The sequence below is a fragment of the Gavia stellata genome, chromosome 27 (genome assembly GCF_030936135.1).
Source record: "Gavia stellata isolate bGavSte3 chromosome 27, bGavSte3.hap2, whole genome shotgun sequence".
NCBI lineage: Eukaryota > Metazoa > Chordata > Aves > Gaviiformes > Gaviidae > Gavia > Gavia stellata.
This window is the reverse complement of record NC_082620.1, coordinates 7,107,199-7,175,190: the sequence shown is the minus strand read 5'-3', so window position 1 is coordinate 7,175,190 and position 67,992 is coordinate 7,107,199. Positions and strand designations below refer to the sequence as shown.

The window sequence follows — 67,992 nt, the reverse complement described above, 5'->3', positions numbered from 1 at the left end:
TTTTCTTGGTATTGTTTGAGAGGCTTTAATGCTTTGCAGTATGGAAATTCAGCTCTGTAGAGGAAGACCAGAACATAAAAGAATTGTCTGGGCTCTTTGAAAAGTTATATAACTGGGCAGCTGCATCACATCTGAAAGTTACTTGGATCTTTCCTTCCCCCCTCCCCCCCCTTTTCCATGTCACAAAGCCAGCAGCTTTCATTATTAGTCCACTGCTATTTAGAATCCATTCGTGAAACAGTCTGCAAGCAATTCTAATTTGTATCCTACCCTTTTCAGAATAGCTACCTCCACTATTGCTGACTGAAATCAAAAGATGTGGTACTGACAGAAAGCATGTGCATTAAGAACTAATTCCTAGTAGTGCCATGCATTATTTAGGAGCTTTGCTTGCATGAGTGGTCAGGTACAGACTCCTCAGCTGCTGGGAATTTAAAATTAAGCCATATGTGAACATCAAATACTGCTTTTCTAGGCTTGTATGACATTTGGTGTCTGACTTCTGACCTTGTAGTCATAACTGTATAATTAAATATCATGTTAATTATATCTAAGTATGATTTCTGGTCACTTACGCTGAAATTTGAAATTCTGGTTTCAATGTGATGTTTGACAGAATGTGTATGAATTTCCTGATGTATTTTATGAAAGGAAACAAATGTAAGAGATGTAAGGCCACAAGACCCTAAAGTTCATCAGAAGCTTTTTAGCTATGAATTTTGATCCCTATTACTTTGTAGGCAGAACCCGCTACAATTAAATCTTGATCCCACTGCACCTTCACACTGCTAATGTAATTGCCAAAGTAGGGAGCATTTATGCATGCTGTCTTGCCATAGGTGAAGGTTAGTGGAGGGTATTTTTTAATTTTATGGACATGTATTAAAATAGTGCTAAAACTTAAATTAACCACGTTAGGAGACTGCATTTAAAATGTAGAGAAAATAGAAGTTTGGATATGATTAACATGAGGCTCTCAATTTTGCAAGTCACTTTGTGAGGTAAGGTATTCCTATAGACACCCATGTACTGGCACACTTCTACGCACACACAGAACATAGTGGGGCGTGATCTTGCAAATTGATATAACTGATGTGTTTGCCTCCGTATGATCTTTTGCAAAATATCTTCCCATGATGAGCATGAAAACTACACTAAGCCCCCTCTATCTGGAACAAATGGAACAAAATTTGACTTTGCTTTGAGTCTAATGTGTCTGCTGGCTTGGAAGTACCAGGCTGCAGCTTCTGCTGCCACCTGGTGTTGATGCCCAGAGTGATCCATAACGCCTTGCAAGAGTAAGGGTCTTTCTCAATGTCAAGGTGTGGCCCAAGGGCAAATGAGGTACCAAAAGATAGGAATGGCAACTGCCATTCCCTTGTTACGCAGCCGTAGTTGGGGCATACCAGCTCTGGATGATTCTAAATACCACAACGTTGCGGTCTTTGTTGCATTAACCCTGTGAGAACATTCGTCGTATCTTTTAATGATATGTGAAGATAAATTGTCATGTGAAGATAAGTCTTTATCTTTTATGAAGATACATCATCTTTATGTGAAGACAAATCTTCACAATGAAGAGTGAGAAATTTTTTATATGCCCTAGTCCTCTTGTGATGAACACCTTGGAAATGCATCTAATACAGCACTAAAGAGCATGCAGCGTAAGGTATCTGGGATTTTTTTTGTACCTGTTGCTGTGGTCCATCCCTGCAGAAAGCCTAACTTTTTTTCTCCTGCTCCACTTTACAGATTATAAGAATGTTGTTGCAAAGGGGGTATGATGTATCTCCTCAAACCTATCCCTCGGACCTGTCAATCTGAGAGAAGAAAGCTCAACAGGGTGAAGTTCTCTGAAACTTGGGGCTTCTTCCATTCTCTGGTCTACTCATCCAGTAGGGCAAAGCTGCTCTAGAGAACAGCTGTTAATTTCATAAGCCTTTCATGGACTCATTACTATTGTCTGAACCTCCTGCATTGCTCTTTCTTATCGTTCTAACCACGATCCCCTGCCCCTGTCAGCTTTTTTCCTCCTATTTTTCCTGCTAGGGTCTGATTTACATAGACCCATACCTCCCTGGAATGAGGTGGACCCTCTTTTTCCACAACAGGCTCTTCCCACCAATTCTAAGGATCAGAGGGGCTGACAGCTTCCAAGAGGATCCCACAAAAACATTGCAAACATGACAAACTACTAATGCGCTAAAAGGTAAACAGACTTACATTTAAATTTGGTATGCTGTTAAGGGTCTTCATGTTGTCAAACATCATCTGTATTTTTTATTACTTTACTTCAGTGGGTCACATGGTTATATTCTGAGTAGATAAATAAAATGCATAACAAAACCCTATGAACAAAGTCTTAAATTGTGGGACAGATTTTTACTCCGAAATAGGAGTGCCAGCAATTACACAAAACCTACTACCAATTTACTGGTTGCTAGTGACTTTATGGTGTGTGTAGTAGGTTAAAGTGCATGGTAAGATGCCACTTTGATGAAAGATGGTAAGCAAACTTTCAGGCCAGCATAATTTTTCCAATACATGATTTATACCAGCAAATATGCCCTGCTGCATGTTTCCAGAGACTCTTGTATTTCATAGTGGCTTGGGGATATACAACTGCTATTGTTAGGGAATGCTGTTACAGACAATACTCTTTTGTAAAACCTACAATACAAACTCTTACTGCATCCTTCTGTCTCTCTTAAATGCCATGGCAAAATATGCTGTTTTCCTGAATCTTCTAGGTTCATTTATAGACATGAAGTGTGATGAGGAGATACTATTTCTTCTGTACTCTCAATCTTTACAGCCAATGTGTAAAGGAATAGTGAAGCCAAGCTTTTGTGTGTTCTAAACTGGGCTGACCTAAAAATCACTTGCGGGGAACTGACTGGGAAAGACACAAAAATGAGTGGCATCTGGCTGATGGCCAGTCTGGTGTCACAGCGGTTGTGTAAGCAGTGTTACTGAGCTTAGTCAAAAAGTTCACCTTTTGTGCTTGAACCTGTGAACCTTTTGAGTGTGATTAAAAAGTTCAGTTAAGAATTTTGCATCATCTCATAAACGCTAGAGGGCATTGCTGCCATTCTTACAGCAGTTATTTCCTCCTGTCTAGGATTTAGTGCTCCCTGCCCACCTCTGTGCAGGTTTTGGAGCAGGGTGCCGTGGTGCGATAGAAGCAGCAGCAGTTGCACCTTCTGCCACTACCTGTGTCACAGGCTTGTTTGGGTACCCCTGCCTTGGGGGCAGAGAGACACCTGCTGCTTCTGTCCTGAAGTGACAGAGTCCCAGGTCACAAAGAACAGTGTATACCATTGCTTGAGCCTGTGAAATACCTGACGAGCCCTGAGAGGTGGTTGCAGACTGTAGGAATTCCAATACTAGAAGCCACAGGGAAACTCCACAACAAGTAAAGAATGAGAATTGGTACCAAGCAAATGTGTGCAAGGTTACATATGTGATCATACTGTTCTGCATTCGTTCACACGCAGAAGCTCAGTGTAAGGGGAAGCAATTACAGCCATATTCATAGGCTGATAGCACTGCATTTACTCTGCCAACGCGTACACAGTCTGCTGTGGTCACTGTGACTGACACAATTTTTGTACCCAAGAAAGTTCTATGTGACAAGTCAAATTGGCTAAAAACTGTTGCTTCAAGTGTTTGAAAAGGGAACTATTGACTTCAGAATTTTTCATGTATTTCAAATACTTTCACATTTTAAGTTTTTTAGCAAATAAATGTTTTAAAAAAAATCAATTGCTTTAAAACTAAACTTGCAAAAGATGTGAGGAAAACCTTTGTCATTGACTCTGCTTTGAGTAGATGATGTGAGATTGAATGGGACTATAAATATGTTGGAGAACACTGAAATCTGTAGTGATTAGGTCAATGAGAGAAATAGTCCATAAAAAAACAGATTACAATTGGTAGGAAAAAGTACTGCCTCACTTAGGAGAAATAATAAAATGCAAAAATACAAACAGGAAAACAAAGATAAGCAGCAGTGCTTCAGATAAGGATCACAGAATTAAAACAGATCCCCAGCTAAATATGAGTCAACTATGTCATGCTACTGCAGTAAAGGCTAACATCACACCAGGTTGTACAAATGGAATTATTCCTGCAAGCCTTGTAAAGTAACTTCCTTTTCTGATGCAGTGGTAGTTCCCCAGACAGTTTAATGGTTGGAATTTCAGGTGCTGTTCTGCAAGAAAACAGGGATAAACTGGAAAATGTCCAGAAGACAGCAATGAAAATATCACAATGTAGATACCATGCTCTGTAAGGACTGTTTAAATAATAGAGGCATTTTAATACAAAGAAAAGACGACTGAGAAGAAACATAAGTTTCTGTGTAAAAGGCTGCTGGAATTAACAATGTATTTTTTTTCATGTCCCCGATGAATAGAGAAAAAGTAATGGGAGTTCAGAATGTATCAAGGAAGTTTTTTACTAGAAAAAGCTTATTAATCTAATAGTTATGAGTAACACTGAAATATATAGCCTTAGGTTGCTGTAGTGTTTCTACCATTAGCAAACCTTAAGAACAGTTTTGGTAGATGTCTGCTAGACATGGCTTGGGTAAAATTGATCCCGCCTTGGGGCAGAGGAATGTATGACCTCTTGAGGTATCACCAAGTCCTATTCTCCTATGAGTTGTCCAGTAATAGACTTATAAACAGTACGTTGCTGACCTGCTTACTGAAATGTTTTCTGAATAACTAACTGCTGTCTCATAACAGGTGAATACTTAGAGACAAAACAGGAAGTGAAAGCATGACTCAGGATCAGCCATGCTTACTGGAAATCTTCGAAGGTTAGTGGGGAACGCTGCCAGAACTGGAAATGCTGGAAAGTTTGTTCTCCAGCAGTAGAGGAAGAAATCGGCAAACACAGGAAACTAAAATGGATCTGTTAGGTTTAAAAAGAAACAGAGTCTTTAAGGAGGAGATAGTTACCTGGGGGAATGAGGTGGAGACATAGGCCTGCTGGGAGACGGCAATATGCATGGATGTTATTTTGGATGATATTTTGATTTTTTTGTTTGTTTGTTTTGTCTAAATAGCTGTCTGACCACTGAATTAGGAAAATCATCTGTGAATGAAGAGGGAAGGTAAATTGGTGCCTAAGAGTGGCTAGTTAGTAATCATGAGAATAAGTCAGTCCTACAAGAACAGATCAGTGCTTTTTTCTGGTACTTTTTCTAGTGCAGATGTCTTAAGGAAAGGATAGGTTTCACTGGGGTCCACAGTCACTCTAAGCCTTCTGTCTGAGGTAGTAGGACCAGTAATTTTACCCAGCCTATTGTAAATTCAGGTGCAGATCTCTTGTCATTCTTTTATCCGAAAAATTACCTTGCTCTTTTCTGTGAAGAAAAGGATCATTTAACTATAGAGCAGGCTGTTCTTTTAATATGAAGTATTTGGGAGGTATATTTCCTTTTGTGCAAAGGAAAAGGATATCTTTATCACCTTTCTGTGGCTTTCTCAGAACTAGAACAAAGGTTTTGAATGGGAAGGTTTTCAAATGCATCTGTGATCTGAACATCTGCAAAATACAAGGGCGTTGAATACACGAAAAGAAGAATGTTAATAGTGCTGGGGTATAGAGAATGCTGATGCAAATGAACCAGTAGTTGGCAGAGCCTAGTCTCTTTTTATTTCTGTTTTTGACAGTTAGAAGGGTGTGATGTAAGGCTTATATTCAGAATTAATCCTATCTTACATTGAAGCTTTAGGATTCCAGGCTGGTTTCCTCTGCATTTGTATTGTACGGATTGCATCAACTCTTCTTATATGTGTCTGTTTTCAGAATTATATTTAAGTTTTCCCTTTGCATGGATTTTTCCAAGCATTAATTCTGCCTCTTCAAGCCCATGCTGTTTTGGCACTGGACTTAGTTTGGCTCACCTCTTGGTGAAAAGTAAGCTGGCTCAATATGACCCTCATCAGCAAATCAGGATCCAGACACTTAGTTTTGAAGTTCTTCCACCGAGATTTTAGGTTTATTAAACAAACAAACAAAAAAAGAGTGTTATGGTAATACTAAGTCACTGGTTAGAATTCTTTCCTGTGTTATTAGATAATGCATAGGACAGCACAAACCTAAAGGTCAAAGGAACAAAGAACCTCAATTACAAGAAAAAATAACAGAAGAGTAACTTTCTCAATCCAGGGACTGTTTGTTTTTAACAGTGTTTAATGTAAGAGTACACTCTGTAACTGTCTGATAAGCCAACCACTGCAAAAAAGCGCTTACTTCCAAGGATTTTAGAGCCATATAGTAAGAAGATATGAATAATTTTGCTGATTGTGGACAAAAAAGTTCTTGGACTTAGAACTGTAGTGTCTTAGGGCTGCAAGGAAATTTGTGTTAATGACCAAGCTGCAAATTGGGTCCCTACTGACTTTTAGAGCAGAAATTTAAGTGTTAACTCATAATGAGTTAACAAGCACCAGCTGCGTTATGGTAACGAATGTGTGTGTTTGCAGTGTATTGTATGACTACTTGGTACTTACTGTAGCTAGCTAGTACGTGATAAGATTTTGTTGTGGTAACCTAGACATAACAATGAGTCTTCCATCTACATGGTCTTTGGAACAAGAACATAGTATTTCATACCTGTCCAGTACTTAAGCAAGAAAAGCCTGCAGTGATAATTCTTTCACTTGCTAACCCTTGCTAGTGACAAGAACAGGGTTTGGCCATTTTACTTTTCATGTCACAAGTTGAACTTGTGCCTCTTGCTATTTAAAATCATTCCGCAGCTGCATAATGGTCTCCAGATGTCAATGTGACTGATAACACATGATAACAATGAGGAATTGAATTTAAAGGAACCATCTTGCTCTGTTTCTTTGCTGCTGCTCATCAGGCTGTTTTCAAAGTCTGGGCAGTTATGAAAGCTTGTGACCCAACTTCCTCCATTATTACAATAAGATGTTTATCTTGTTTGACTTGGGTGGCTTCTGGCAAGTAAAGGACCCAGAACAACCAGCTCCCCTTGCTATCAAGAGCCAACTAGTAGCTGAAGTTACAATTTCAGTGTCTTTTGGCTGTTTGTTTTGGTGATGGGGTGTGTTCCAATGATAGCCTAGGTGATACAAATAAGCCAGTTTCCTTGAAATACTGAGAGAGCTAGAATTCCGTACGGCTGGATTCTGACATCTCTCCTGTATTCCCATCATAAATATTGGAAGCACTGGTGGCTTGGGGGCAGGTAGCAGACCTCCCCAAACAGTCAGAGCGAAGACATTTAATAGAAAACCAAGAGAAGTTTGTCCCTAGAGTTCCCTTAGTCTCTCCACTTGGAATTGCAGACAACGTTGGCTTTGTCAATGTGAAAGTTTTGCCTAGTAAAGCTTTAAAGGGTGTTTGACTTTAGAAGTATCCTACATCCTGAATTAATTCCTCTGGACTGCACATCTGGCTAATAACTTGGCTTGAAATTCAGTGCTGCAGCAGTGTGCTTGCCTATCAAACACCTTATTCTGTCTTCTCTAGGGAAACTGAAGCACCTAGAAGCTTTTGAATTTTCCAATTAATCAAGCTGCTTTCCTAAAAAGAATCAAGGTCTCCTGTGAATCAAGGTCTTTCCTAAAAAGCATCACCAGGTTTCCTGTGAACAGTAAAATGGTGTAATACGTAGACCTGTTTTTTAATTCTTATTTGTATTAGGGTAGCAACTGGGAAGCCATAAAGTATGGACTACATGCTTCTCAGGTGCACACAAAAAGGCATTTCCTGTACCAGTGAGATTACAGTCTTGGCAAGATTGATAGAGAGGGAAGTAATTGTTTTTATCTGTTTTGAAAGCAGAAAAACAGACTCCATTAATCACACAGGGAGAGACAGGAACACCTCCCAAAACACCCCAAGCTGTATCCCAAGCCATTCTCCATAGGTCTGTCTCTTCTCTATATCCTGCTGCGAGATAGGAAGTAAGTCCTGGGTGCCTATTTTGATACTCTAGTCACACGTCAGATTTCTCCAAAACCTCTCCACTCCCTATTACCTAAGTTTTCTTTACTGGCTGCCAACAGCTCTCAATCCTATCCTGACATTATCAAAGATGATCTGTATTATCAAGTGGATTGAGTGTGGGGCTACATGCCAACATTCCTGATTGCTTATCTCAGCTGTGCCACAGATTTGTTAACCCTTGTGCCAGTCAATTAATCTAGTTCAGTCTTTAAAATTGGGATAATGACATTTACGTAACAATTGGAGGTGTTTGTAATCAGCCTGAATAATGAACACAATGCTGTGGCATACATTTCTCTGTCTTTGTCAGTGGCTTTGTAGTTTGTGACCATTGATAAATAGCTTATTTGTCACGCTCATGTGCCACCATTTTCATCAAAATTTAAACTTTGGTATGTTTTTATTTCTCATGATTCCTCAGGAATTCTGAGTCATCAGAGACTGTTTGAAATTAAGTATTTGTTAATTGTTTCCTGTTCAGTGGAAATACCTTCTGCTGAAGGTAGGTTTGGGTTGTAGATGGAGACTGAACAGGAACTCTCCGTATCAGGCACCAGTCTTCTGTGCAATTAGTCAAACAAGCAATAGCATTTTTGTTAACTTATGTTTTTTGTTAATCTAGAGCCAGTCACATTATATTTCACAGAACTGAGAGCCTTAGTAGAAAAAAGCAGTATATTTCTATGCTTGTGCCTCAATGTCACTGCCAACGTTTCTCTTTATTTTTCCCCAGTGTCTTCCCTGGGAGAAAGGAAGCACAACCTGGGTTAGAGTGCTAAAGTACATGGTTCTGATCATGGTGTCAGGGAGGACATGCTCAAAAGTGACATAAGACTCTTCTAGTTTTCATGGCACTTCAGTCTGCAGAGGAGGGATGAGGTGTTACCAGTCTGTCTGTTACATCCATCCAGACCAGCAAGCAGAGCTTCCAAGGTCGCTGCTGAACCTGGGCAGCTCAGAGCTGCTGTTGTAACTGTAGCTCTTTTTATAAATAGGATAGGCTCAGCTGATTAGCAGTCTTACCTCCACCAGTTAATAAGGATAAGTGTTGACCATGTCACAGAGTTCAGGCCTCTTGCAAAATGTTGAGCAACTGCATGAAGTTACTGTGGGTTGGGAAAAAAACCTGCCACTTTGAAAGGTTTATTTTTTAACAGCCAATACATATATTCTTGTGGAAAATGGTTCTAGTGGTAATTTCTCTCTTTCACCTTAATGAATTTGGAAAAATCCATCCTAAGAGCCAACTCAAATGAAAATTAACTCCTTGGTTAGCTTTTGTAGTCAGTAATTGGGTATGGACAGGCATGGTTGACAAAGGCACTGTGTCTGAGCATGCTTCCTCTCTGCTGAAATGTGTTGTTTTACTGCAGCTTTTAAGATGAATGCTTTGTCTCTGTAAAACTTAGTGCTATGTTCCTTCCTAGTGTCATGTTGTGTCGTCCCAGTTTGAATATCTCTTTCAGCACCTGAAAGATATTTGAGTCTCCAAGATATTACTAACTTCATAGAACTGCGTATTGTTTCCTTAATTCCTTGCAGACTGGGCTCTTAACATTGTCTGGAAGGAGGATTAAAGAGAAATTGTGACTCAAAATACTACACTTTTTAGAAAGTGGTGTAACATTGCCTATGGTATTTCCCCATATGTAGCAACTGCTTCCTCTTTTTCAAGTTTGTCTCATCATTTATTGACTGCCACTTCTCTGCAGCTCCCCAGTTTCCTGAAGACATAAATTTCTGCGCAAAGGGAGAAGGAAAAATAAACTCCCAAATTGCCACATTCTCAAATGCTGTAACTTGTTCTCACTTTGTGGATTTATCCTGATGTACAATCCAGTGAGCTACAACTATGAGTCTATCATCTCTTTAAAGCAGTATTGCTTGAAAATGCAATTTAGAAATTAGAAAACCTGATCGGTTTTGGTAACTGTGAAGGATTGTTTTCTTGTTGGCATCTATATAGGGGCCTGATCCTACTTCTGTTGAAGTTTGTGGCAAAGTTCCTGATGATTTCAAGATAGCATGCACACTGAAACCAAATGCCTTTTCGTTTTGTTTCACCCTTGCTCAGCACTTGGTTTCAGACCAAGGAGAGACTGGAAAATTGTTTCCTGCATTGCAGGAGCTTCTGTTTGTAGTTCAGGTAAGAGCGATTCCAATACAGTGAGGTGGCACGCATTCTCAAACAGGGATTTTGTATCAGAAGAAGTATTTAACCGATGAGCTAAGGAAGGATGGAGGTAAAAGTTCGTGACAGTTATTGCAGGGTAGATGGGTGTGAGCAAAGTGTGTGCAGCCATAGCAAAGGAATTAGGTGTGGCATGAACTAAAGGGCGCAAAGCGGATGAACCCACTTGAATGCGCCTATCCGTAGATGACACGTTCCAGGTGCGATTACGTACGTTACACCCCGGGCACCTTCTAAAATCCGCTGTAATTTCAGTGTCTACTCCTGTACTGGCCACTGGCCACCCGCGAGATGACAGCTGAAGGGAGTAGTAGTATTACAAACAGACCACAGCCACCGCAGGGTAACGCTCGCCCTCGAGAAGTCCGCGGTTCGTTTAGTTTGAGGAGGATGTAATTGCTTCTCCTCAGCCGGACCGTCGGTCCACGCTGTTACGACGGACCTTGTGGGGATGTTGGAGGGTAGTGCCCCTTTCTCAGCGTTCGCTCCACGCTCCTTTTTTTTATTTTTTTCCCGCCCCCTTCTGCTGGACTCTACTTCTAGCTCCAGGTAATTTCTAATTAAAAGTAACAAGCGAGTGGAAAAGGGGAAAAAACAAAAAGCACCCACCGCCACGGGCCCCCGCAGCCCCAACAACGCCCGCGGGCCCCGCCGCGCATGCGCAGCGATGCGCCCGCTGCCCGGCGGCCTCCGCGCAGGCGTGCGGCCCCGCCCTCGCGGCAGCGCAGGGGCGGGGCGCCGAGCCCCAGGGCGGTGTGGTCGCGCATGCGCGCTGTCCCCCCTGCGGCGCCGACGCTCCTGAGGAGGCGGGGAGAGGACGATGGAGGCGCGCAGGGTCCGCCGGCCCCGCTCACTGCCCGGGAGCAGCCGCCGCCGCCGCTACCAGCACCGCCGGGGTCGACGTGCCGGCCTCTGAGGGGGCAGGGGGCGGGTCGCTCCGCCGGGCCGGGGGAGCAGCCGGGGGCGCGGTGAGTCGGGGGCGCCGGGGGCTTGCGGAGGGCGGTTGCGCTGAGGGGGCAGCCCCCGGAGAAGCTCGGCTGGGCCGGGCGGCCTCCCGCGGGGGAGCCGGAGCGTGTCCCGGCGGGGCTGGGCCCGGGTGCGGGGCGGCCCTGCCGAGGCCGCTCGGGCTGCCGTGCCCTGGCGCCGGCGCGGGGCGGGCGGCAGCCGCGGCGCCCGCATCCCCTGCGGCTGGTCCCGCGGCCCGGCCCGGCCCGGCCCGGCGGCGCTCGCTCCCCGCGGCGGCGGCGGCGGCGGCCGCGTCGGGCGGCGCTCGGGTGAGTGCGGGCTGTCGGTGCCTCCGCGGGCTTCCAGGGAACGCCTGCGAACGCGGGAGCGCCGTTAGCGGGAACGCACCCTCGGCGCGCCCCGGTAACGCGAGCGGTAAGGAGCCCTGAGGGAGGAGGGTTTCCCCAAAGGATAATAGGTAAAACCACTTAATCTGGCCCGCGATCTCCTGGTCACGCGTCAGGTGCGTGCGGTCCACCTCCTCGTTTGTTCGTTTGAACACCCACCCTTCTGACGAAAGGGATAGCAATGGGGTTTGGGTTATTAGTGGTTATTGGGTTCCTTGGTGCGGCAGGTGAGTGTGTCGGTGTTTCCAAAGCGGGAGGGTTAGCAGATGGACTTGTTTTCCCCGGGTGTTTAGCACGTGGTAGTCATGCTGTCTGGTTTTTAGTAGAAATACCACTTAAGTATGTAATCAAAAACCACGCTACTAAATTTCAGCTGCTGTCAGACCGCTAGCTTTCAATATAGAATATTATTTTGTTGTTCTTTTTTTTTTCTTCAGGCACACTAGAATATGAAGTTCTAAACTAAACCAAAAAGGAAGTTTTGTCTTCCCAATACAGTTCCTTCTTTTTTGGCTGAGAGGAGGTTTAGTGCCTTGGGCATGGAGTCATATGCATGTAACCTTTGTTGGAGTGCTTTCTTCAGCAAAATATAACAATAAAAACACTTCTCCACAGAATTAAGTGATTAAGCAAACAGGGGTCTGTAGCAATGGGGAAAGTGGTACTGTATTTGGGTATAACATTGCCTTCTTATGCCCTAATACAAGGATGATAATAAGGTACAAAATGAGGAGTTTTAAATGGCTGATGCAATTTCTAAGAAATTAGTAGAACTGCTGCAGTCTTGAAGGCACGTTAAAAGTAGTGTGAGTATTTGCTCAGGATGGACCCTGCAGTAACCCTCTCATCCTGATGATTCAGGGCAATGCATTTGACCGGAAAAGTTTTGTTACAAAATAACAGCTTACAAGCATGCTCACTAAAAACACCCCCTAAATTGCTTGATGATTTGCAGCCTTAAGCCCTTTACGCAGCTGCTTGCATCGAAAGTTCATGTTTCTTTGTACGCTCTTCAGTGCGATCAAACAGTGGAGAAGATGATTTTTTAAGATGTGAGCGCACATAACCCTTACCTAGCCACCTGGATGTGGATTACGTATATACGAAAGCTTAGTAGAATTGTTTCAGACTTCTTTTGTGTTGTATCCTTCTATATAAAGATGGTTTGATGAAACATCTGTGAAGTTCTGGTTCATGGGAGGGTTCATTTACAGTGACAGAGAAGTTGAAGATGGGAAATTACAGTAAAAGGTTGGATGCATATGAGAGGTGGCTCAACTGGCTATTTTGTGTCACCGTCACAGAAATTTAATACTAAATGTTAATGCTTTCTCAGTTGTCCTTCATTCTGTAATGCTGAACGTTAAATACTTTTTTTTTTTTTTAATTGTAAATTTTGGACGTGACTTAGACCAGAGCAGCCTTTTCACTAGTTTGTTGACATGTGCCTGAAGTTTTTGAATCCCATCCTGGAAGCTGTTCAGTGATAGTTTTGTCCTTATGTCAGGTCTGCTTATTTAATAAAGGTCTTGTGAGGGAATGTTAATTAAACAGTACATGGTACAAACTGTAGTTAAAACATCCTGAATTGGAAAGTATAACATGCAAGGAATATCAAGTTCTTAGGCTGTATTTAGTAGGTCTGTACACTGTCTTGCTTCCAGTTTTATGCTAATCTGATTTTCTTTACTGGCAGCGTCTGTCAGATGAACATACTTAAGAGTCACTTGGAAACACACCTTGTTTATTGCTTGCTATAAAAATTATTGTTTTCTGCACCTCATAGTGAAGGGTGATGTTGTGGAATGGAATGCATATGTGTCAACTGTTAAGTTACTGAGAAAACTAATTGTCCATAAACTACTTTCACAGATGTTGCATTTCCATACATTTTATTAACTGTTATTGTAATTTTTATTTTCCTAGGCCGAGATCAAGCTCTCAGTGTTTGGATAAAAAGGAATAACCTATGCAATGGGAAGGCAAAGGAAAATGATACACTGTTAACTACCTAGGCTTGTAAAATTTTTGTGTGTGCCCATTTTGCAGTGCAAATTTTTAAGAAATAATTACTTATAATCCTGATTTTTGAGAGTGGATGCATAGTGCAGATATGTGTATGTGGATATATTAATATCTTTGAGAAATATGCTGTTGGAGATAGGTAAGAGGAGACGAGGGACTGCTCACTGCTGATTTCCACTCTCAATACTTCTGAAATAGTTTAGCAGCAGTCCGTATTGAGAGCTAACTAATAATATAGGTAAGATCAACTGCTTTATATCATTTTCTAGAGCAATTCTGTGAGGACAGGGTTTGTTTTGGAAATACCTAGTTTCCAAATTTGATAATAAAACACAGTTGCAGTGGTTGTTGGTATCTGCTTTTTCTCCTCCACCAGGTCCTGTGTATTTTTTTCCTGTCTGGATTATTTCTGAGGAGCTGATCTCCTCCATTGATGAATATTTATCTCCAGCATTTTTATTGGCCAATTCTACAAAATGGAATTTATTAGTGTATACTAAGCATTAACTTTGACTCTCTGTAATAGTTTTGCTTAATATTAGCTAAGAGCATGGTACTGGAGTAAAGATATAGTCAGATCTATAATTGCTTAAAAATCAGAAAGATAGTAAAGTATGTGGAAGTCTGGGTTTGTAAACATGCCAGAGAAGCCTGTTTGGACCCTGTGAAATAGATATATCAAACACAAAAATTATTTCAGGTTATAAAGAATAATCCATAGATTTAAGAGTAAACATTAAAGTATTAGATTTTTTTTGAAGATATGTTGATTGATAAGCCTTTGAGAGCATTGCAAGTGTGAGTAGCTACAAACAAGATGGTAAATGAGTGTCTACTTTACTAACTTCCTTTATGGCTTTTTGTAAAATTATTTTTAAATCTGTTGGATAAAGCCCTCTGTTAAAATTCAGGACTTAACATTTTGAGTTTTTTCTGTGTTTGAGGAAGACTGTTAATGCAGAATACAGTTTGCGGGGGGGAGTCCATCGGAGGTGCTTGTTCAAGTCTGTCTGGAATCTCTGAAGTAAAAAGGGTAGGCTAGTTTAGATTACGATTTAAAGAACAAACAGTGTAAGAACTTTCCTCATGCACACACAGGTGCTGAAGGACCCCTTCCAGTCAGAGATGCTGAAAGTCTCATTTTAAAGTCACTTCTTTTCTGAAACTCGGATATCTAAATGACTTGTTTTCTGTAGCTGGTTCAGAAACAACCAGCCAGAGATGTATTCCTGAAGCTTGATGAGGTTGTGATAAAAAGTAATACAAATTAAAATCTATTAAAAATAATTCATGTTGTTTGAGTCAGATTTTAGTCTGACATATGTACTTGCACAATCAGAGTAATTATGTACATAAATCAACTAACTGGCATAACATTTATATTGAGCTTAAAGTTGTCTAAAAATGGAGTTACATTTTTCTAATCTTAGCTGTAAAAAATTATAAATGTGTTGAAATTACTATTTCCCAAGTCATGGTCACAGGTGATACTAAGCAATGAGTAACCAACAACTAAACATTGGTATCTTTACAAGTGCAGGATCTTATAAATTATTAATGGATGACAGTAATTGTACATCTTTGTAGTGGTGTTCTCTTAGGGTAAGCCTAATCTACAGTAGGAGCAAAACTGTTTTCTAATTTGATTCGGTGGTGTTTCTGTCTAATGTAGTAATGAGCTAGTGCTTATTCGAAAATTACAACTTCATTTTATTGATGCTTTTGTTATCTAAAAGTGGGGATGCTGTGAAACATAGTACTTGTAAAATTGAGAGATTGTCATCTCTGGCAACTTTACAGCCAAATACCATTATTCTGCGAGTATTTTCCAGAGCCGTAGTCCATTTTAATGGTTACAGTAATGTTAAGGTCCGTTCTCTACAGGATACAGTGGGAAGCGCATCTGAAATGATAAAACTGTTTTAAAAACATCTGCAAATTTTTAATGAACCATTTTTTTCCCCTGTTGAAATCAACCGACTTGAGGAATGTACTGTTCCTTCAGACTGCATTATCTTAGATACTGTTTGTTTATAGTTTAGAGTTTATTCATACACTGAAAGTTGCTTTCTATTTATATTCTGATAAGTCGTCTTCCACTTGGTTCAAATAGTGATGAGAACTTATACATGGGATTTCTAGTACTTTTGGGGAAGGATGGGTATTTAAAGTTTGGGGTTTGGTTTGTTGGTGTTTTGTTTTGTTTTTTACTTCTGCAAAATTGTTGTCTAGCCAGCTGTTTATCTTTTACTTGTGCTCATTATTTGTGGAAGTGAAATACTTCACATTTGTCCTTATTTCATCTTGTTTGTTTTGGACCATCTCCCCAGTTTGTCACAAATGATTTAAGAACTTCGGTATCGTCCTCCAACTTGTTTTTGTCTCTTCTCAGCTTGGTATTAATCTCTTTTTTGTGAAGAACTGAAGTTTATTAAGGTTATCTCTATTGCATTATTTTTTTGCTTGCTTTGACAGGTTTTTTTTATAGCTTAGAATATTCTAGTTTTATGTGTTCATTATATCTATCACTTAATAGCAGATTTTATAGTTTTTCCTGAGCCTTGATTCCTTGGCAAATATTTAAAGCTTTTCTTCCTCTTCAGTATCTAAAATAAATTTATTTTATCCTATATATAACTGGAGGCATGAATCTGTGCTGGTCTTGAAACAACTTTGTATTGAGCCTCTTCTAAATCTGGGAACATACATGTTTTGATTCTGGTCGTTTCTGCTTTCAGTGTCTTCTGATTACCTTGAAGAGCTTCGCAGTTGCCCAGATCCTTTCAAGAAGTGTTTATCAAAGTGTATAAACTCAGTGTTTAATACTTGCTCTATTAGCTTTGCTCATACTGAGATATCTCTTCTCTCTCCTCCCTATCTCCTTTCTCCTGGTGTTTTTCCACAGGAATTGAATTTCTCTCTCACTGAGGTTCCTTCACTTCCAGTATGGAGGTGAATCGAGAAAAACTGTGTACCAGTAAGGCTGATGTGAGCTCAGGTTCTGCTTATCATTGCTCAACGTGTCATGATGATGAGGAGTGGAGCAATACTAGCCGGGGACGAGCTAAGTCACGAAGTTTGTCTGCTTCACCAGCCCTAGGAAGCACCAAAGAATTCCGGTATGGCTCTTGGTTCTTTCTATTGTTGCTACCTTTAAGAAAAATGAAAAAAACATTTTAAAAAAAAAAAAGTGATATTATCTAGATTTTAATTTTTGCTCCTCTTTTTATATAGCCATAGTCTTGCAGCTGTGACAAGTGATAATGAACAGAAATAAAAATAGTGTTTTGTGGTAATAAATAGAGAGGGAGATGATTAGTGAACCATCCTGTTGTGGTCCATGCTGTGAAAAGAACTTTGTTTTCTGAGGTAGCTGTGTAGGTGGTCATCTCTAAACTGGCATTCATGTTCTGGCTGGTTGAGAGGCCTGCCTTCTGTTTTGGTGTTTCCTGGGAGATTTTAAACTGCTTTTAGTAGATATTTCACCAACATTCTATATGTGCATATACAGCTTCAGCAAGGCAACACATCACTCGTTTGCTTTGTATATGCTATTTATATGCTGTCTGAAGTGAGTATGTCAGAGTCTGGATTCAAGAAAGTGTTTACATTTAGAAATGGCTATGTGAAATGTAACAGATCCTTTTTTTGAAGACAAACTGCACATAAAACTCCTATCTGTAGTGTCCTGTATTGAAATTATTTGTTAGTTAAGAAAGTTAGTTAAGAAAGTTAGTTAAGAAAGTTAGTTAAGAAAGTTAGTTAAGAAAGTTAGTTAAGAAAGTTAGTTAAGAAAGTTAGTTAAGAAAGTTAGTTAAGAAAGTTAGTTAAGAAAGTTAGTGTGTATTTCCAGCTAGGAGAAGTTCTTACAGTGTAAAAGCTTAGAAGGTTATTGTTTATAAGCAGATAAACACAAAATACTAATTTTCAAATTTGAGGGGCCCATTGTGCCCAAGTACTTGACTTCCAGGGTTTTGGGGTAGATTTGAACTTGGAATACTATGATATTTATCGTATTTCAACCTAGCTTGAGAGGTTTTAAGTACCTTCCAGAAATAAAATACAAATGCGTCTGTACTGAGCTATGTTAATTCATAGCTTGATAGTAGCTCAGGTCACAAGAAAGAAACCGTTTTGTGTTTGGTTCCAGATCTTTAATTAGTAGGCAGAACTTTACCTCTTGCTCAAGACGTTGCTTTTAAGGCATTCTTAAAATGCACTTCAGAAGGTTGTTAGTCCAAAATGAAGGCAGGAAGTTAAAGGTGGGGGCTAGAATAAGAGCAGACCTGTAATCAAAATGGCATGGCTGTCAAACCAGGTATCTGCAGAGTTCGTGGTCTCAAAAAAGAATCAATCAACAGTAGAGGCACTTCTGCAAATTTTTACAAATGCTCTTGCGCTGTGTATTAAAAACCTGTGTGAGTATTTAGGTTATATGGTAATGAGAGGCAGCACGAATTAAGTTTGTGCTTGCAGATTGTTTCACAGCAGTGAGAAACTCCCATTTTTTCTTTTGAGCCAAATTTCTAATCTAATTGCTGCAAGGCTCTTGTCATGTGGACAGCCTGGATAGAACTTTTGATTTTGTGATCTTTGGACCCATTGTAAATATTGAATGCCATGCTGCAGTAGCAGTGTGTCTTGAACTTGTGGGAGGCATAGCAGGAGTTTACCTTACTTACATTGTGACCCTCTATAAAAGCACGGACAGAATCATGGAGGCGTTTCTCAACAGCTGAAATTCTCGTCCAGAGTTACTGCTTTGCTGGTAGGAATGCTCTTGCAAGGCAGAGCAGGTATGGGTGAGGCTGAAGATCACAGGGGGAAGCTTTATGGTGAAGGGAGGCATAATAAAAGCCTTTATCTGAAGAGGCTAAAAGGTTAGGAAAATAGTTGATTTGCATATGTAGTTCGGAAAGTCAGTGTACTTTAATGCTTTTCGAAAATGTTCACAAAGGACTGTTATCCGGCTGTACTGTCGTAGCTACTAGGTTGCGTGTCATAGTCAATACTATGTCAAGGTAAGACTTTGTTAAAAGCGTGCTGTAAAACTGGTGGTTTTTCCCTTCTCCACTTAGTCCTTTAAGAATGTAGACTTCAGTCAACCTGTGTAAAAGACAATGTGGTTTAAATTTTTGTTTATTATTATTTTCTAGCTAAATAACTACTTTTTCTTTTTTAAACTAGAAGTGATCTTTGTAGACCTTACACATTGTGGGTTTGAATTAGGGTTATTTACGAGATTTTTTTTCATTAAGGTTCTCTGCATTCATTCACTGGCTGTCTTCAATTTAGTGCAAAATTGTCACAGAGCATTTTGCAGAATGTCAGAAAGTTATCTCAGGTTTGCTATGTAGTATTCAGATTGAAGTAGTTGCCTATCTGCTTTGAATTGGCAAGTATATTTTCCTAAAAGATGCATAATTTCCAGTACATTGCTGCTCATTCTTAGCAAAGACAGCGTGACTACAAACAACTTCAGATTTTGTTCACTCAAACGTTTTACCTTCTGTTGATTGAGTAGTGTATAGATTTGAGTACTAATAAAACCGGGTAAAATCTCAACCAAAATGTATACTGATTGTTAATTAGACCTTGCAGAGAAGACTCTGTTTGAATGTCATGAAGGTCAGATGTGGATATTTAATGCCTCTTGTAGGAACAGAGTTTAGCCAATTATTGGGAATGGCATGAAATAGCGACCTGCGTTGAAAGAAGGCAACAAAGACAGTTATTTGGGAGAGGCTTGAGTGGAGCAAGAAGTGGGAGGTGGTGTTGCCAGGGTGTTATTTAACTATCCCAATTTCAAGCGTAATTGTTCACAAGTAGGTAGAGACTTAGCATTGCTTTACACATGTTGGTACACACATTAATCTCTAATTATGTCAGTCCTTGCTCATTTTTCTGTTTTAATATAGATAAGGTAAACTTTATAAAACATTTAATAATAATCTTTTCTGACTGGATTAGTCATGCCTGGACTTACAAATGGAAAAAATTATTTGAAAAACAAATATTACTTCTGTGTGTTCAATGTAGGAAATTACTCATTTTCGTTATTGGGATTCAAATCTTACACACGCGTATTTTCTTAGACATGGAACAAATAACATGTTGCTGTTATTCCTTAATGATATCTTTTTACCCCATCATCTGGTTTTGATTTTTATTAGATTTCTGAGGTTTTTTTTAGTATTAAGAGTGAATCATCAGGCTGGTCTGAGGTACTTTATAATATACACAATAGAAGGCAGTGCATTAATGATTTGTTACTGTCGAGCAATAGATTAGTTACCAGTTCCTGTGTGCATTGAATTAAGCACAGGAAAGGCATATTTCCCGTTCTTTTTAATGGAATAATTCTAATAGCATTTACTTAATGTTTCAACAGTTACGTGACTTGAGTAAGTTTTACTCCTGTTTACAGATTAGCTGAAGGAGGTGGGAGGGAAGTAAGGCAGAACTGTTCTGACTTGCTCCAAATAATCTCGTCCTAGAGCTAGGAGTAATCCTGTGTTCTGGGTGGGATTTAAGTTTGAGGAAAAAATGACATTGCAGAGCTCCTGTTTATTTGAAGACAAAGATTTCTAATAAGATTAGCTCTTATTAGATAAATAAATGGAAAAAAAAATAGGATTTTTTTCCTACCTATTCAAATAGCATTCTTTCTAACTCTTGGTTGTCTCTACCTGCCTTAATCTCAGCCTGGGATGTCTTCTATGCATCTTCCAAGAGATTAAATTAACTGAATAGGTACTCCTCAGCCTAAATGACTGAATTATCACCCCAGTCTTTCTCAGCAGTAAAAACACAGGAGTTTTTCAGTCTTCGGTAATTTCGGTCAATAGTGATTAATTTCTTGTTTGTAAATTTCTGTATTACCTAGGTATTATACCTAGAAAAAATGGTTTTGGTTAATAAAAGCTCTGCTTAAATAGCCTATTTTAGCAAAGTCAAAATCCTGGATTCTATTTGTTTGTGGGTGATAGAAAGAAAAGGGAACTGTTTTGAATGTAATCTGTTAAAAGGCAAATGTGGGTAATGGGGGGGCAGGAAACCAAACTAAAAAAATAATGAGTACGTAGTATGTAATAAAATTAACTAAGGCCTGGTACTGCAGATATATATCTCCATATACCTTAGAATTGAAGGATTTGTGTCTTATTAATTTATTAAATGCAAAGATTTAAACACTGAAAAAAGTGTTTAAATGACCGGGACACCATTACTGTGACTTGACCATGGCAAAAAATTCTGAAGGTATTGCCTTGGTGTTGGAGATTTCACTGTAAATGTTTGTCAAGACTCACACTGGGAAACCTAATTTATATATGTTACTGTACCTCACTGAGATGAAGAGCACTCATTAAGCTATTTTATGTGTATTTATACCGGATTTAATAATTTTGAATGTCCTGTTCTAAAATTGTATGCTCTTAGATAAGATGTAGTGCTTCAGGAAATACAGAGAAGAAAGTATTGTGGTTATTGTGTCTGCAGCAGTGAAGCTGATGTCACTTAGGAATTGACACAGACTAATCCTTTACACTAATGACACACAACTAACAGTCATTGTAGGTGTTTTTGCTGAGAACATGGTCTGAAAACAAGTCTTGGGCTTACATTTATTAATGCATGCCAAAATATTACGGAAGTGGTTATACTATATAAACAAAATGCCTGGCTTATGGTTTGTATTTTGATTAATTGATTAGGCACACTTCTTAAGTGAAGGTTGTGCAACTACTGAATTACATAACAAAAACTGAACGCTGCTGCTCTTTCGCTCAGCTAGTGTTACTACAGAGATATTTTGAGTTTCTTTTGAATGTTGCCACAAGTCTCTCATTTGATAATTTCTCGGTGTTATTAAATAACTTCCTACAAAATCTGAAATGTTGAGTCAACTGCTACTCAGGAACCTGGTTGAGTACTCAAAGTGTTAATACTTGTTGAAGCTATCATGTTGGCTATTATTTAGGATTATAACAAATGTGTCCTTTAGTTATTTAAATTCCTTGTCACTGTAGCTTAAAAAAAAAATATTTTTTTTAACATGTAAGAATTACATAGCTAATTCTGAAACAGGAATTGTGTGTGCTTTGTTTCTTAAACATAGGATTTTTCCTTTTCACAGTAGTGAGACCTTGAAAATGGAATATGTTTTTATAATTTGGGATTTATCTACACAATTTTTGGTCTCTCTGAGACACACATGTACTGTTCTGTATTGTAGTGTCCAGAAGAGGTGAGACTAAAGTATCTTTGTAAGCTTAACATGAATTCACAGAACCAACTTGAGAAAACTTGACCATATTTTCTTTGAGGCTGTGATGCTTTCTTTGTGCAAAGTGAAGATGAAACAAATACAAGAAGAATATGTGCCTGGTACTAATACTTAGGAAGTGATTACTCAGTATGTGGAGGGGATAAACTGTGAGTGAGGCTTCGATTAAAATTACTTTCAAGGAGTAGGTACAGGAGTTAAATTTTAGATTGGAAATGTGAGAGCTAATACATGTAAAATTACATTGGCTGGTCAAGCACAAGTGTAGGTTTAAGAAATGTACTTTGCCCTGTATTGCCTAACTTTTTCAAAGAAGTGGCTTTGGTGGTTGGGAGCTGATTATACCCAGTTAGTCATCGCTTTTCTTTTACTTACTGGTCATTTTTATATCTATATATTTAGGAGAACACGCTCCTTGCATGGACCATGCCCAGTGACCACATTTGGACCAAAGGCCTGTATGCTGCAAAATCCTAAAACGATTATGTAAGTACTCGTCAAATAAATGGTATTATGCTTATTCTATGTGAAAAAAGATAAGTTTGCTTTTTCACTATTTACCCCCTAATCAGCATTGTTTGTATTTTACCTGATATTTAGAGATTTTCGTGTTTGGGGTCTGCGTTGCCAAAATTGCCCTGCTGTTTTTATCACACATTGACCATTTAAAGTCAGTCTGAGAGGAGAACGGGTAGCACTGCTGAATTGTATTCTGAAGTAAAACCCCATTACATGTGCATTAGCTTGATCTGCATGTTGAAAAGTATAATAAAGGTTGGAATGTCATTGTTTTTTTCCTCTCAAGGGATGATAGGACATAATGGGTATTTCTCGGTATGGATTTGTAGTGGTTTTGCTGGTTGGAATACTTCCTGCAGTGTGACAGACAAAAAAGGAAATTAATTTTTACTGGTATTACATTAGTAAATTCATGTGGTGTTCTTAGGCCCACTATCTACTACCTAAACTAATGGGAGTTTATTCACAGCTCAGTATATCTATTTTGGAAAAAAAAAATTAACCATTTCACATTAAAATGTGGCAGGGCATGTGAATAGTATTAAGTACTGAAATTTTGTTTAGACATGTTCTGAATAATCTGCAATCCATAGTTTGATGTAACAATGGCAACTATAATAAACACATTCCAACATAATTGACAGTAAACTCGCCATATGTATTAAACAACCTTATAGCAATCTAGTTATGATACGGAGAAGCTATTGGTAGCATTTTGGTTTTTTCCATCAGCTTGAAAGAGCAGTGTTTTTGAATGGTAGAGGAACAAAAATTTTTATGGACAACACAAGGAAAGGAGAAATTGTTCTGTGTACTGTGAAATCTGAGGAAAGCCCCTCTCTTGGTATTGCATGTTTGAGCTAGTAGTTTGAATTTTTGTATTTGATATATAGCACTTTCAGTGTATGAATATCATTAAGACATGTTTGTTTTTCGACTCTGCTGATAAATTTAATGTGCAAATAAGGGTTGGTTTCTGCTTAGCAGGCATATAAACATTTTAATTTTGTAGGCTGGGTGGTATAAAAGTGTTGCTTTTTACACCATGTATTATATACTTAATAAATGGTGTCTTGACTTGGTCAAATGAATGCCAGGGTTCTACAGATAAACCGAGTTAGTGGTCCCTATTTCTGTCCCTTTAAAAAGTTTTATTTCACTGCTCTTTCAGTTAAACGTAAGGTATTTGAGTGAAGTATTTATTTGCTTAGATCTTCACCTAAACAGTAGTGGTCTTCCTCCAAACAGGTTGGTGGTACCCTAACTTTTCCTGCAAAGGTGTGGCGGAAATCTTGCAGTGTACAGTAACTCTTAGCTTCCTCATTCTTTCTGTCTGTTCTAAAGTTGGTGGTTTGGAGTGCTGCAGTTCATCTGAAAACCCAGCTTGCGTTGTATGTTTCCCACCTGACTGTGGTGAACGTGCTCCTCCCCATGGGCTGGGCCAGCGTGGTACAATATAATGATAGTGTCAAGATCAGTTGAGTACAGAGGCTGCCGGCAATACTAACGCACACTACTTGCCAGGGATAAGATTGCTTGTGCAGTGTTTAGAATAGCTGGGGAGAAAAGCGTGCTCTCAGGTGACTGAAGGAAAGGACTATTTGAAGACCAAACTGTAAATTACTATTCTTACTATACGTAAGGTTTTTGTTGTGGCTTCTGAAAACCAGCAAAGCCTTTTTGTTTGGGTTTTTCTTCTCTACAGACAGTAACATTGTTAAACTCTCTTCACTGAAGAAAATTTTTTAACAGAAAACTTTAGTTTTTATGTACTGGCATAAGTTAGTGAAGGTCTTGGTGTCTCTTTAAGTGCTGGTGTTGATGATTGTATTGAAAAACCTGCTTTCTGAAGACTGTTATGGGAGATGACCAGATGAATTGAATGACTAGTCAGTGAAAAAAGAATCAGGTGGGATTTTGCTTATGAAATCTTGCCTCTGATAAAAGTTTTAGACAGGATTTTTCTGTAAAGCCTCACAACTCTTTATTGGGACTGATTGAAATACTTAACTGGGAGGGGAAAAAAAAATCCTGAGAGAAATGTTTTCTTTTGAGGTAGCAATTTATTAATAAGTGATAAAAGCCTCAGCCTTTTTTTTGGAGCTGTAGCATTTGCCTGACTTCTGGAAAGAAACATGAAGATCTTAAAGCATGTTATGAATAATCTTACGTTTAGTAGAACTACGTGGAATTGGTGAGTACAGCTGAAATAAGCAGACTGTCTTTTGTTTGAATGAAGTCTGTGTTAGTTCTAGGTTTATTAAGTAAAAAGCAGTCCTGCAATCTTTAGTTCTCTGCCAGCTTTAGAATATAGCCTAATCATCTTGAAATGGTTTTGGGGGTGGTTTCTCTATGTGCATTTTTTACCTTTTAACAGTACTGAGATTTGAGGAATTTAATTTTATGAAATGAACCTTAGTATAGAAAATGCTTCCTTAGCACCGTTTGTATTGGAAGTAGCATATAAAACTTCAGTGTCGATTCCTTTGCTACTGTTTGGCAGCAATAAACACGTTAATGCAACTCTTCCTACTTTATTTTTAGTTTATGTTTCGTTTAGTTTAGCTATTGGTTGGTTAGTCAAGTCAGAGGAGATCTTCCAAATTCATAGTCATCTCAGATTCATGGCAATATTTGAGACCGAGTATGGTATCTTCCAAGCGCCCTTATGCTGAGCCAGGGGACTGGACTAGACTATCTCCAGATGTGCCTTCCAACCTCCACTATTCTATGATTCCTTGACTGTAAAATACAGTGGGATGAAACATAACAATGTTGAAAGCCTGTGTGTGATACTGAGTATAACTGCGTATTTGTATTTTTTGTTACGTAGTAATATGTGAAGAGAGATGGCACTGTTTGTTAGTAAAGGTTATTGGTGTTAGACTACTGCATTAATCTATAGTTTCTGCTGTACTTATATGTAGGATATAGGCATTTTGAAAAGTAAAATGAACAGGTTATTCCACCTCCAGCATAATAATCTGTTTTATTTTAACCCTTGAAGTGCTAAATCCAAATCTCTTTGTAAATTTGGCTTGTTCAGCATTTATACTAATCTGCTTTGCTTTATGGATTATATCTGCACCATATGGATAAGGATGGGATGCTTGTAATATGCGAAATGCAACTGTGAAATTATGTAGCTCAGAAGTAGATATAAAAGAAGGAAAATACAACTGGGTATTCCTAAATAATTTAAATGTATTATAGAGCAACATGAGGGTTCCGTTACTGCACCCTCTTGAAAGCTGCAAAATTATTTGTGTACATATACTCAGTTCTTGAGGTTCTCAAGTCTTAGGATGCTGTCCTGATAATAGGCAGACAGTAGTTTTAAAATAGTTTTTTAAGTTGTTTGGGTTTTTTTTCTACTTTAAAGTAGTGGTTGTGCTACTTTAAGCAGATAAACTTGTTTTGGGATTAATACTAAAATAAAATTAATATATAGATTAGAGTTTTAAAGAAGTTTTGCACAGAAGTTACGTATGCTTACATATCTGTAATGTTTGCCTGGAATAGAAGTATACAGGCATCTGTTCCTGTTTAAGCCCTTTATTTATGAGGCTTTATGATAGAAGTGTGAGAGTTGAAAGTGCAGACTTCCCAGAATAGAGTTTATGTACTATAGTTTTGTCATAGTTGTTAAAGCTTATCTTGAAGATTTAGTACAGATGACCATGTGAATCTTAATTATTTGCCCTTCTCTTGTGATAGTGTTGTTTAGTATCAGTAGAAAAACTGTAGAATTTGTGTCTGCATCTACAGGCTTCAAACTGTATACTGGTACCAGTGAAAAAAATGCTGAAGGAAACATTGCTAAGAAGAGAAAAGAATATTTGTGTTAGAACTATTGCACTATTTTTTAAATTTACATTGACTTAAGCTGTTTGACTGACAGTATCGGATGGGAAAAAAGTTTATGCTGTAGCTTTTTCTGATTCTCTAATAGGATGTTTCACCTTATTTTGAGTCAGCTTAAGAGGAGAGAGCACTAAGACAAGATAGAGGAAAGCTTTAAGGCTGGAAGCATCAGGGAAAATGTCAGTTAGTTCACGAACTTGATCCAATAGCTTTTGTAGCGCTTCTGTTGAAGTCTGTTTGCACGTGTCATTAGCATGGTAGCAGTTACAAGAATGGACACCTTAATACTGTGTTACCATCTTAATATAGTAAAGCGTTGATTGGTTTCATGGGCGAAAAAGCATCGTTACAATGTGAACTTTTGTATCCTTCTTTCTGTTGTTCTAGGACCATGTGCAATTATAATTAAGGATATATTCTTAACTGACCAGAATGTTGTAAAAGCAAAATGTAGTAACATTGTCTTTTTTTCTGTTCTCTAGGCACATTCAGGATCCAGCAAGCCAGCGGTTGACATGGAACAAACCTCCCAAGAGCGTCCTTGTTATTAAAAAGATACGCGATGCCAGTTTGCTGCAGCCTTTTAAAGAGCTCTGTGTGTATCTTACTGAGGTAATGAAAAGTAAATTCCTTTTTTTTACCATAGTTAAAAATTTTACATCTAAACTGTTTTCAATTACTGATTCTGTTGAATGGTGAATGTGCAGAATTGTATAGTGCAAACAAATCATTATACCCATTGCCACTGGAAGTAGTAAAACTTGTTTCAGAGCTTAAGATCAGTACTTAAGTACTTTAAGTACAGAGCTTAAAAAAAGCGAAACCAACAAGCAAAGGCAAAACTTTCCTTCATTCTGTTTGCAGTTCTAAATTGCAGGGAATGGGATGTAAAAAGCTTAATCCTGTAAGCCTTGAACAAACATAGTAATGTTACTGTGTCACGTAATCTATATTCCAAAGTTTAGTTTAATTTATTAGATGGTCTGTACATGCTACAAAATTCTCATTAGAATTAGACCACACATTAAAAATAGACCCCACAACCAACAGATGCAGACCACTTCTGTAAAATACTATTTATATGATTTAAACTAATGCAAATTATGGGGAGAGTCACATATTTTGTCATTTTAAGAGATATTAACAAGCTTATCTTACCTCTCTTAAGGAGAACAATATGATAGTGTATGTAGAAAAAAAAGTATTGGAAGACCCCGCTATAGCTAATGATGATAATTTTGGACCAGTGAAGAAGAAATTTTGCACCTTCAGAGAAGGTACGGTAATGATTTCTTGAAAGTAAAGTTTAAGTATATTGCTTATTTGTCTTGGTATTTCCTTAGTCATTGGGTCAAGTTTGTTAAACTAATGTGTCTTTTGCAAACAACTGTTGTTACATCTTAGTTGTGGCTTTTTTGTATTTGTGAGTGAATGTTGGCATGCTGCGCTTAATTTACGTTAGGAAATTAAGTCTGTTGATAAAACTGAATTCAAAGCTTCTGTTTCAATGTTGCTTCTAGATTATGATGATATCTCCAATCAGATAGACTTTATCATATGCCTAGGAGGAGATGGGACCTTACTTTATGCTTCTTCGCTTTTCCAGGTTGGTCTTTATGGGAAATAGACTTAAAGACATCTTTTCTTTTTGAAGTACTTGAAGGTTGTTTTTTTTTTTTCCCCTTTGTTATTGAGGATGGCTTTTGTCCTTTGCTGTTCATTCCTTTTTTTATCAAGCCTGTTTTACCCTATACCTTCTGAAAATAATGTATGTAATGTGTTGGTTTTATTATGGACAGTTGAAGTTACGTCTATAGTCAAAATATTTACAGGCAATTAGTTGAAGTATTAATTGCTTTTATTCAGTAGCTTTTAAATTCTTTTCTTTATTGATAGGGTAGTGTACCTCCAGTTATGGCTTTTCATCTGGGATCCCTTGGATTTCTTACTCCATTTAATTTTGAGAATTTTCAGTCCCAAGTCACTCAGGTTATAGAAGGTAAATTTAAGGGGTCAAGGTGTGGTGTTTCTTTTTGTTACATTTTCTGTAGCTTTTTCCAAGACTACTAAATTTTCGTAACCAACTTATTTAGTTTGTCCCATAAGATTGAGTCACAAGAAATGTACACTAAACTAACAAAAGGTTTGCATTGCATTGATCCATTCAGTGCTGCTTTCCGTACTATTCTGTAAAGCAAAATGGCTAAGAAATAACTTTGACCTGTGTGGAGTAAACAAGTAAAAGATGATGCAGAATTTATGTTAAATGACAGCTGAACGTACAAATAGAGTGTAGCTCTGAAGTCTGTGGCAGACTGTTTCTCTAAGCAGTGCAGTGCCTGAGAAGTCAGGCAAATAAAATATTTGAAGAAAGAAATACTTTATTTCTTCAATATGACGTTATTTGAGTTGCATCCAAAGTAGATTCCTGAAAAGTTGTATAAAATTCTCACGTTGCTAGAATGTTGTCTTTTAATAGGTGTTTCTAATGTGCTGATTTTCTTTAAGCTTAGCTTTTGTCTTAGTGAAGATCATATGAGCCTAACAGTGTTTTCCAATCTTGAGCATGTCCATATAAAACTTAAATTTTCTTTTTACATCATGAGGAAGGGGAGGAAGGACTGGGTTCCAATTTGACTTTAATTTTGCTCATTACTACTAAAAATGAGTTTTGAACTTTAACCAAATGTAGACAATTATCTTGTGAATTAAATTGGGAACGTTGAAAGCAGGGGCAGTAGACAGATGGCATTGCGTACAGTTTGCTAGTCATTACAGGGTTTTATTTACTATACTAGCATATCATTTTTGTGTACTTTCTCCTATATTTCACTTCTAGGCAATGCAGCGCTTGTTCTACGAAGTAGGCTGAAAGTGAAAGTCGTAAAAGAGCACAGAGAGAAAATGGCAGTACAAAATGGTATAGAAGAAAATGGAGTAGTGTCTACAAATATAGAGAAAGAAGTGGGCAAGCAAATCATGCAATATCAGGTCAGAGGGCAAAATAAGCAAAAGAACTAGTATGCTGTTTGTAAATTGCTTTGTACTTGTTTTATTATAACTTTGCCCTTTTCATTAGTTCACTTGCATTAGCCCAGTAGTGTGGGGCAGATCCATATTGCTCTAATTCACAGTATGTGCCCTAAATAATGAGGAAGTGGTGTACCTCATTACTTTCTGCAATCGTAAGTGCTAATATTGTACTTTCCTGTAGTAATATTTTCCTTCTATTTTGAAAACAAAGTAGTAGTTATAAAATGGGATATCCCAGAGATTTTTGTAAGTGAAAAGAAAAACCCTGCACATTGTTAGCAACCAGCTTCTGGAAATAATTCTTAACATCTAAAAACTTCAGCTGGCACTTTGTAAGACAGAAGTGTTAAGAGAGTCTAATTTGGCAGGTACTAAATCAGCATGAATTTTTCAAAGATCTGGAAAGCATGTTTTGGCTTGTCATTTATTTTATTGCCAAGTCAGCAATAGTGGACTAGTGTAATATTTGATGTCATGGCAGGTCCTAAATGAAGTTGTAGTGGATCGTGGTCCTTCTTCTTACCTTTCCAATGTAGATGTCTTTCTAGATGGACACCTGATAACAACAGTGCAAGGAGATGGTGAGTGTGCTTCTCGAGTTAAATTGCTTATGAGTTCATGTGTAGACTGTTGCTGTTTTACTGGAGGATTTTCTCACATGAAAACAAAATCTCAAGCTTCAGTTTGCTAGTGACAGAAAACATAAGGTGCAAAGAATAGGTATGTTTAGTCATTGGTAACTAATGTGTTCCACAACAAAGCATTAAAGTGTTGTAAGCTTTGTTTATGGACTTGTGAAGGCAAGTGGCAGTTTCTTTGGGTACGATATGTTAGGGCTAAGGGCGAGAAATAGCTCAGAAAAAATTTGCTTGGATATCTGGAATTTGCTGAAGGCCTAAGATCTCAACTCATGAAATATGGAAGTTAATTTTTAAAGCTCTTACCCTTAAAAAAATGAATGTCACTGTTAGCAAGTTGTGTAACCTGAGATCTAGAAGTTTATGCAACTTAACATGAAGCCATAGAACAAATGTGCTGTGCCAGGATTAGAAGAGAATTTCTGGCTTTCTGTGTATTAGACTGCAATTCTCCTGTGAAATACAAGTTGATACATTCTCTGCTTCGTTTTCATAACAGTTCTATTTCTTAGTCGTCTTCTAAAATAGTACATTGATTGTAATGCTAATGTAAGTGCAATTTTTGCTCCTTTCACAGGAGTCATTGTCTCCACGCCGACTGGTAGCACTGCATATGCAGCTGCAGCAGGAGCTTCTATGATTCATCCAAATGTTCCTGCAATAATGATCACCCCAATCTGCCCTCACTCATTGTCTTTCAGACCTATTGTTGTTCCTGCTGGAGTGGAACTCAAGGTTAGCTTCTGCTATGTTATTTCTCTAAGTTAAAAGCTTTTGTAATAATCATGTGAACCTGACCAAAGCAGAAGTAGTTAGGGAATGCTGTGTATCTCCTGCATTCTTTCATTTGTAGGAGGACCAGATCAAGTCTGGCTGAAGAATGCATCTTTGTTTAAAATAATATACCCACTAGCAGAATACTTTACACTGCTTCCTACTGGATTGTAGTTATGTAACGTTCTGCACAAGGGAATACATACATTTGCATTCTGACTAATAAAATTTTACATAATTTCGGCTAAAGTGCATGTATATCAGTGGTGTTTAAGGGAATGAAAAATTCTGCTTTCATGGCTAAACCAACAAATATTGCAGATTTTTAGTATATTGGTAGAGTTATCTGCAATTCACTAACTATTTGTTGTTAATGCTGTCTTGCAGAAAAAAGGCATGTAATACCTGAATATAAAATGGACTTAGTTAATGTGTATTTTTAACAAATACCCACATGTGTAAGGAAGAACCCCTTTCTGCTTCTTATATTTATTACAAGCCTCCAGTCTACTTAAGTTGGAAGGGAGCTAGTATGTTTAGAAGGGCTCTCCTAGGGATGTTAGAAGATTAGCATTAAGAAATAAGTGTCTCCTGGGGTCTTTGGTCCCATTTTACAACATAAATTGAATGTTTGTTCATGACGCTTCTCTCAGTCCACAATTACTTTCATGTCAGTGGGTGTTACTGGCTAATGGTAGTTAATTCTTTTCTCTTAATAGGAATGTATGTTAAATATGAGCAAAACTTCCTAAATTTGACAGCTTTAGATTCATTATGTATTAAAATCTATTCTTCTGGATTAACTTTATTTTTCTTGAAAGAGATGCTAAGTCAACTGATGGAACTGAATTAAAGCATGCACTGTCTGTAACTGGGTTTTTCTGGGTTATGACCTTGTACTTATAAAGACAGGGTTTACCGCATGTAGAAAAATACGCGTGTATATTTATAAAACATGAAATGAAGGGAGGGAGGATGGAGGAGGTGTTTGCTCCTTGCTCTTGAAAAACATGTTTTGGACCTGAATTTTGTCTTTTTCAGATTATGCTCTCCCCAGATGCCAGGAATACAGCATGGGTTTCATTTGACGGAAGGAAGAGGCAGGAAATATGCCATGGAGACAGGTCAAGCCTTTTTTTCATTGTAGCATCTCTCTATAAGTATAGAAAATACTGATTGATGCATTTCTCTCATTCTCTAACATCTGTCAAAAGCGTTGCTGGCAGTGGAGAAACAAGCTTTTGTAAACCGTAACACCTCTTGCAGCACAAAGTGCTCTAAAAGTATTTATTTTCTAACTTGAGTTTTTTAGATCTTTCTATGAAAGCAAGTGAAATGTTAAGATAAAAGCATGTAAACATTGCATGCTTGGCAGGGGAGGTGGACATGTCTTCAGAAAATTCTGTAAATTTAACTTAAAGATAAATCTTAGGAGTTTGAGAAGATGCAAACCAACAGGAGTTGCACGTAAGCAGTAGCTTTGAATAATGCTATATGGTTTAAACTGTGTTAACTTAGTGAATGGTTGTGGTCACTTGCGATGCTATTGCCTTGAGTAAGCAGAATGCAGTGTGTGAAGTTTCCTTAGTTTTTATGTGCAAAATGTGGTGGCTTATCCTAATGGGAGCTGTGTGATATGTGACCAGTAGACTTGCTATTCAGCGTGACTTCTTTTTTTTCTCGGTCCATACAAGTTGTCAGGAAGGAAAATGTTTAGCTGGCATGACACTCCATCTTGAATTGTTTGTTTTTCCTCTGAGGTTGAAAGATCTATAGAATTGATGAGAAGACTAGTAAGGATTCAAACATGAGCTTTGGCCCTTTGTTAGATGCTGGACTTCTTAGTGCTGTTGCTTATAGTTAAAACTTGAAATTTAAAGGCCAAGGTGGTGACTTACATTTTCCTTTGTCCCTGTGTTGGTGTGAAGACCAGCAAAAGACTGCAGGATGTCATGGAGTGGGTTCAGTATTCCCACTGTGTCAAAGAATGCTGTCCACAGTGCATCTGTTAACGATTTTAAACCCTGTGTGTAGTCTGTTTAGATGAGCCTGCAGACTTGGTTATTGCTTGATTATGGAAACTTGCTGTTTTACCAAATTGGCTGAATATAGCACTATGTTAGCTAGTGAACAGATTTTTTTGTTGGTTTTTTTTTTCTTTTAAATTGCTATTCATTGCCCTTGACTGACTGGGGTATTCCTGTGTTGTTGCAGTATTAGCATCACTACCTCTTGCTATCCCCTTCCTTCGATCTGTTTCCGAGATCCTGTGAGCGACTGGTTTGAAAGCTTGGCTGAGTGTTTACACTGGAATGTTCGGAAGAAGCAAAATAACTTTGCTGTTGAAGAAGAAGAATTTTGAGTGTCTACATATAACAAGACTCATGGGAATGGAAAGTGGCAGTATCCCTTCTATACGCTTGGATTTTAAAGTTTTTGGCTAACAAGTGTGGTCACCATCTCAGACATATATAGTGATTATAGTTTATATCTGTTTGATCCGCTGATGGCTGGAAATGATTGTGCTACTTCCTGTCCACCAAGAGTAGGAATGGAAGAAATTAGGCCCTGATTGTTGTAATCCAGTGTGAATTTTCTTCAAGTGAGCAATCTGAAAATGGATTATTTCTGATTCATATTGACCACTGCATCTGTAGATTTGATTGTAACCTATAACTTACCAATAACATGGTAGGCTGAATGTAGATACATAATAGAAAAGTGGCAGTAGAAAAGTGGCATTAAAATATTCTGTTTAATTTGGTATATTTGTAATTCCATTTGACTGCTATGCATTTAAAGGCTCTAAGAAATTTTCTTAAAAAAAGGAAAAAAAGCTCCTCTTTGTTAGCTTAAATACGTCTTGCCCAGAACAGCTCCCCATCAAGACAGCGCTTAAAATACTTTCTCCTTACTTGTGAATGTGATGGACTGTGAAGAAACACCCAGGAAGAATGTTTTTTTATTAATAGATGGAACTAGTAAACAAAAGTATATATATTTTTATATATACATATATCATGCCCATTTGAACAGTGTTTGACCCTTGGCTGTCATCACTGTGTAAATATCCATAAATAGCATCGACAAGCATTAGCGTGGACTTAGGTGGTTATTACAGTGATCTCCATTTTTGTAACTGAGCTAGTTTATAGCTCTGCAGTTCCTGTTGGTGGGAATCATCAATGTGTTGGTTTTTGTTTGATTATCTGGAATAAATGGTAGCATTAGAGGCTATAAAGTAAAAAAAAAAATAATTCTCCAAGCGTTCAGGAAGAATCTAGGCTTCAATTACTACTGTATTGTCTAGTTCCACTATTGTCTTGAAAAGAATATCCTATACTAGGCCCTGAAATGCCCTCATCTTCCATAGATACCTTCCAGCTCTTGGTGCTGAGTAATACAGAAAGGGATACCGCATTGGTAGGCTGATAAATGAGAGGACACATTCCCAGTAGAGTAGCAATGGTGCCTTCAGCACACTCAAGATATTCTAAGTCTTGTATTTACTTTTTTAAGATGCTTTCAAATGTTTCTAACTTCTCTATGTACATATTTTATTGTATGTGCTTTTATGAAAGAAAAAAAACAAAAACCAACAAAAAAACTAGTTGGGGGAAAAAAGGGTTTGTACTGTACTTTAACTGAAAAATATCGAACCCAAGTATAATGTTTACATTTATGTTCTCTGTGGTGCAGTCTCATGATCATACTATCCAAACTTTAGCATTTTCAAAGTCTTGCTGCATTGGTCATTAAAGGAATGGACATTATCTGTTCAATTTAAGGCTATGGCATAATATTGTGGAGGAATTAATTTACTGATTAAGGTGGGATTTCCTTGAAAGTGGAGTGAGAAGCTCTGTTGAACTTTTCATGATTGTCTTATGTTGTTTATGTGGTCCAAAGTGGTAATGGGAAATGTATTCATTTCTGAACTCTGCCTAACCTGCTGTCCTCTGATGGTTTAAATAATGTCTCTTCCATTTTGGATGATGCCCTAGTCTGTCTAATTTTATTAAATCCAGGTGAGAGCACTTTTCCATAAAATAGAGCAAACTCTCGGTTAGTGATACAAATTGCAAAGAAAATATGTTAATGTAAATTAATACTCAGTTTGTAAATTTTGTAAAATAGAATATTGGTTTGATTTGGTCTAAATAGACAAATTTTGTGGTATCTTGGAGAATATCCAGATAGCTTTTGGGATTTATCTTTCACTTGAATCTGCAGTAATTGTTTTATCACTGTTTTGAAGCTGCTTCTTACGGGTTTCCTAGGTGGAGTATTCAGTTATTTAATAACTGTTTACTTTTTGAACTATAGAAGTGTCAGAGTTTTTGCTTTGAACTATTGTATTTAAACATGCAATAATTGAGAAAAGGAACAGGGTATAGTGGCTATATAAATGTATTGTTAAGTGGAAAACAAGCAGAATACTAGGCATGCTAGGAAGTGGAAGTCATTTTGCGGAGGTGAGGTGAAATGATTAATGAGCCTTATCTAGTATTTTTTTAAAGATAAAACTATATTCAGCACTTTTTATTTATGCTTTTTATAACAGTAAAGCTTTTATTGACTGAATTGCCGAACTTTCATTTTCAGAGTGCATAGTTCATGAAATCTGTAATCAAAACTTACCTGATTATTTTGTCTAGATTAGGTCTAGGTCTAGATTAGGAGTTGTCTTTAAATTTATCACGTACTGCTTCTGCAGTTTTGCTTGTACAACTATTCCCGCTTGATAACAACCTTATTTGGATCACTGATCAGGCAAGTAGAGAGCTACAATCACTAACTAAATGAAAGAAAGTCTTTAGTCTTTGCTTTTTCTTCAAAAAGCTGCGTTGATTATAATTGTACTAGCTGCTTTATATCAAACCACAACCCAAATTGTGTTAATACATTACAAATTTGCCTAACTGTACAAAGTCCCTTTTCAAGGCCTTTAACCTGCAAACCAGCAATTCATAGGCAGGCTAGTGAGGTTTAAACAGTGCTCAAGTTTTGCATATTTAACTGCTTGAAGTGTGCGTAACTTCTGTTCAAGCCACGGCTGAAACAGAAAAAAGCTGTAATGCAGACTTGGTTATATTGGCAATAAAAGCTCATTTTGCTGATGTAGCTTACTCAGAGTAGCTTGTTTAAACTGTACTAGTAACATAGGCTTTTGCTGATTAAGAGCAGCATTTCTAATGTAAGGGTTTATAAAAGTCGCTGTACCTACAAACCCTTTCCAGTCTACAAAGGGCCAAAATGGAAGCTTGGAAATTAATTTTTTTTTTAAAGTTATTCTCTAGTAGAGAGTTTAACAAAGTTATTAACAACGGATGTAGTATGGAATAAAGCAGCGTGCTCAATTTTTAAGAGGAAAAATTCTGTTACATATTGTTAATGCTTTGAAAAGTTGTTTTAAATATTGTTGGAAACAAATATTTTTCAATCCTTTCAATAAAATCTTTTTGTAAAGTTGGATTTGTAAAGCAGCACTTTGATTGTTGAGAATATAAAATCAGGTATACACAATTACTGGCGTAGAAGGCAAATGTCCATTGTGGGCTTTTTGATACATTGTCTCATGGGACAGTAGCATCTGTTTAATAGAGATATACCTAAGGCTCTCTGGAATGTATATGTCTGATACCAGTCTTTTCTCAAAAGTTTCACAATAAAAGCTGGATTTGCTGTGCAAGTTGGAACAAATTTTCTGTACAACTAGCTGGGCAATAATCTGAGATAATCTCAGATAATTTGGATATCTAGTAAGTTTAAGATTGAAAATGTAGTTTAAATACCCATTCTATCCTTGCCTTTGCATGTTGTGACCAAGTTCTAGACACTTCTTTCATGAAACTTGTGGCTAATAATTATGATTAAGAGTCTTTTTATGATTTCATAATTAATCTGTAACCTATTCCAGCAGTTCATGCAGGTCAAACGATTGATAAATGTGAGGAAATTGTCTTATGCAGGTGATATAGCTGCTTTTAAATGGAGTTCATTTGCTTCACAAGGTACCTTAGAAAGAGTTTTCCATCTTCTCATGTCTGGCTAGTGACAAACTCTTGCTGTCCCTGGCCAAAAGAATAACCCACCATTTCTGTGACAGTGGCACTCTATTGCCTATGCATAAAGCAGGGAAATAGCACTGCCAAAGGCTGGACCCTCGTTTTGCAGATGATTCTTTTGAGATAGTTTATATGTAATTTGCTAGTCCTGTCTTGCCAGAATGAAGGCTTCTAAAGACAATACTCTAAAGACAATTTGAACTAGCCATACCAATTAATGACTTGTTACTCTGGGGCACAGGATTGCAAGGCCTAAACGCTTTTCCTTACTTTGTCAAATTAGCTTTGTCTTTCTATGCTGTGTTCTTTTAACTTTTCTGGAATCCAAATTAGTATCAGCTGTTGCACGTGTGCACAGCAGCTTGAAGCTTTTTTAAGGGGAGTCATGAGCACAAAGGGGAAAAAGAGTTTGGTCTCATGTATTGTCCTCAAACAGAAAAGCAGGAAACTATACCCAGACAAATGCAATTAAAGCTACCAGTGCTTTGTAGTGATGGGAAAATAGCAAGTTGATTCATTTTTTAGGTAACACATGATAAAAAATTGAACTCAAAAGGCTTGAACAAAGAACAGGTAGAAGATAATAACACAAAAATGAAGCATGTGAGTGGTTTGGACGTTTTCTTCCTGTTGTGTGTGCTTACTTTACTGCATATGAAAGAGTAGCCTCTCTACATGCTGTTTTTTAGAGATTTCTCACACAGCATGGAATAGAAGACTGGTCAAAGAAGGGGAACTTTTGTGTATTTATCAGGTGTTATGTAAAGAATTTGTGCAAATTACCTAAAATGGAAATCTCCTTTTCCATATCATTCTGGGTAAAACCTGCTAAATGCTTTTGACAGGGGAAGTTGTTGATGACATGCAGAGCAGTAGCTTCCATTTGTTTGGTATAGTGTGATTTGTTCCCGTTGTTTTTCTCTTCTGTTGGTGAATACCAGTAAAAAAAGTGATGAGTAACTTTAGATTTATCCAAAGTTAACTTTGGATTTAGCTGGCTTAGTCTCCTGCTTTAATAATAGAAAATGTGAAGTTGGTTGTCTGAACCAGTTGGTTTAATGATTGTCTACATCGAGGATTAGAGTGGCTGGGCAAAAAATAAAGTGCTTCCATTTAGAGTAGGCCAAAGAGATTGTCTCCAGATTATAACAGGACTGTGTATCAGGAAACTTTCACAGATTCAGCCTAGCAGCTCTTATCTTAACTTCAAGACCTTGTGAAAAAGAACAGGCAGATTTCCACAGGAACTTAACGAGACCTTAGTCAGGAATAAGAACATTTTTCTGTGAAAATATGAAGGTTAATTCTCCAAGGCATAACAATACATTTCTGCTTTTGGGGAGATAAATGTTTGTATGTAATCACAACTTTTTTCCTTCTAATGATACATTGTTTCTGCCATCTCCTTGCCATGGAGATAAAAGGAGCATAGCACAAGCCTACCTTCTTCAGCTGATTTTGACCAAGTACAGGCCTACTGCAAGACTGAAGCCTTCCCTTACTGCTCCTGCTCTAGGCCAGACCTGCTGCATGTTTGCTTGTTTTAGAAAAGGATTGAATATGCTTAATTATGTTCCTCCATTTCAGCAACAATTCATAGTCACATTTTGACTTGTGGAATGAAGTCACAGTCATCAGCTGGCACTCTCGTGCTTTCTCTTGATACTGTCAGCTGTATGCAGTCTGACCATAGACATTTAACCTCTTCCTGCCTCCACTGTGCTATCTATAAAATAGATTTGATTCAGGTTTAGAAGACTAGGATGAGAAAAATATTTTTTTATATGAAAGTTTTGAGATCATCCTTGTAAATTTCCCCAGTAAGCTGCAATAAAGTACTTTAACTACTTTTTGCAGTGTACAGGTACCTACAAGTTGAAGGTGTATCTGAAGAGGAATGTGACGGCAATGTTCATGGCACATGTGAATTGCAGTTCCAGCCTCTTCTGTACTCAGTTTGTAAACAGGCTTCCCACTGAACTCATGCCGCTGATATGAGAAATAATTATCCATGTGCAAACTGTATTTATACTTTATTAAAAAATAGACAGCCATTAGCTAAAGGTTCCAATCAATAAAATACCAAACTTTTAAATTACAATATTAAAGGCTTATTTTAACAGTCACGCTTGTGTATGAAATGGCACATTGGTTAGATACACTATAGGAAGGCATGAGATTACATTGCGTAGTTTTCATGTGTAGTTGTGATTTTAAAAAAACATAAAATAATTGAAATATTCTGAAGTCTGAGGAGGAACAAGAGCCCTAGCCATTCTGTTGGGGTTAAGCCATCACACAGCCATAGTGGAGATCAGGGAATACAGCTGTCATCAAAACAACTTCAGGGCTTGACCTCTGTTCAGCAACAGATCTGAGTTGAGAAATTATGGTAGGGCAATCCACCTCTAGACTCAGTACTAAAAGATGAGTGTGCAAATTATTTTCATTATGTTTGTGTATATCCAGATAAACAGCATTTATATTAACAACACTTTCTACTCACATGCATGTTGTGAACCTCCTGCAGTTACAAAGCAACATCAGGAAAACAAGTGAAAGATGCATTGTCCTGTCAGCAAAACTCATTGAATTGTAAGAGGATTACTGTTAATTTCCCGAGCGCGCTTTGCTTTTTAAACTAAGTTACCAGCTCCACTGCTATAGTTCCGTAGCAGAATACGAACCAAGAAATGTATAGACATTTTTCTGAGCAACTTCCTCTACCTCTGTGAAGCTGACCCATTATCTTGCATCCTGACGGCAAGTACTTCCCCAGCTATGATCTCACTCTCTAAGAGCTGCAGATAGAACACAAGGGGGGTGGATGCTCAGGATTCAATCCTTCCATAGGAAGAAAACACTGTGGGAAGAAGGGAAGATCAGTCAACACCAATGCCTAGCAGCATTCATGTTCTTCATGTAAAAGGAGGTTTGGGTGGTTTAAGATTAGTGGCTCTCTAGGTCCCTTTATTCTGTCTCTCTTAGTTAGTATAAGGCAGTTATACAGCTTGATAAAGAAGAAAAATTACATGTATCTTGTATAGAGGAGATTTTTCCACACAGATCTGTTTTTCTGCACAGCAGCAATTCTTGCATAGGTTGGAAGCAACTTTGACTAATGTCAGTTTTTTTTCACAGAGCGATCACATACGTTCCATCCAAGCTTCTGAGCTTTGTCAGGCCAGTAAATTCTGAGGCTGCAGTAGTGCTTGATGTCATTAGGGATCTGCCTTTTACTGTAACTATCTCTAACTATTCGCCTGGCTCAACAAGCACTCTACTTAGTTGTGACTGTGATACAGTAGGCTACAACCTTCATAGTTAAGTTAACCTTTTCAAGTACTTACTTCTTTCTCTCAGCCCCTGCCCAAAGCTGCGGTAGACATGAATCAGTGCCCAAAACAAAACAGATTTTATTGCAACAGAAATGCAAGAGCCGGTAATGAAAGCAGCTTCCAGAGTGTACGAACTCCCTTTGCCCCACTCCCTTATCACCTGCAGGAAAATGGAGACATGCAACAATCAACACCTAGTGCCACAAAACCCTGAAGCCATAAAATGCAATCAACCACTAAATTTCTGAAAGAAGTCACTAGATAGTAATTGGGGGGGTGGGGAACCCAGTCACTTTTAAACTGTCTTACTTTCCTGATTACATGATTCCCTGGCTGTACACTGACTCTAGCTAAATCCATTATACCTTCTGATCTCTGCATCATTAAAGGCATATGAAAACAGTATTATGCCCAGATTGAAAAAGCAATTAAGCTGGAGATAAGGAAACCAGACTTCACCTTACATCTCAGTAAGTGCAGTTTACTTTTAATTTTTTTTTTAAATTTATTTTGCCTTTCAGGTAGTCAGATAAAAGATGCTAAAAAGAACTGGTTTGGAGAAGTGACTATATTACAGATCTCTGTAATACAGTCACAGAGGAGTATTGTATTGCATTGCATGTCCATACCCTCATTTGCTGGGCACTCTTGCGTGCTCATTGTTGCCATGCAAAAATGTAAGGAGACCTAGCTATTTTCAAGTTGTTATATTAGTCTTATGTCAGAAGCCACCACCTGTACTTTTCTTCCTAACTGCAGTACAAGTAAAGTATAGCTGCCAAAGACTCTGTGTGGTCCTTCTGTGCTTTGCAAGTGAATTATTGGAAGAGCCAGATTTGACTGTATACTTCAATAAATAGAACCCCAAGGACTTGGATGACTGCAGCCACAGGACTTTTATCAGTATCTGGAGACTATGTGAACTATGAGAAGCACTGGCTGCTATCAGCATTTGAGCCCTTCCCATGATGAACAATCTGCTTTGCCCTTCTTTTTCCTTACCTCCCTTCACACATGTGTTGTGGGAGGCACTGGCATGCCCCAGTGATAAATGATATATCACTATTTTAGTGCCAAAAAAATGCCTAACACTGGAGTTTGTTGGTCTTGTACAGTCTCTTGTTTTGGCTACATCAGGATCGACAGCTGGGTGTGCTGCCTAAGAAATTCTTTAAATTACAATTACTTGAGGCCCTGCAGATGGTCAAATGTTCTGGCACCACTTGAGACTTCTTGTGAAGGAGGGGAGGCATTTTTGAGGAGCTGTGTATCTTGTACCGGAAGGTTTTGTTGCATCTTTCCCTAATCATTCTGGACACTTTGCCAGTTGCAGAGACTTCCAGGGCCTCTCCCTCTAAGTAATCAGTTCAACAGCAATTTTACATGGTTCCTGTCTTGAAAAGTTGATCCTGAAGAGTTAGGATGTGCGTGCTGCTCTCATTGATTCTAACAGGAGCTGCAACAAAGGGGTATGCTCAGGAATGAGGCACCATGTTTTGGACCCAAGGATCCAGTAACAAGGAGGAGGCCTCCAGCCTTGCTCCCCATTATCAAGCAAGTAAGTTTGATGAATTACCGTGTAAAGCAGGTAGATGAGATAAACTACTTCAGGTACATTCTGACTCAGAAAAATCCACACTAGAGGCTTCAGTTCTTTTAAAATCTGTAAAATAAGATGAAGTATATACAGCTTTATAACTTGTTGCTGTATACTCTATAAAGGCTCTGTATAGTTGATTTTTCAATAGCATTTCAACTGTTGATCTAGCTGAGTTCTCAGCTGTAACTTTGGTCTCCACTTGCCTTCTCTACCAATGTTTTTTTAGCAGGAAATACTGTCTCTGTTTTCCACTGAGCTGGGCCAGGAGCAATGTTGGTGAAATCAGAACTGGTTGTTTCACAGGCACATCCTGATAGCTGTGTGTGATTTCAGCCATCTCGGCATCCTCTTGAGCTCTGCTTCTAATACTTACAGTACAACTCTTAGCTAGCTTAAATGGAGAAGCAGCTGACTCTTCTGAGTTATATCTAAGCCGATGTACTTTTTCTTTGGGTACGCTCAGATTGTTCTCTAACAAATAAATGTTTTCATAGCTAACAGACTGAAAGCGCTCTGTAACTTTTTTCTCCACCTTTGTTTCTACTACAGAGAATTAAAGTCACTGAGAAAAATGTGGGAGGAGCAAGAGGATTTAACTATCAGAAAAACTTAGTTTCACAATTAACCTTGGGACTTGGGAAAGAAGAAACGATGGACTGCTTTCCAGCAGGTAGTAACTTTCAGCAGTCCTGAACTGGAAGGGCAGGTCTGAGCAAACAAAAGAAAAACAGCTGAGTCACTGGGAATTAAAGCAGTGACTGCACCAATGCTACGATAAGATTTGATGCATCTGATCAACCACAGATTCCCCCCCAAACCAATACTGATCCTTTTACAATGGTCAATATATGAACCTCTACAAAAGCATTAAGGGAATTGTCCCTCCCCTAAGGGAGTTTGGCTGTTCTCTGCCACCTCTACTATTGTCTCTGTTTTCTGTGGTCCTGCATACTGCTCCTCTTAGGATAAGACCAAAAGGGAAAGGGAAAAAAAAGGCTGCGAAACAAGAGGAGGGGGAAAGATGGAATTAGTAATTAACAGGAGAAAAGAGAGAAAATGAATAATGGAGATAGGAAAAATAAATCCACTAAATAAATGGGAGAGCATGTATATAAATAGAAGAAAAAGAGTGAATAATCCCCTTGTGAAATGGTATGTGCATTGACCCAGAAATAAGGGGGCATGAGGTTTAGCTGTGCTTTCAGGTACTGTGGTTACCAGAAAGGACTGTGCATGAGGGGTTTCCAAGTTTTCCCTTCTATTATGCTTATACTTTGTATGCATATGGATTATGTATGTCTCCATACCTTTCTTACGTAACAGCCTCATAGCAGATGCAGTTTCTGAGAGCACCAAACAAGACCATGATACGTGGTTCTCTACTGCTGCATCATCCGCCAGGACCTGATTGTGAAAAACTTGCCTGAACAGGGTAAGGAAAAGGAGTTCCTATTGTGACTCCTCTGTCAAACTGTCTACATGCTCTAGCCTAAGACAGAATCATTTTTACCTTGGATGCAAAGCTACCAGACTCTCATTAAATGTATCCACCTTTTCCAAGTTGCTCTTGCCCTGCAGTGCTGCCAGTTACTGAAATACAGCACTACATTCTTTTTCATTAATTTTACGTTTGCTGTTTCTTAGTTAGACAAGAAGCTGTTAACTTCTTCCAGTAGAGAAATCAGTAATGTACCTAGACTGGGTAAAAAGTAGCTTTCAAATAGTTCTAATGTAGACAGTTTTGAGCAAAGGGCAAGAACATGTACTTATCCCTAGGGCATTTACTATAACTAGTTGAACTATTAAGAAACACGTTTGCTATTGGTGAAAGCATAAGGAATATCATGCATGTTAAGACATGAGACCATCTAACTGAAGTGTCTCTTTCTTTTCTTGAAAGAAACAGTGCCGCTTTTAATGCCTAATGGCAAATCAAGGAGAAGCAAAGAACTCATAATCTGTGAATGGCAACTGGTCAGATCAACTTTGTTTCTGATGGTGGGGGAAAAGTAGCTGAAAGGTTTACACTTTTAATCCTAGCAGGAAAACAGATATGGTTCTAATTGCTCCCTTCTTTCCACACCTGATACAATTTAACTGAGAGCAAAGAGCCAGTGCCTCACAAAGGTATATAAGGAGGAAACCAAGCTACAGTGTCCCTATCTGCATTCCTAAGTGTCACACTCACAGTTAGTACTGTCTCCATTTTTCCCTGCTCAATCGCTGTTAGTGGCCACGACACTCCAAAGTCCAGGAGAAAGATGGTTCTGTGCAATTATTCACCTAAAGTTACTAAAGTATTTTAAAAGAACAGTGCTTGGTGCTAGCTCCGTTTTTAGCAAGGAAAGCAATCAAAACACTTGGAAAGCTGTATTCCAGCTCTCAGGAATTTGTCTGAATGTCTAAAGCAAACGCCCAAGGAGCCTAAAAAAAACAACAAACCCCAAACCCCCTAAACTTCTTCCTGGTAATAAAAGACTTGCATATCTGATGTACTTTGGCCCTAATTCTGCAATCATTCTTGGAACAGAGCTCTCAAGATTTCAGAGGAAGTTCAGTCTGACTGACATGAAAAACTACATTTCAAGTTCACCGATACTTATGTTAACCTGAAAACTGTCACTCACTTTTAAAGAAGCTGCCCTGATAAAGGACCACCCATTTTTTTGGTATGGTTTCCTAAGGATATAAGCTTATGCAGTCTCACTGTGCCTGTATCCATCTTCATAATAATTTGGAGGACTGTTGCCAGTTTCACCTAACCTTGTCAGAGAGGTAGCAATACTGAAGATACTGTGATCCTATGGGTTTCATTAAAGTAGGTGATCAAGGACTCAGAATAAAACAATGTCCCTCAGAAAGGAATAATGATAGTGTGATGATGTTTCATCCTGTACGCTTAGTTGAGAGACACAGATTTGTAAGAAACCTGACCATTATTGTTGGTGTTCTTGTTTTCTGCTGGGATCCATTCTGGCTCCCTTCCACTTAGCAGCATTACTTAGAATAGGATGGCTGTGACTTCCCAGCCTGTGATAATTGCTCAGGGTGGGAGCTTGTAGTCTCAGAAGTTGACTATTCTTGCTAGTGTTGCTGTCAGCATAACACTTACTGCGATGATGCTAATGGTCACCTTCAGGCAGGCCCAAAGAACCCCTGTTGCTGAGATGATGTTATGTAGAAGGGTGATCTCATGCAGGCTTATCAGTAGAATACACAAGCAGAGCTGAAAGAGAAGAGGCAAACATTTGGTAAAATTATTAGTTTGAGACCATACAGCCCACCAAAAAATATCTGACACAAACTCCCAGCAACAGTAAGTTGGGCACAGGTCTAAAGGCTAAAATTTTTCCTCAAAACCTGACAGACAGTACAAAACAGGACACAAGTACAGATGTACTTCCCTGTATGCCATATTAGCAATAACAAAGAAGAGGGAAGGCAGTAGGACGTGCTAGAGATAAAGCATAAGGTAATACAGGGTAATACACTAGTAAAGTAAGAATGAAGGGTAGTGTACCGAAGTATAAACTCTTTCTAAACAGCTCTTGGGTTCACTTCACTTATCTGTAACTGCAGGTTGCTATCTCACCCTGATTGCCCTGCTAGGTCAGGCTCCCCTCTCCCATCCCAGTATCATTTTCTCAAGTGTAGGAGATAGTTAGGATGGCTGGAAAGCAAGAGACTGTAGGCTGAGATGTTGTGCAGTGATAATCTTTCTTATTTTAGGAGGCCACGTTGGGTTGGAGCTTCTGGATGCAATTGTTTTTTAGACATACTTCCCAAAAATAAGATTCAGTTTTCCTCTTGGGCAGGACAATGATAAAATACATGTTGATTAATTTTTATGGATTTTAACTAAGCTTCCCGATAGCAAACACCTGGAGAGATTACTTTTTTTAGGTAAGATTATTAGCTAATTTTATCTAAAAAGTAAGATACAGGCAGGATTGCTCTAGGAAGTTAATAGTTCAGCTCAGCTAGTCTAATTCTAAGATATTCTCAACAGGAGGGAAAAAAGAGAACCCTGGGGGAGAGAGATCTATACCTGCGCCTGAAGATCAAAGGTCAACATGGAAAAACAGAGGTTCAGCATGAAGTATTGTGCCTGTAGGCTTTCTAGAGCACCACCCACTCGAAAGGCCATCATGCTTTGACTCTGAATGAGGATGATGGCACAGATCACATCAAAGGAGCCAACCAAGAGGATCAGAATGAAGCGGGCCTGAGGGGAAAGAGAAATAAGGATGTGACTGGCCGTGCCACAACAGGGACAGTCTTTAACCTTAAATCTTCTAACTGGTAATAAAAGAATAATGGAGTAAGGAGAACCAGGCTGCCTATTAACAGCATTTTAAATAGACAGCAATTGAAGATGACAATTTGCCATGCTGTTAAGTGGCAAAGATCAGGCCATGATTTTTGCCATTTGTTGCAACCACTTGGTAATAACTGTAAACTCACATTGGCTATTTTGGTTTCCATTACCCTCAACTACCCTCAAGTAGTTTTACAACTGTTAAGAGAAACATAACCTTTGCACTCCCTGTAATATTATGATTACTTTTAGCAAGGTTTTGCTTGAGGTTTTATCCTACAGTTTGAAGAAACAGCTTTTTTTGACAGAGGCTGGCTCAAAGCTTCCTGTATGGCATAAACCAGCTGGTAAGAATCTTCCCCGCTGATCTCAGTGGGGACAGTGGGTTATTCTGCATGTTGTACTTATCAAATTTTGGAAAACATTGGTTTTGTCTGGGTTGTATCCACAACTTTGCTGGCATTCACACTAAATGCCTGCTATTTTAAAGACGGCTGAAGTGGCAAAATGTCCTTCGTAATTACATTGATATGAGAATATTTATACTAGCATGCCTTCCTTATTCTGGCTCAGAAATTTTGCTCGGGAAGTAGGAGTTACAGTAATCCATTACTTTTATAGTAGTAAAAATAAATCCTTAATAGTACATCTTCTACACCAGGCTTTACTTTGAGGTTCTCGTTTAATATATAAACTGATGACTGGGATGCATACCTTAAAGTAATTTGCATCTCTCTGATGCCTGTTCCGTATTGACCCTAACAACCCAGTTTGCTGTAGATAAGTATGTTTAACTAAATGTAAAATTGATATGTAAATTGAATAGGCAAATTCTGCTTTGCTGCATCTTCCTAGCTTGATTGCCATCTTCTATCAAAGAATAATTTTTGGATGACTTCACAGCAAGGAACCTCCTTCTCACATTTCTGATAAATAAGTGACCACAAAAGGGAAGGGCTTCTGAGAAGCACGGCAAACGGAAGTTTAACTACAAATCTTAGCATTGCATAGAATACAATCCTCATATTATATTTTATTGTTATGAAATGCAAACAATATAATCTGGAATGCCAGTACCTCCCCTAGCACATCGTATCTTTTTGTTTCCTTGCAGCAGGTTACCGTAACTCTTAAAAACACGTTGCTGCATTTATGGAGCAGTGGGGCTAATAGCTATGTCCTTGCATCTAGACTTGAGATTCCAGTTCTCTTTGTAGGCTAGATTTGTGTGACTTTAAGCCAGTCGTTTTATAGATGGAAATCTGAAGCAGAGTAGGTGAAGTGAAGGATATCGTCTGTGGTAATCCTGTGTGAGTAGAATACTTTGATATTTATGTTACTTTCAGATACTGCCATGAAGAAACCCACAGAATAGCTCAGAGAAACAGATTTGCAATTGTGGAGGTACCCATTTTGTTCTTCAATGGTAGGAATAATTCAGCCTGATTTTTCTGTGTTATCAGTGTCCTTATCACAGATATCTTGCCTTTGTAAGATTTTCAAATCCAAGATGTGGAGAAAAGCAAAGTTAATTAAAGCTAGGAGACTAACCAGGAGTTTTGGCTTTTGCTCAGCAGAGAGAACTGTGAAGTTGACAATGGAACGAAACATCACAAGCAAGATGGAAAGAACAAAGACGATGAGCTCCTGGCGATTCTCCTGCAGGATTCCTCTAGTCACATAGTATACACAGAACACTGGGAAGGAGAAGGAAAGGTCAGTTACCAGGTGAACACAGGTTGCACACAGTGCAATTTTTCAATATGCTTGATCCAGATGACAAAATGGAAGTATCAAGACCATGTAACTTAGGCTCCTCAGTCAAGAGCAGCGTATCTTTATTCTTACCAAGGAGCCTGAATCAGATACTTAAAATGAGTACTCTCCCCTGTGTTTAGCATACAAGAAATTAAATAAGTTGTTAGATTTTAAAATCACTTGTAAAGTAACACTTTGAAAATGGCAACATACTAGCTATCCAAATTAGTTGGCAGCTGTGGTATGTTATTCTATTAATACTATATTGAACACTATGTTGAATAGTGTATTTTAATTAAATGAAGCAATACTGTTTTTATTAAAGAACTGAAATTACATGATCTTCCCAGTGAGAGTAATTCGAGTGACTAACAAGGAATTTCCTACTCTTACACATACCTCTACAGTATTGTTGGTGTGGTTCTGACTGCTACAAATGGCTCGTGTGTTGAATTGAACTTAGACAGACTGGATTCCTAACAGTTTATTTCTGTTGTGGACATTTTGAAACACCTCACCCCGCAAACTGTAGTCCAGAAAAGACCTCGTTCGGGAAAGTTCTGTTTTTATAAAGTGCATCAAAACCCACCACTCTTAACACTACAGTTAGCTGTCACTGTTGAACACTACACATCGGTTTTGACAAAGCTTAAATAAGGAAAAGGCTTTCCTTTCATAAAACCAGGAATCAGTGCTTTGATCTTATATATGATGCTCCTGCAAACACTAGTTAATTCTTACCATAGACAAAGTAACAATAGATTTATTTTTCCAGAGGGCTACTTCCTGCATGCTTATGACCCCAGGAAGGCCTGAGAAATTTAAGACAGTATTTCCTTGTTTTGCAAATTCAGCTGCTAAATCAGAAGTCTGTACAAATAATTTGAAAACAACTTTTTTCTGAGCATTAAGATTTTTGCAGAGACAGCATATGCACGTTTCTGAAATAAAGGACATCCCCTTGTTTTTGGTAAGTGAACATTTTTCAACAAATTAAATCCCAAACCCTCTTTAAAGTAAATATCTCTAGTGGTAAATCCAAGAGATTGTTACAGCCAGGGCATCTATTTTTCTTTAAAGAACTACCATCAGTTCTGCCAGTCTTTGTCTACCCTCTGGAAAACATATGGTTTTGGCATGTTTACAGAGGTTTGCTTACACATCTTAAAATCTCAAGGTAAGCCAATAATGGTTTTAACACGTTCCTTGAATGATGTTATCTTGAAGTAATGTGTTAAAAATAGACTATTTTTCCTGATTTAAACCAGAGGTTTGTGAGAGGCGTGCACTTCGTCCTGTGTGTGTGACGCAGCATAGAATACTAATTAGTATCAACAGAAGGTAGGAGGGCAAAGAATAGATTAGCAAGCATGCTTTCAACTTCCCCATTTATAACATCATGTGATTAATTTGGTTTATTTATGAAGGTTGTTTTTCTCTGAAGCACAAAACAGTGGTTGCTAACAAAAACAGTGTGACAGATTAGAGGCACCAATGATCTGTTCTAACATTCCAATTTTTGTTGGTGTGCTGAGTCTTGTGTGAAAAGCTGCTAATCAAACCAGAGTTTTGGAATAAAAGTATTGTTTGTATGTGTCTAATTATAGAATCTGGAACAAATCTATTGTCTTTGTTCCCTCTGGATGAAAGCTGGAAAGCAATGACTGCTTACGATTAGCGTGTCCTTCTTGTACACAGGGTGTTACACCCACAGAGAGTCTATTCTTTTCTACAGTTTTGGCCAGCGAGCCAACAGCCAAAACCTGCTAAAGCCACTGAAGAGGACTTCCTAAAATACTTACAGTTGTATTTCTTTTCATGTTAAGTTTCATTTCTATTTAATACAAATGGACCCGGGAATATGAACGTAAGTTTCTATTGAAGCCCTAATTGGAAATATCCAAGGAAGTTTGGATTTTGCTTCCAGTGGGACAAAAACTATTAGACAAAAAAAAGAGAGAGCTTTAAAAAAAAAAGAGGTCCTCATTTTCTTTTATTAAAATACTTCAGGTGAAGCAACATCTTTGCAGGAACTTAACACAGATGACTTAACATTTTCTTGTTTCAGATCAAACTGTGTATGTTTGGTTTCTTGCCACGAAGGTGGCTTGAAACGAACTACAACTCAGGGATAAGCACAGCTTACGTCAGGAGATGTACGTTGTGTGACAAGCCTTGGAGTGTGGACACCTCTGAATTCCCCGGCCTATTACAGCACAGACATTAAAATGGGAAACGGTAAGCTCTTTCTGGCATTCAGCATATCTTACACAAAGTGACAGCTGTCTGAAAGCAAAATCATTGCCACATCTGCCTAATGAAACACCAGTAAGAAAGCCAGTTACAGCAAAACTTCCAAAACCTGAATATTTTTTCACGCTGTTCACACATGAATGTATTCTGGATGATACCATATCTATTACTGATCCTTTCTCTAAAATACTGCTGGAAAAAGCAACAATGGCAAAAGCATCTAGCTTGTTAGTGCTAAACTAGCAGAAGATTCTATGTGTAATACATCAGGCCAAATGGAGCGAAATAAGAAAGTTCAGTTGCTGCTTAATCACTACTTTGGGAAAAAATGTATTTGTTTTAAAATACAAACGGTATGTTTCTTACCAACTCCAACTAACTGAATAAGAGAAATGGTGAAATCTTCCTCAGTTTGTCGAACGAGCGTCTCTATGGTTAGCCCTATGACACTTAGCAGAGACAAAATAGTGACACAGAAGTAGATCTTCACAGGAAATGATAGCTCTGAACAAGGTTTTATCTGTAAAGGAAGAAAATTTTTAAACGCGTAATGGAGTATAAACTAGTTGCTGTTCCTAAGAAATGCTTTAAAGCAAGTCAGCTACATGACACGAGCAGAGGGTTTTCCTTGGAAGAAGGAAGAGAAACACTCCACAATTGAACTGAAACTCCAAAACTGCTGAGGAAGGGAGAACTTTAACTTTATTTCTTAATTAACCTCAGCCTAGATTTTTCTGGTTTATACCTACAGCCTGCCTTCTACTTTTCTCAGTGCCTCACAAGGGCCACGGTGTTACAATTTCATCTCCTGAAATCGCGACTGCCGATGCCCACACGGACGCCTGTCAGAACATCACGATGTTCAGCAAGTAACTTTTTCCCAGTGCCTGTATCAAGACTGTTAGTTTTAGAAAATTGTAAAGAAAAGCTCACGCTTCTGAGCAACGCGCGGAGGATTTGAGCGAGAAAACGTTTTTTCCATTCATCCCAGGGAGTCTAAATTGTGGAGACAGATAGACTGCACCATGCTAGCAAAAATCACTTTCCTTTCCCGTGATGTTGGCAATAAGGAGGAAAAAAAACCGCTTCATGGCGCGGCACATGGAGCAGGAGAGTCGCCTGGAGGTAGGGCCGAGCCACGGCACTGCTGCTCCCGCACAGCCTTGGGTCGCTGCGCTTGTAACGCGCACTGGTACTCGTTATTTCTCTATCTGCAGGCGGTTTTGATGAAATGACATCTTCGCTGTTTGAAAACAGAGTTCTATTTAAGCAAAGCCAACTACTTGAGGACAGGGGAGCGCTGGAATGGCAGTGCTGTCTGCCCCGAGGCACCGGCAGCCCCGCGGCCCTTAGGTGACGGGGTTTCGAGGGGGCAGCTCGGGCACAAGCCCGCTCTGCTCTCGCGTCCCCATTTCTTCTTCTGGAGGCGCAGCGGGGGAGCAGGGCCTTTACCGGGGAAAGCAAACAGGCCTTCCCGGCGCAGCCGGGCCTGGGCGCGGCGGGGCGCGGGCGGTAGGTGTACTCACGGGGCCGCAGGGCGTGGGGATGAGCTGCCGGTGCCGGGGGGTGAGGTTCGGCAGCGGGGGGGCTGCGGCGCCGCTGGAGGGGGAGAGAAGGGGGACCCGTTACCGACACCGCCCAGGCCCGGCCCGCGGGCGGGGCGCCGCGCCGCCGGCAGTGACGACTGCCCGCCCTCGCGCATGGGCCGTACCACCCAGCGGTGGGCGCGGGGGGCCGCACCAGGCCCCTCCCCTCCCCGGCCCACGCCCCCCCCGGGAACGGGGCGGGGGAGCGCGGAGAGCCGCCCCTGCTCAGCGCTTGGTTCCGCCCGGCCTCCCTTCCTCCCCGATGGCGCAACGCGCTGCGGGTTCCCGCCGCTACCTGTCGTCGGCGCCCTCCATGGCCGCTCCGGCGCCGTCCCCCTCCGGTAACGGTACCTACATGGCTGCAGAGGCCGCGCGCGGGTTCCGGGCAGCGCCCGCACTTCCGGGGCAGGCCGGGACGTCACTTCCCCGTCCCGGGCGGGAAGCGCCGCCGGAGGGCGGCGGGGCCGCGGCGCTGCCTCCCGCCTGCCGCCCGCCTTCGCGGCCTGCGCCTTCCCCGCCGCGTTCCCCCGTGCCCTGCCCGCGCTGCCGAGTCACCGCGCTTCTCCTCGGGCGGCGGGGCCGTGCCAGGCGCTGCGACAGCGGAGGGCGGCCCGGTGGTTGCCGCCTGGCTCGATGGAGGGGCCGGCCTTGAGCGAAGCGCCTGGCGGGGCTCCGCGGGGTTTTAATCGGCCGTTACCCGGAGCTGCGGCCCCTGTAGCCCCCGCTTCCGTTGTTTTTCTTGTTTGTCCCCCTCCTCCTTTTGGTAGAACGACCCCCCGTGGTCCGCCCGCGGTGACACAAACAAACGGCTGCCGTGACAAAGGGGCGCTGGCTCAGGCCCTTCTCCGCGGAGGCACCTCCGTCCCCGCAGAAGGGCCGCCGCGGGCGAGGCGCTGTGCCCGCCCGGGGGCCGGTGCCCGAGCAGAGCCGGCTCCCGGGGGCGGAGGGAAGGTGCCCGACCCCTCCGGCCCGCACAGCCTCCCCGGGCGGCGGCGGCGTGGCCCCGCCTCCCCTGCCCGAGGCGGCGGGGCCGGGTGAGGGGGGGACGGCCCCGGGCGGCTGCTCCGCTCCGGGGCGGGGAGGGGAGGGGGCGGCCGCCGCCCTGAGGGCCGCAGCCGCCCTGAGGGCCCGCAGCCCGGCGAGCCGAAGCCCAGTTCGACCGGGAGCCACGGGAGCGCCTCGGCTTGGGCAGCTGCGTGCTCGGGAGCGCCCAGGTGCCGGCCGCGGTGCGCTCCGTGAGGGACGGATCAGCGGCCGCGCTGGCGCTGATGTAGAGGAAGAGCCGAAGGCCGCTGTCTGCGAGCGCTTAGGTGCTGCTGGCTCAGCGGCGGCGTGCCCCGGGGAGGGGATGTCTGCGCTTCCTCCTGCCGCGCCCTGCTGCCAGGCTGGTGCTCTCTGAAAGGTCCCTGGGCCGGAGAGCCGGGTCAAAAGGGTCGTGGTACAGCACTGCTCTCCGGAAGGTCTCTGAATGGCGATGGGGAGGGCAGCTCCGGGTAGGCAGCGCTCCTGCCGCTGCTCCCGTGGTCGGGGTGCTCGGTCAGCTCCGAGGGGCTGTGGGCAAGCGAACACACGTGCGGGGTTTGCCTGGGTGGTAGCTGGCTCTGAATGAGAGGAGGGAAGATTCCTAGGGCTGGGGGACTAGAAAAACAGCTGAAGTGCAAGAAAGTGCTAAGCTATTTCAGTCTTTTAGCGTCGTCTTCTCCGTATGGGAGATGTTAATAGTTTTGCGATTGTGTTTACAGTCTGTGTTTATAAACATCTTGGATGCTCTCATCATTCAGTGAAACAGCGTTGGTATTTACAGCTTCCTTGGAACGCTGATTTCCGTGTGTTTGAAGCAACGTTTGGGTGACCTGTGTTGCATAATAGATTTAAGAGATACACACACCAAGCCTCTGTTTTTTCGCTATCAGATTAGCCTTAGTTTCTCTAACGCTTGCAACATTTTTGAGCTTTTATTTTTTTGTGGGAGGTGTAAAGCCGACTTTTATATAGAGAGTTCTTTGTGGATATTGTCAAAAGAAAGAATCTGTCTTTATATATAGGTACTAACGAGTGGTCAGAAAAACTGTAGCAATGGCTTTTTGTCTTTGCTGTTAGATGGTGGTGATTCCAAAGTCCAGAGCGCTTCCAGTCTTAGACAAATGAATGCAGTAAGAAACTGTTGGTGTCATACGCATAGTGGTGATTGTCGGAATCAGCATAGCTGTTCAAGAAATAATTAGAGCTCTGACCAAAAGGTGTCGGTTTTGAGGTGAGCTGCATCACAGAAGAATTTTATATTAAATTTGTTGGAGTACCTGATAGATGCTTGCCAATGAATATGTTTCGATCATAAAAAATATTCAGTGTGCTCTGTGGAAGAATCATGGAGGACTCTGTGCATAACCAGGGTTGCAACAGATAGTTAAAAAACACAGAATCTGTAGTGCTAGAAATGCTATGCTTTACTTTCACCATAAACCGTGTTTTGGTATAGTATATGTAACTTTTAAAAGACACTGTATTTCCTCTTTCACGTGACTCCTTTGTCTCTTGTAGCTGTGTGTGTTACCTTTAAATAATTTTATTCTTTCAGTTCTAAGGAAAGACTCTGGTTATATTGAACTCCGGCTATATTGTTGGCTTTTTATTTTTGACAATTTGTTAAAAATTAGGGTTAAAATTGCAGTTTCTCATGAAAGGAAAGTTTAAGTGAATACTATTATGAGGATTTTTGACATGTGTCAGTGATAATTTCATTGACACAATTTAATATCTGAGTTGGTATTATCTCTTGCCTTTTGTTTTTTTTTTAATTAAAGAGGGCTCTGAAAGAGCTCTTAATTTTCTCACTTTATGCTTACTTTTAAAGAAGATGACTAGGTGGTGTTAGCGTTGGGTGAAGACAGCTCAGCTGGCTGCCCTTAATCTCATCTGTAGCTCTGTTGCAGAAAACCTCAGTGAAGGCCAGGGGTGGGGAATGGGTCAGGGGCCTGGTACAACGTTGTGGAGCGCTTGCAACTGGGTTTTCACCAGCTGCTTCACCCCTCACATCTCTGCAGTTTTGGAGGAAGGAGGATGTGACACAGACCTCCCCTTCACCAGAGAAGGAGAACTGATTTTGCTCGCTTTTAAATTATGTTAGAAAATTGTGCTGTTGTAAAACTTTACATGAGGTCAATTTCTTAGTTTTTTCTCCCTTCTATTCACTTGACTTCAGTGTGGAATGTTATAATTTCTTTGGAAAACGTTTCTTATGGAAGAACTAATGCAAAAATGCAGGGTGTGTGTTCTTGTTAACTTGTGTTGCTACTGCATTTTATTTTTTGCAAAACTTGGTGTTTCTTTTTATCTGTGTAGGCGTACTGCTTTTACATGAGGTGATGAGGTTAAACTGTACTGGTGTGAATTAAGAATAGATGATGTGTATGGATTAAGAGTAGGTGATGTGTACCAGTCCTGGTGTGAATTAAGAGTGACCTTTTCCCTGCAGCCTTAAATTTCAGAGGGGAGCAGTTTCCCTGGTTTGATCTATTGCATGTCCACAAAAACATTTGTTGTAGTTGGAGTGAGCAAAGGGGGTATAATTTATTTCAGAAGCCGTGAGCTGGTGCCAATTCAAAATGTTTGTTAAGCTGTGACACCATTTCCACAAAAGCACTGTACAGATAGCTGTCATTTCTATATATTCATGCAGGCTGCCTGGCAGCAAAACAATATTTATTCCCATGGAGGCCACTTGCACACAATAGAAAAGAGTGTAAGCAATTTAGTAACCAAACCAAGTATGACTACTCTGTTAAAAACTGAGGGGAGAGTAATATTATTTTATTAAACCTAGATGCTTAAAAGCACAAGCAGATAAAGTCTTTGTTTATTTTCTTCACTCTTTAAAAGTCTTCTGAGAAAAGGTTTTACTCTGCTCCTGTTTCAAGTTTGAAATGAATGTATTTCTGATTAAATTTTGAACCGCTCTGAGTAGAAAAGGAAAAGGAATTTGAATGCAGGTAGTCTTATGAATATGATGTCTTAAAGCCTAAGAAATTGGGGAGTTGTTGAATTGGTAATTAGCTACTTCTTGTAAGTCAGAATTTGTTTGAGACTCTCAAAGCTTATACTCCATATTTTTTTCACCTTTAATACAACGTTTTTATTGCTAACGTGGTTAATGGTTGGAGAGGATACAAGGAAGAGTGGAGACGAAACAAGGAAGAGTGTAAAATGCACTGCATGCTGTTTGTTCTTGTGAGCTGGAAGATTGAATGATAGTGTGTAATCCAAGAGAAACAGTCTACCAACCACTGCCACGTTTTCATCTATTGGTAAACATCAGCTGCTAGTTGGTCTTAAGGGAGGAAGACTGAATTAGTTCCAGATGGAGAACTCTTTCAGCCTGTTTAAGACTTTCCAGTTGATTTAAGACAGCAGGTCAGTAATTTAGGGGAGTAGTTCTGTTCTTATTTGCTGTTCTGCTTCCTGCCATGTGTAGAATCAGTGATATCAAATACGGTAACACAGTGCTGCTGCGGGTGGGAGTTTTGTTGTGCTTAATTGCTTTTGGTTTTAATTGAGTAGTATAAACAGAAAAAAGTGTTAACAAAGTTGTGATAACTAACCGTTTTGAATGTAGAGGGATGTTTTCTTTAAGACCTGAAAAAGGAGGAGGAATCAAGAATCCTTTTTTCTTAACAAATTCTCTTAAGGAATGCATATCTTCCTTCAAATTGGCTAGTGTTGTCTTAAACTGGGTTAACACAAGTATATGGTTTAACACGAGTGTCAGAGGGTCTTGTACCCTGGTGTTCTGCTAGCGTGATTTCCTGGAAAAATGGAAAGAGATAAGGGGATAGGGATGGAAACCTTCTGTGCATGGCTGTAATAACAGAAATAGAGAACATGAGGAATGGAAAATTTCAGTGTAAAGTAGCTGCTGTTTAGGATATGGAAACTGCCAGGATATATTTAACTCTTTAGAACCTCTTTATGATTTATTTTGAGATGCCACATTGGACATTAAAAAGCAGGAAGAAAATAGTCTATCCTATTCTCCTGTTCACATGCTAACAAAATCAGGGCAGGTGCTGTAGCTCTTGTTACAGCTCTTGTATTTTTGCTTGCCATTGATTAGTTCTTGTGCTGCCATTGTTTGATGACTTGTAGTGTTATGATCTCATTTCAGACAGCTTTTCCAAGATGTCCAGTGATTAATTTCCCCTGCAAGAATTACTTTTTAACTGTATTAAGGTCCACCAGCTTGTATATCCAGCAAATGTGCTTCTGGAGAAAAGTATTTCAAACCTCATCTCCCCTAGTGTTTGTTCATTGAGGAGCAAAAGAGGTCCTGTCATCATTTCATTCACATCCGATTCATCCTACGTGGGTGTTTTTTGCTCATAAAACACAGACTGCAAAATAGAAAACAGTAAATCTGATAGTGTGTTTTAATGTTGCAGATGAGCTGCTCAGATGCAATTTCTTTCTTTCTTAACTCAGACTTTGAATCTGTTAGCATTGTGATGCTAACTAACATTACATGACATGAGAACAAAGGTCACAGTGTGTTTTTGTTATTCTCTCTACTCTTCTACTGTAACTTGCCACGTTTCGTGTAATTTGTAAAAGGAGAAAGCCCTAGCTGCAAACCATTTAATGCCTTTTTCTGTGAGATCTTTTTAAAATACTTTAAGAATTACTACAAATACTAATATTGAATTGCACGCTATATCCAGTACTGCAGTGGCAAAATAAATAATGTTGCTTTATTTACAAGTAATTAAATAGACAAGAAGTCTGTTTGGAAAGCTCTTGGACATATTTTCCTACTTTGCTCACCCAGATCTCATAATTATCAGGATAACTGTGTTTGTGATTAGTGGAGGTTATAGTCCTTGATTATTGATTGCTCACTTGGACTCCAGATGATAACAGGTTAATTAGTACTACAGGTACAGGCTCCTGCCCAGATTTTCTGGGTTATGAAGATTTTTCTGTTGAGTGGTTATAAGACAACCTTAGACTGAGATTAAAGAAACTGTAGAATCTTGAAGAGGAGTTGATTATAATGGAAAAGGCTGTGTTGACATGCTTTAGAAGAGGAAGAACTTTAAAAACATGTGAAGCCTTTTGTGTGTGTGCATGCTATTTTAGAATTAAAAAATATCTCTTAGGTAAGTTCTTAGTCCTTAATCTTGGTATCGTGATATTAGGAGTTCAAAATCCAGTCTGAAAGACAAGCTACAGAACTCTTTTTATCTTTCATAAACTGCAGGTGAAATGTCATATCTTTGCTGCATTAGGGATTTAAAATGTCATTACATGCAGAGCTACATGCTTTTTTCCTTCTTTCTCTTTTTTTTCATTCTTAGGCAGAAAAAATGGAATAGACCACATGAAGAAGCATGTGAAGTTTATTTTTATGCAAGATGTTATTTGGGGGACCAAGGACACTTTATCAGGCCATGGGAGATGAAAGACTAATCACATAATATTTTTGTTCCGTTGAAGAGCTGTTTTGTGCTAAGTCAATGTTGGTTTGTATTAAGGAGAAATATTAATTTCTTAATGTCAGCATGTCGACTGTGACAAGTGCTCAGACACCGGAGGAACCTAACCCTCCCCCCCTTGAAGAAAAACCAAAGGGAAAATCACTATTTCATTTGGGTTCGCTCTTTGCTAACAGGACTGAAAAATTTGTAATTGCTAGGAGTGATAGCGTACCAGAGGAGAACGTTCTGAAAATAACCATCACGGAGACTACGGTCATTGAATCGGACTTGGGCATCTGGAATTCTCATGCTCTCATCTACCTCACTTTGTGGTTTTTCTTCAGCTTTTGCACTCTTTTTCTTAACAAATACATTCTTTCATTACTGGAAGGAGAGCCCAGCATGCTAGGTAACCCTACCTTTCTTTCACACTTTAATTCCAGTAAGATATTTGACAGTACCAGATCCACTTATAGAAAGTTGAGGGACAGTATGGTTCAGCTGAAGTGAAAAAGACCTAGTTAGGAGATGCGGGAGTGGATCTTGGGGCTGGGAGCTCATGAGTTGTGATCTCGGCCTGTAAAGGGGCTTCTGACACTGTCCTTTCCTCTACTTGCTGAAAGATGGTATGAAACTTTCCTCATAGAGGAGCTGTAAGACGGTGTTTGAGAACTAAGAGCTAGAAAGAAACATGTATTTTTTTGTCTTCTGTGTTGGAGGGTAGTGTGGGTTTTTAAAAAATAAGTAAATTTGGGTCAGCTGTTGATAGATGTTGCAGCAGCTCCTTAACAGCTCTGGAGCTGTTAAGATTAACTTGTTTGTCTGTAGAAGTGCAAAAGTTGCCTTTATGTAATCTCTATTATCCAATGGGCTGATTATTCCTTTTATTTTTTTAAAGGGGAAACAAAGGGCATTTCATCTGTGAATCGGATTTCATAGGTGTATGCTATCTTTGTTTTATTCTACCGCCTTGCTGGTAGATGTAGAAGTAAAGGGTTTTTGTGAGAGTTCACAAAATCTAGACAGTAATTGCCATAATTCTTAACTGCTAAAAGTACTACACATAAATTTGTCTAAAAAGTTTTCTTATGTTGCTTGATTTGTCATGTTCCCATCATCTTCTGATTTTATTTTTTTTCCCTCTCATCTTTTTTTAGGTGCTGTTCAAATGCTTTCAACCACCTTCATTGGCTGTATAAAAATGTTTGTTCCATGCTGCTTGTATCAACACAAAACACGCATCTCTTATCCACCCAATTTCATCATGATAATGCTGTTTGTTGGATTAATGAGGTAAATGGTTAAATATTTCCTAGAGATCTAGCTGGTTGCTTTGCTGCGTTCTTCTGAACGGAAGCTGTATTTTCATGGCTCTCTTCCTTGTCATTCTTGATTGGAAAGTGTTTGGAGTATTCACCTTTCCCCCCAGAAAAATCACAGGATACTTTTTTTTTTTAGTTCCTATTGCTAAATGCTATGTTCCTTTTTCCAATTTTTTGGCTAGCTTGGCTTCCCATCACATTTAGCTTCTTTCGGAACATACTTCTCTTCTTTTTCCGTTTACTTTCTTCCTGTTCTCTTTTGAGGCTGATGTTTGTTTAGTGTACTAGTATTTATTATGTTGTTGCTTTGTTCCCTCACCTTTTCCAGCAATTTGCCTCAATAGTGATATAGGATATTAACATTTATCTTTTAAAAAGTAAGTATTTGCTGTGTGCTGGGATAGTATCAGTTTGTGGTCTAGGAGAGATAAGAATATATGATTTTTTTTCCTCTACGCTGCAAAAGTGATAAAGGATAACAGGATTCAGATTAATTCATAGTAGCTTTGTCATAACAACTCTGCTGTCCTGTTGTTTAATACCATGGTTTAAACTATGGTAAATATGTAGTGTACCTAATTTACACTAAAGATGGATAACTGCAAATGATAAAATTTCTTTGGTGAATTACTGCTTATCAGCAGAATTGTACTAACTTTTTCAACTGAGCCTACTGAAAACTTTAGCTTAAAACACTGTCATCTGAAGCTTGGTTAGAGTGCATTAAAAAGCAAACTTTGGTTTCTGGAAGTCCACTGTACATCCATAGAAATTGCACAGTTGCCTAAGGGCACCTTCATTTGTGCTAAATAAATAATAATGTTTAAGCCCCAGCAGAAAGAAATAGATCTGACGCATTCCACCTCCCAGGTGCTATGGGATAGAGGTGTGCAGCTGATCAGTTACTGCAGTTCAGTCACGCTACCGTGATTTGATAACTTGATTGCCACTACACCTGTCCGTAGTCTTAGTTACTGCAGCTCAAATTTATAAACCTACAGAAATTATAATGCAATTCTTTTTTATGTCTTTCTTATGTCTAAGAGTAGCTCTTAAAGCGTTACTTTATTTTCTGCTTAATTTCATGTGTTCTTCTATCACAGATTTGCAACAGTAGTCTTGGGTCTTGTCAGCCTGAAAAATGTAGCGGTTTCATTTGCAGAAACTGTTAAAAGCTCTGCACCTATTTTTACTGTTATCATGTCTCGGATGATATTAGGAGAATACACTGGTAAGTACTTCGCTGTTGAAATATGATTTTTTTCCTGATTTTTTTTTTTTTTATAACACTGTCACTTAATTGGCCAGGGATAAGGAGATTCCACTGAAATATAGTAAATGCAGCTGGAAGAATCATTCTGTTTGAACACAATAAGTAGAATATATATAAAGTAAAAAATTATTTATTTTAATGCAGCTGTGTAAGGGCATTTTTTGCTCTGAAGTTATTTTTCTGTCAAGAAAATATTATTGCAGCCTTGCATAACTGAAGTTCAGTGTGTTCCTTCTTGTAAGGACAGATTGCTGCTTAGGATTTAAAATTCTTGAATTTCTTGACTGTGTTCATGCTGTGATTAAAAAAAACCAAACAAAACAAAAAACCCAAACAAACAACTGTCTTACCACAATATCATTTCTTCCAGTCCACAATATAATTTCTTTGTAATTCCACTTGCAATTGCATGCTATTTGCTTGAAGAGATTTTGTTTAGTTACCAGCTATAAGTCATAGGAGTAATACAGAAGCCACGTATAGATTGCTTTGTGATGCAAAATGGCAAAAGGCTGAAATAAGCCACAGGAAGAAGAGTGATTCAATCACAGAGTAAATAGGGAGAGTATAATTTTCTTCTGTCATGTGGTGAAAAAAATGAAATGAAGACAGTCATCAGTCCATTTTCTTTCTCTAAGGGAGATACTTTTACCAGTAAGTATATGTCTATATTGTTTTCAAGAACACCCTGATGTTGTCCGAGATCTCACTTGAGAACCTCTGTACTTTAAAATCCAGTCAAATAAGTTGCTCTTTCTTTCAACTAAAGAAGTTAAGGTGGGATTTAAACTTTAAAAAACTGTATTATCTGATACGTGAAGTACAGTAATTAAACTCAGACTTAAATTTTTCTTTTCATTTGCAGGATTGCTGGTTAATCTCTCTCTCATTCCTGTTATGGGTGGGCTAGCTCTATGTACAGCTACTGAAATCAGCTTCAACATTCTAGGTTTCTCGGCAGCTTTATCTACTAATATCATGGACTGGTAAGGCGTAATGGTAGATGCGTATGTGGAAGGAAGGAATTTTATTTATTGGTAGATTGAAAAAAATTGTTGCCTATAGGTTTTTTGTACACTACATTTAAATGTTGGTATTTAAAATTTATTTTTAACAGAAAATACAGTTTCTCTATCATATCTGCTGGCATTCATGAAATTAAAAAATAGTACAACTCTGTTAGTCTAAAGGACTTAGACTAAACTCCTTTCTGTAGTTGCATAATGTGTAGAATGTGAAATGTGTAGAAAACATATCTACCTATCTAAGGGAAACAACTGTCTTTCTCATGGATTTATTTATTTATCATAACTAAAATACGATAAATAGTGTTGGTTTTTCTTTTTTCCAGTTTGCAAAATGTCTTTTCCAAAAAACTACTCAGTGGAGATAAATACAGATTTTCGTAAGTATTAAAAATATTTCAGGTTTGATTATAGATGAACTTTGGGCTACATAAGGAAACTATAAATTTATGATTAAATTGCACCAAGATTTTTTTTTTCTCGGACTGTTTACAGACAGCTTTAACCTAAATAATTTTATAAGGGAAAGAAAACTCCTTTATGTTCAAATCCCACTGCAGTAGGTCGGAGTCTCATAATTGGCTAAAACTCTCAGCATATTGAGAAATAAGTCCTTATTCTGCCATCATAAAACATCCCTTAATGTAATTAGGCATGCAGAAATGAACTTTAAAACTCGCTTAATGTTTTAACTATGAAACGTGAGCCGGGAGTAAAATCTTGCAGTAAAATATATCTCTCTATATATATAGCTGTATGTATGTATTTTACTGCAAGATGTAATGCTAGTTTTGGTCTTGAAAACTTGTGCCTTTTATCTTCAGTCTATCTCAGCCAACGCAAAAAGCAAAACACAATCTTTGCAAGCGATTGCTGAATTTGTTGTCCCCAAAGCTTGGTAGATGGCTTTTATTACTTTTTGATATCTGTAAATACAATAATGATGCAGCTTTCTTCAGCTGTAAGAAAGAGGAAGCTTTTAATCATTTTAATAATTGTTTTTTCTCCTTTGTAGAGCCCCAGAGCTTCAGTTCTACACAAGTGCTGCTGCAGTGGTTATGCTTATTCCAGCTTGGATATTTTTCATGGTAATTTGAATTCACTAACACTGTTTTATGTTTTCTTTTTGACTTGTGAGCAGAATGTGCAACTAAGGCTAATCTTCATGTCTACTTTTCATTCTTCCAATTTTTTTTTAAATCACCCTGAAATGCATTTCATCTTGTGTTTGCAAGAGATTGAGGGGAGGTAAAAAAGAGAAAATTTTCAGAGAAATAATTTAATATAGACATGAGTTGACAAGTTACCCAGAAAGCCTGAGTTTATTTCAGGATTTTTGAGATCAAATCATATTTTTGTTTAAGTGCACTTAAAGTTTTACATAAAGACTTGAAAATCAAATCTTAAATATTTATTGACATTTTGCTGATATTCACGTGGTATACAGGAATATTAACTCTCTGAAAGCAAAATTGAGCTGAAGTAAGTGTAATGTATCAGGTTAAATACATATCCTTCATATTCTGGCATTTCATTGCCATGCATCAGTGTTCAGAAAAGAAAATATCTCACAGGCAGGCTGAACACACCAGAAAGTTCAGTCCAGATGACAGCTGTTTTTCTAATACATACTTTTGGGGGGAAAATTTGTAGAATCTAAATGTCCTGTATGTTTTAGGGTTTGTTTTGCTGAAGTTTAAATGTAAAACTAGATCTGCTTATAATAATAATGAGTTGGGTGGAAAACCACTTTTAGATTTGCTTATAAACTAAACTCTGAAGTCCTTTTTTTTTTGTTGTTGTTCAGGATGTGCCTGTGATTGGGAAAAGTGGGAGGAGCTTCAGCTACAACCAAGATGTTGTCATACTTCTCTTAATAGATGGAGTCTTGTTCCACCTACAAAGTGTTACAGCCTATGCTTTGATGGGAAAAATTTCTCCTGTGACTTTCAGGTAAAACTGTATTTTCATGTCAAGAACACTATTTTATCCTCTTTTTTTCTTGCTCAGTATTTCTGCTTGAGAGCTAGGCAGTAAAGGTATTGTGCAAAGAAATAATGTAATGCATAAATGCATCAAATTAAGAAGAAAACTTTACACGTCCGGATCACCAAAACTTTGTGGTTTGCTCCCTCACTGTGTGAGGAGAGCTGCATTTGACCCATGCTGTTGAGCTTATGGAACAGGTGCTCCATTTACTAGGAGGGGTATTGTATTCAGGTTTAACAGCCATTCGTTAAAGCTGGTTAATAAGACTGAACAGATTCACCGAAACCACAGATCCAATGTTTAAGCTGCCATTTGCTTCAGTGATAAGGCAATACCTATATACATCTCGATGCAGTACAGAATACGAGCAATCAGCTCTGTATTCCTTTTTTCTGAAGCATGACACTAGCATGTCAAGCTGTATTTGCTGAATTATATGTGTTCTCTAAGACAGCTTCCACCTATGTTGTTGGTTATCGGCAGCTTTGTTAGGCTGTTACACAATTCTGATTCAATAATATTAATTTGTATGAATAGCAGTAGGGCCTGTGGGGTAATCCCGGTCCTAAACTCTGAAGGCTTCTGCTGTCTTATACTTTCAGGTGCCCCTGCTACAGTCTTGTGACAATTCACTGTTACACACATGCTTATTCTGAAGTTCTTAGTCTTCTCTTTGTAACAGGATGTAAAAGCATATATTCATATTTACATGTATACAGAACTTAACTACTTGTTCTTGGTATGGTTTAGATATTGATTCTTTTCAGGTTATAATGCTGTATTACCTGAATAGTAGCAGCCAACTCGCAAATGATAGTTATGTTGCTAGTGTTGTGTTAGCATTTTCTGGATGTCTGTGTTAGCTAGAAATGAATTGCTACTGCTGTACTGCATACATAAAAGCAACGAAAACAAAAGCCTAAGGTGAATCATTCATACTAGCTCTAAAATTAAGGTGAGTGTAAAGATACGAGTGCCGACATACAAGCAATTTGATTATGGTATTAGCTTCAGGAGGAAAAGTGGAATCTGGGTTGGTGTTCAAAAAGCAAGCGAAACAAAGAGAGGTCACACTACATTAAAGCATGGTTGTGTGTGGGATATGAGAAAGGCCTTAACTTCTGCATTCCTTTCCAGTGTTGCTAGTACTGTGAAGCATGCGCTGTCAATCTGGCTAAGTATTATTGTGTTTGGTAACAAAATCACAAGCCTCTCAGCCATTGGGACTGTTCTAGTGACAATTGGAGTTCTGCTATATAACAAGGCGAAGCAGCATCAGCAAGAGACTATACACAGCCTGGCAGCTGCAGCCCCGCAATCTGCACAAAGTACCACTGAAGACACTGAGCCACTAATTTCCAAGGATGTGGAACCGTATGATTAATGTGGCCATTTATTCTTCCAACCTAGTGTAACTCAAAGGAACTCTTCCTGTAAGTGGTTGTCTCTTCAACTGTTGATGCCGATTTGGTTCCTTTGAGTTCATGGCAGGTTAAGCCTGGGACTTGAAGCAGAGAGAAAACAATGGAAGAATCCAGTAAACCTTGATTTACTGAGAAACTGATACACCAGAGGACCTAGTGTCATATAATGTGGTAAACATGGGCTTTATTGTCTTTCCTTGACTGCAAATAACATACAAGCCTATATTAGAGAAAGAACTTCAGTGTCTTGTGGGAAAACGATTCCTTTCTCCTTACCCATCAAAATAATGTGAAAACATGGACCCATCACTGTATTCTGCTTGCTTGCAGTGTAATGAAATTGGTGCGTAACTGAAAATCCTAGTTGTTTGTTACTCTACGCTGCCTGCACCCTCCATAATTTCTGTGTATTGTAGAGCTGGAAGAAGGAACCCCCTCCTCTCCCAACAAATGACTGACTTTGGTATATGTTTAGCTGAAGTCAGCTATGGAAATGAGTCCATGCCCCAAAGCAGCGATGAGCAGCTATTTCTGACTACAAAGCTAGGAATGAAAAGTGATTTCCCCCCCTGCCCCCCACTAAAATTTAACATGGAAATATTGCATCCTGGTTGTGTATCGACAATACTGAAATGCAAGTATACACACATATACATGCACTGTATAAATGGAGTGTTGAATTAAATATTTGCAGTTGCTTAGAGGTAAAAAACACTGAAAAATTTTGGTGATAAAGGAAGCAGGATCTCCATATTTCTATAAGAAACCATTTTAATATTTTAATTTCTTGCATTCATATTTCTGTTGTGAGGAAATAAATCACTTCTTTGTATTATTTCTAATACAAAATGAGTTTAGAAACTCAGGGTTATAATTCTGACCTATGTGCAAAGTATTTCTGATTATGTAAAGAATCTCGGAGGTATCTGTGACAGAGATGGAAGAGAGGTCACTAAAGGGAGGAACATTAACCATAAACTGAGGCTAATCTTTATTTCTACTGCTTTTAAGAAGTTTTCTTTGTTAAGGAAATTCTGTTTTGTGGTAGAGCAAAGATTAAAAGTTAACTTTCAAAAATTAAAAAAAATTCTTAATTATTAGTATTGGCAAAAAAGCACATGTAGCTACAAAAACATTCAAATGGACTTTTTGGTAACAAAATTAAGTTAACAATTAAAATGAGCTGATTTTTAAAAATTGCCACTGTTCTGAAAGATTGTAGCGTGGCATTAGAAGAATGGATGAAGTGGTCTTTATGGTAAAAATAATTTCTAATAGGAAGTTACCAGTGGCATTCCTGCAAAATTTAAGCTCATGCTTACATTTCCACTTGGGAGGTATTCCGTTAGCTTTAGTGAACTGTTCTTGCAGAGAGCAAAAATGTGTTCCCGAGACAGTCTCTCTGAAGAAACCTGTCTTCTGTTGAAATAGTGTGTGCTTGTCTTATGCTGACTTCAGATTAAATTCCTATACGTGACTGGTTGCTGGGGGTATATTCCCTGAAGATTTGAGCAGGAGGGAAATGTAAATTTTTTTCATCGTTGTATATGTGATGTCTGTGGTGGTTTTTTTTCTTTTTCTTTGTACTCCTATCACTTTTCCAAAAAGCTGTGGACTATGGGGTGGAGCTCTGTTTTTCTTTTTTCTTTTTTTTTTTGTAGCTATGCTTTTAAAAATCTCAGTGTATTTGGCGAACAACAAGAGTCTGGTTTGCATCATATTTCTACTCCGTGTTGGAAGACAGAAATGTAAGTGGCTTTATGGTTGCCTGGCTCTGTTCTCGCGTAAACCCCTTCATCAACTGATGGAGCTTCATTTTAAAAGCTAGCAGGCTTTTGTCTTTCCTAGTGCTGGAAAACTTTCTGTGAACCAAACAGCTGGGATGATTTTGGAACTTTTAATTCCTAACACATGTGTGTTAGTGGTTTATTAGTGGCTGGTTGAGCCCCACCTGTTCCGTGGCAGTGTGATAATCCAGTTTTACTAGGTGTTTGTTTTCACGGTGTTGATCTTACCTACTTTTCTATGCATTCTTGGCCTTTATTTTTATTCGATTAAACAAACCAACCTCTTTACTGTCCACTTGTAAGATCTTTTCTTCCTCCAGTCCTACTAGTAATTCTCCTTCGCCGTTGTTCCTGTTGGGTAAACAAGGACCATTTTGTTCTGTGTTAAGAATTCACTGCAGTATTACACCCCGGCTACCTGCCTCTGTGTGACGGCAGCAGTACTGCCCCGTTTCTTCTGGGAAGTCCGTTCTCGAAACACTCAAGGGTTTCGCCGGCGTTTCTCACAGCCACACCCCTGGTACTCCTGCACTGATGGCGACAAGCTCCGTGAGCTCGAGCTACGCGCATTATTTGTTCTGCGTTTGTCAAGTACGTTCTCATAGAAACAGCACATCTTCCTTTAAAATGTGAATTCCTGAAGTAACACAGGTCCTCGCGGAAGGACGCAGACTGGCAAATGTGAGGTGTTACTTGCAGCGGTTATGTGTTTCTAAAATGACGTTATTTCCCAGCTAAAATGGTGGATGGGTGATAAAGTAGCTGCGCACACTGATTTTTGCTGTCATGTATTGCGTTGTAACCTCTAGTCACAGCTAAGTAACTTCACCGCTTTAACGATAGTGTGTTCAGTTCTGTGTAGGTTCAATTAATTTTCCTTTTCAGGACTGATGTAAACTCAGAATTGATGTAAATTCTCCTTTGTAGTGTATTGGTTCTGTTGCCATTCTGTGAGAGGCCTGTTTAAATGATCGGATCATGCTTTATTCACATGAGTAACAATAAAATCCAACTTTTTGTATGTCATTATGACGCATGTGGTGACAGTTTCTCCTTTTCTGCCCCAGACGTGTTTGGTGTGGGTTGATTTTCTTTAATTGATTGTGGAG

At 39.1% G+C, this 67,992-nt stretch overlaps 3 protein-coding genes across 4 annotated transcripts; 2 read left to right on the top strand and 1 right to left on the bottom strand.

The window, feature by feature from the left end:
• The first annotated feature begins 16,486 nt into the window (after positions 1–16,486).
• On the top strand, positions 16,487–36,087 carry NADK (NAD kinase). Of its 2 annotated transcripts, none has more exons than XM_009814237.2 (11): positions 16,487–16,679; positions 22,250–22,333; positions 26,713–26,842; positions 27,402–27,507; positions 27,751–27,836; positions 28,127–28,229; positions 29,070–29,221; positions 29,745–29,844; positions 30,479–30,636; positions 31,717–31,799; positions 32,890–36,087. In XM_009814237.2, exons 1-11 carry the CDS (start codon positions 16,507–16,509, stop codon positions 33,035–33,037), a joined length of 1,323 nt encoding a protein of 440 aa, XP_009812539.1. In that variant the 5' UTR covers positions 16,487–16,506; the 3' UTR covers positions 33,038–36,087. The 2 variants fall into 2 exon arrangements, with proteins under 2 accessions (XP_009812539.1, XP_059685934.1); XM_059829951.1 differs by having other exon boundaries at positions 27,399–27,507.
• A 2,670-nt stretch (positions 36,088–38,757) lies between these two features.
• LOC104258981 (uncharacterized) lies at positions 38,758–51,911 on the bottom strand. The gene is made up of 9 exons (XM_059829866.1): positions 51,892–51,911; positions 51,537–51,609; positions 50,377–50,530; positions 47,551–47,696; positions 45,730–45,906; positions 44,794–44,907; positions 41,658–41,744; positions 40,094–40,241; positions 38,758–39,606 (listed from the first exon to the last, which is right to left on the bottom strand). The coding sequence occupies exons 1-9, from the start codon at positions 51,909–51,911 to the stop codon at positions 39,575–39,577; spliced, it is 951 nt and encodes a 316-aa protein (XP_059685849.1). The 3' UTR covers positions 38,758–39,574.
• Positions 51,912–58,147: 6,236 nt separating this feature from the next.
• On the top strand, positions 58,148–65,252 carry SLC35E2B (solute carrier family 35 member E2B). Its single transcript, XM_009812463.2, has 8 exons — positions 58,148–58,472; positions 59,221–59,356; positions 60,489–60,616; positions 61,524–61,644; positions 62,010–62,063; positions 62,699–62,771; positions 63,491–63,636; positions 64,810–65,252. The coding sequence occupies exons 1-8, from the start codon at positions 58,148–58,150 to the stop codon at positions 65,054–65,056; spliced, it is 1,230 nt and encodes a 409-aa protein (XP_009810765.1). The 3' UTR covers positions 65,057–65,252.
• The last annotated feature ends 2,740 nt before the right edge of the window (positions 65,253–67,992 follow it).

What these genes read in the sequence shown, in the direction of transcription:
- NADK (XM_059829951.1), top strand. Translation starts at nt 16,507, where the DNA reads ATGGAGGTGAATCGAGAAAAACTGTGTACCAGTAAGGCTGATGTGAGC. An exon ending in CTGCTGGAGTGGAACTCAAG is followed by an intron (nt 30,637 to 31,716) that starts GTTAGCTTCTGC and finishes TGTCTTTTTCAG; the next exon opens with ATTATGCTCTCCCCAGATGC. An exon ending in GAAATATGCCATGGAGACAG is followed by an intron (nt 31,800 to 32,889) that starts GTCAAGCCTTTT and finishes GTGTTGTTGCAG; the next exon opens with TATTAGCATCACTACCTCTT.
- LOC104258981 (XM_059829866.1), bottom strand. Translation starts at nt 51,911, where the DNA reads ATGGAGGGCGCCGACGACAG. An exon ending in TATTCAGTTAGTTGGAGTTG is followed by an intron (nt 47,697 to 50,376) that starts GTAAGAAACATA and finishes TCTCCTTCCCAG; the next exon opens with TGTTCTGTGTATACTATGTG. An exon ending in GCAGGGGCTGAGAGAAAGAA is followed by an intron (nt 39,607 to 40,093) that starts GTAAGTACTTGA and finishes TTCTTCCCACAG; the next exon opens with TGTTTTCTTCCTATGGAAGG.
- SLC35E2B (XM_009812463.2), top strand. Translation starts at nt 58,148, where the DNA reads ATGTCGACTGTGACAAGTGCTCAGACACCGGAGGAACCTAACCCTCCC. An exon ending in AGGAGAGCCCAGCATGCTAG is followed by an intron (nt 58,473 to 59,220) that starts GTAACCCTACCT and finishes ATCTTTTTTTAG; the next exon opens with GTGCTGTTCAAATGCTTTCA. An exon ending in CAGCTTGGATATTTTTCATG is followed by an intron (nt 62,772 to 63,490) that starts GTAATTTGAATT and finishes GTTGTTGTTCAG; the next exon opens with GATGTGCCTGTGATTGGGAA.